Source organism: Tachypleus tridentatus, chromosome 7 (assembly GCF_004210375.1).
Source record: "Tachypleus tridentatus isolate NWPU-2018 chromosome 7, ASM421037v1, whole genome shotgun sequence".
Classification (NCBI taxonomy): Eukaryota; Metazoa; Arthropoda; class Merostomata; order Xiphosura; family Limulidae; genus Tachypleus; species Tachypleus tridentatus.
Window position 1 is genome coordinate 91,346,807 of NC_134831.1, and position 60,948 is coordinate 91,407,754.

The 60,948-nt window shown below is 31.2% G+C and overlaps 1 protein-coding gene across 1 annotated transcript; it reads left to right on the top strand.

Annotated features, from left to right (window-relative positions):
• The first annotated feature begins 51,167 nt into the window (after positions 1 to 51,167).
• LOC143256184 (uncharacterized) lies at positions 51,168 to 60,656 on the top strand. The gene is made up of 4 exons (XM_076513054.1): positions 51,168 to 51,346; positions 53,454 to 54,035; positions 58,279 to 58,401; positions 60,191 to 60,656. The coding sequence occupies exons 1-4, from the start codon at positions 51,300 to 51,302 to the stop codon at positions 60,396 to 60,398; spliced, it is 960 nt and encodes a 319-aa protein (XP_076369169.1). The 5' UTR covers positions 51,168 to 51,299; the 3' UTR covers positions 60,399 to 60,656.
• Positions 60,657 to 60,948: the final 292 nt, after the last annotated feature.

Below are 60,948 nucleotides of genomic sequence, written 5' to 3' on the forward strand. Positions count from 1 at the left end.
AAAGCTTTAATTATTTAATTATCTCTTCTACTGGGACTTCATGGTTCTTCAAAACTAAACTTTACTGATAATGTGAAAAATAAGAGAATTGTTTTTATTTAAAACGAAATGTTCTTTTGTTATTGTATAACATTTTGCTTTCTTGTTTTAGTTTCGTTTAATGAGGCTCGAGAACCGATACAAATAGTTCACACAACTAAGTGTCACATTCACTCTAAACTTCGGTTTCTTGCGAAACTAAAAATCAGATGTTCTTAATTACTTACGGTAATGTTCTGGTGATCGGTTACAAAGTTTCGTTATTAATTAGTAAATAAAACCTCAATTTCTTATTTTATATACATATAGTAATATATTATTTAGACAAAATAATCACAGGGTGTTTTTATCCTCTGCTAATTTTAAGCAGAGACCCGGCATGGTTAGGGCGCTCGACTCGTTTTCCGAGGGTCGCGGGCTCGAATCCCCGCCACACCAAACATGTTCGCCCTTTCAGCCGTGGGGACGTTAAAACGTAACAGTCAATCCCACTATTTGTTGGTAAAAGTTGGCGGTGGGTGGTGATGCCTAGTTGCTTTCCTTCTAGTTTTACACTGATAAATTAAGGACGACTACCGCAGATAGCCCTCGTGTAGCTGCGCGCGAAATTCAAAAACATTCTCAGCAGAATATCAGCTGAAAAATAGGATTGAATCTGAACAGCTAGTAGTATTTCGATTTATAATAATTATTAAAATTAATAAGAACGACACAAGTAAATTACTTATTGAACAAAACAAGGATGTATAAAAACATCCAGAAATAGCATTTTCATGAGTCTGTATGCATGTGAATAGTTTTTAAGATATTCAAACCAATTCACTGCAAATTATACATGTATAAAACGGCTAGTATGGATAAAGAAAGAACTGTGTAGAGGAGCGAATAACGTTTCGACCTTTAGTTGTATACGTATATAATTTTCTCTACAAGTGGATTTTATCGTCATCACGAATTCAATGCAATGTTCTGAATACGTTTACCATCCGTAAAAACAACTGTAAAGATGGCTTAGCTCTCAAGCTATTACTTTCATATAAATATTGGTAAGAACATAGCTGGGATTAACTTCCAACATTCCTTGACCGTGATTGAGGCTTACATTCACTATATAATAGCTAACAACTAGTTGTGGATCAGAGAGGACAAGGTTCCTTAGAGGTGGTTAATGATTCCTTTTACAATATAATGACTAATGTCTAGAAATTACGTAGTTTTATTATCATATTTGGGGCGCTATATTGACACGGTATAACTACGTATTTTTAAAGTTCAACTTATAATATTTGAGACACACAAGATACAGTCATAAAATAATGTTATTCGTAAACGGACTATATCGCTGACGTCACATTTATGCGAAACAACACAATTTAAATAAATGTAAGTAAACATTTCAGCTGTCATAATAATCAGAAAAGGACGAAAACTTTGTTCAACAAGGTAGCGTAAATCAACAATTTAAGATGGAACATCAGTCATCGGTAGTAATGTTAATGTTATTCATCTATATTCATTCTGCAGTAGGTTTACCGTGTTCGGTAGTATCGTTATGTTAATATTATTCAGTTATCTTCCAAATGGTTTCTTCAATGAGAAAATGTTTCATTTCTGGCCCTTCATCACACATGAGAAACAGAACTTTGACTGAGAGAAACATAGGGCTACAGTTTTAGGTGTACCCTCGTGTCCCGCTAACAGTAATGTTAAAGTTGTGGAATGTTATTTAAATCAAGTTAAACGCAAGTTAAGTTATTGGTGTTTGAGAATAACTAGTTGTTACATACTAAATGTCTGTATATATCATTTCCTACAACCATATCTGGAGTGTTCAAACAACTATATATCACATTTTCAACAATCATATCTGTAATTTTCAAATAACTTTATACATATCACATTTTCTGAAAATATATCTGTAATTTTCAAACAACTATATATAACATTTTTCTACAGATTTACAATATTTTTCCACAGCTTTATTTGATATTTTCCAACGAATATACCCAAAAAAAATTCCCAAATTAACTGAAATTTTCTAAGGGCTATAGTTGGCAATTTCTTAGAACTATCGCAGTCATGTTTTAACAAAAATAACTATCATTTTCCAACAACTATGCCTGATGCCTTCCCACATCTACTTGACATATTTCCAAAACAATCCCTGATGTTTTCCCACAGACGTAACTGACATTTCCTGCAACTTGATATTTTACCAAAATTCTGTTTTTATATTTCTACAACTTTTATTGTCACCTTCCCACAGTTCTAATTTGTTTTACACAAGATTTTACCAGACATATTCACACAACTTTAACTAACGTTTTGAACAACTAATTTTGTCATTTTTCATCAGCCAAACTTTGCAATTCTCCACAACTAACATTTTACCTCAGCTCTGACATTTCTCCATAACTATAACTGACATTTTCCTTCACTCTAGTTTTTCCCTCAACTGCACCCGACATTTTCCTTCAACGACATTTTTCTGCAACATCTTCACAAAACTAAAACTGACATTTTTCTACAGCTACACTTGATATTTAAATATAATTGACATATTCTACCAACTCTACCTGACATTTTTTCAGCTAACCTGTAGTTATAATAATAATTTTCTAATTACAAAATACACAACACCAACTATACACTTCAGTGCTTGTTTTATTTATCTTAGATATAAAGAAACATTGGAAGTTGCTTCTTTCTATCGAACATTCATCCCCACCCCATGAACTTAACGGTAAGGTTCAGGATTTTTAACACAACTATTGGGTTTTTCATACCTGTGATGTATAGAGTGTAGGAAACCCATTTTCCACATAACAAACTTATTGATTGTACTTTGTTTGGAGTAAAAGTCCCATCACATCAGATGTATATCCTCAACACTTGGAGAGCCCGTGTGTTCATTAAGTGTGCATTTAAGTACATATGTACAAAAGATATAAGAATATGAATCTTTACAAATGACTATAGTATCAAGTTCATAATAAGATGTTTATATAAGGTATCAAACTGTACAAATAACTATAGTATGAAGTTAATAATATCATGTTGATACAAGGTATGAAACTAAACAAATGACAATAAAATTAATATCATGTTGATGCAAGGTACCAAACTGTACATATGCAGTGTCAGGTTAATATTATCATGTTCATATAAGGTAACAAATTGTACAAAATGACCATAGTATGAAGTTAAGTATCACATTGATATAAGGTATCAAACAGTAGAAATCACTACAGTATCAAGTTAATAATATCATGCTGATATAAGGTGTCAAACTGTACAAATGACTATACTATCAAATTAATAATACCAAGTTGATATAAGGTATCAAACTGTACAAATGACTTTTCTATCAAATTAATAATACTAAGTTGATATAAGGTGTCAAACTGTAGAAATGACTATACTATCAAATTAATAATACCAAGTTGATATAAGGTATCAAACTGTACAAATGACTATACTATCAAATTAATAATACCAAGTTGATATAAGGTGTCAAACTGTAGAAATGACTATACTATCAAATTAATAATACCAAGTTGATATAAGGTGTCAAACTGTAGAAATGACTATACTATCAAATTAATAATACCAAGTTGATATAAGGTATCAAACTGTAAAATTCCAATGGTATTAAGCTTGTAATATGTAGATGCACGGTATACAGCAACTAAAACCAAAATTAACCCAATATAAAGGAACACCTTTATACCTATACAATTTAATAACCTAATATCCACCTGTAACGCCCCTTGCAATCTGTACCTGTTTATCCTCTCGTCCCTAAGACGTGTCCGTCAATGGACACATTCAAATTCTCTCTTTTTTTTTTTTAACCTGAAGATGACCTAGAAAGATCGAAATGTTGTACTCTCTTTATCAATAAAAGTGTAAATACCCTTAACAGTCGTTCTGAAATACAGGGTGTCAAACTTTACAAATTACTATAGTATCAAATTAATATCATGTCAGTGCAAGATATCAAAGTGTATAAATGACTGTAGTACAAGTTAATAATATCTTATTGATACAAGGTATGAAACTGTACAAATGACTACAGTATAAAGTTTTTTTGTTTTTTTCTGGTTATTTCTGGGCTTTTTATTCACTTTAAAATACACTTCTGGGTTTTCTCATACATTTCTAATGAATGCATGTTAAACAATATTTCTGGGTTTTGTTATTCATTACGAATGAATACAGAATAAAGAATATTTGTGTTTTGTTATTCACCACTAATGAATGCATATTAAACAATATTTCTTGGTTTTCTTGTTCACTACTAATAAATACAAATTAACAATATTTCTGGGTTTTGTTGTTCAGTAGTAATATAAACAGAATAAACAATATTTCTGGGATTTGATATTCTCTACTGATGAATACAGAATAAACAATAATTATGGGTTTTTTTATTCTCTACTAATAATACATATTTGACAATACTACTGTGTTTATCATTGACTAATAACAAATATTTATCAAACAATACTTTTGGGTTTTGTAATTCACTACTAATGAATATGCATTGATGATATTTCTGGTTATTTGTACTCGCAACTAATGAATACATAATAAACAATATTTCTACGTTTTGTTATCATCTAGTAATGAATACACATTAAACAATATTTCTGTGTTTTGTTATTCACTACTAATCAATAAACATTAAATAATATTATTGGGTTCTGTTATTTACTACTAATGAATGAACAATATTTTAGAGCCTAGCTATTCACTAGTAATGAAAACACATTAAACAATACTTCTTCCTTTTGATAATCACTACTAATAAATACACATTAAAGACTATTTCTGAGTTTTCTTATTTACTAGTAATTATTACGCATTAAACAATATTTCTGGGTTTGTTATTCACTTCTAATGAATAGACTACAAACAATATTATTGAGCTTTGTTGATCACTACCAATGAATGCATATTAAACAGTATTTTGGGTTTTGTTTTTCACAAGGGAAGAATATATAGTTAACAATATTTGTGGGTCATTTATTTACTAATAACGAATACACATTAAGTAATATTTCTGGGTTTTTTATTCATGACTAATGAATATATATTAAACAATATTTCTGGGTTTTGTTATTTGCTACTAATCAATACACATTACATAATATTTCTGGGCTCTGTTATTCACTGTTAATGAATACAAATTAAAACAATATTTCTGCGTTTTGTTATTAATTACTAACGAATACACGTTAAACAATATTTCTGGGTTTTGTTATTTACTGTTAATGAATATACATTAAACTATATTTCTGGGGTTTGTTATTTATTACTAATGAATACGTATTAAATATTTTTTTCTGGATTTTGTTATTCTATACCAATGAATAGATATTAAACAGTATTTCTGGGTGGTTTTATTCACTACTAATGAATACAATATAAACAGTATTTTTTGGTTTTGCTATTCACTACTAATGAATACACATTAAACAATATTTCTTCGTTTTGTTATTCACTACTAATGAATATATTTTAAACAGTATTTCTGGTTTTGTTATTTACTACTAATGAATACATAGTAAACATTATTTGTGGGTTTTGTTATTCACTACTAATGAATACGCATTAAACAATATTTCTAGGTTTTGTTATTCACTTCTAATGAATACATAGTAAACAGTATTCCTGGGTTTTGTTGTTTTCTAGTTATCAACTCATATCAGACAATATACAAAGTGAAGAAGAACGACTTTGTTGGTGGAGGACAGAAGTGATGACAAACGACAATCACAGTACACATCTGCCCTTCATATTATTTTTCCACGTTCATGATTAAATTATACGAGGATGGAATAGTACTCGATATAAGTAACTCGGGTAATAACGATATAGTGGTTGATTTGTATCATGTGTAAACCCTATAATCATATTGATGTTTCACGTGTCTTTGATAGTCGAATGTAAAAAAGTATGTTAATTTACACTGACAGTAGCTCAACTAATCCTGGTTTGGTATAACTGTAGTCCTAATAATCAGAGCTTTGTATAAATGTAGGCCAACTAATCATGGTTTGGTATAACTGTAGGCCTACTAATCATAGCTTGGTATAAATGTAGGCCAACTACTCATGGTTTGGTATAACTGTAGGCCTAATAATCAGAGCTTTGTATAAATGTAGGCCAGCTAATCATGGTTTGGTATAACTGTAGGCCTACTAATCATAGCTTGGTATAAATGTAGGCCAACTACTCATGGTTTGGTATAACTGTAGGCATAATAATCAGAGCTTGGTATAAATGTAGGCCAACTACTCATGGTTTGGTATAACTGTAGGCCAACTAATCATCGTTTGGTATAATTGTAGGCCAACTAATCATAGCTTGGTATAAATTTAGGCCAACTAATCATTGTTTGGTATAACTGTAGGCCAACTAATCATTGTTTGGTATAACTGTAGGCCAACTAATCATCGTTTGGTATAATTGTAGGCCCACTAATCATCGTTTGGTATAATTGTAGGCCCACTAATCATCGTTTGGTATAATTGTAGGCCAACTAATCATGGTTTGGTATAACTGTACACCTGCTTATCATGGTTTGGTATAAATGTAGGCGTAGTAGTCATGGTATCGTAGAAATATGTATGTAAATAGTGACATTATCTTAGGATGAGTCCATTTGTTCCTTTTAGAATTACAATCAAAAGAAGTAGGCAGTAAAACTGTCTTAACCTAACCTATGCAAGTAACGAGTGGATGTAACGGCCATAACACATGAAAGAAGGAATTTCTACTTTCCCTCTTGACTAAAAAACAGAAATTTTAAAATATCCCAAGTGTAGAACGAACTCTCTTGTTCAGTAATATAGTAAAACATTTCAGTTCTAGCATCATGAAACTCTGCCTAGCAACTATTGCGCTGGGCTGCGTATTAGAAGGTTTACAGTTTCTGCCATGATACTAATGAAACTACACCTTCAGCTTCGGTACACCATAAGAGTGACACTTAATTCCTTCATTTTGTTAAAAGCTAACCAATTCCTCGGAGTTGTGGGTTCCGTTGACAGGCGTCATTTTTTATGGTCAGTAATTTAAACTTTGGGAGGACAATACTCGAATCATGGTACTTTCTAATTTTGCATTTTATCTCACGAGCTGCAAAAGGTGCCTTTATACGTTGAAAATGGAAACAATACCAGTACTTTTAAATCATGTCCAAGAACATATCAACTGAAAGTACTAAACGATACATGAAATCAAAGTATGGTAATAAATGAAGAAAAATAGAGACAAGACAATGTGTTGTAATGTTACTCTAATACGACAGTGTAAAAGTATATACTAAGTAAAATTAATATTATTTATATCATGGCAAACAGAGAATTCACAATTCTAAAACAACTAGTATATAAAACATGGTACTTAGAAGTAAAGTGATACGAAATCAATATGTCATCATAAATGATTACGCTTGTCTTTAAAACAGCATGTTAGGCCTGTAATATGTTTAACACTACCTTGGAAACTAGTCCCTTGGAAAATATAAGTTACGTAGCATTATAAGTTATTGTTGTTTGTAATTAAGCATAAAGCTGCACAATGCGCTATCAGTGCTCTGCCAACCTTGTTTTTAGTATTATAAGTCTGCAGACATACCGCTATATCACTGTGGTGGATTATTACGAGTATAATTAATTATAATCGTGCTTTCCCAGGTTATAAAAGATCCACATTCTAATATATAATGATAAATGTAAAATGTATTAATACATTAAAACAAACTTAGCCTAGTCGTTAAATAAAATATAGTTCCGATAAATAAAGTAGTATGAATCTGATGGAACTAAACACTTTAAGGCGGGTCTTATTCAGGCTGTATCCCCAGGTCGGATTAACCCTTAATCTGCCCCAGATAATAAACATAAAACTCAATAACACATTGTAGCATAGATAAGAACTAGTTATTAAATAAATTATAGCACCGGCAGATAAAGAAACACGAAACTAAACTACAGATAAACGGATTGTCAGATACAAATAAACTCGAAACGTAAGTGAAGATACTACATTTTGAAGAAAATCTAAAAAATGATGGCAAATCTAACGTAGTCGTAATTAAAATTTAGAAAATGTACATTATATTACCAGTGTAATAACATACATACAAATATATATATATATATATATATAATGGTGAAAATGTATTATATATGTGACAAAAATTTCTGTACAATTTTTACTACAGTTAATATTATACGGTTGGTACAGTTGGTATTTATACGGTTGATACATTACGTATTAAATGGTTGGTTTAGTTTGTACCGTACAGTTAATACGCTTGATATTATATGGTGGTTGCTTATACGGTTGGTACATGGTGGTATCATGTGGTTGGGCGCATACATGGCCAGGTGGTTACGAAGATCGACTTGTTACTCTAAGGGTCGCTGGTTCGAATTCCTGTCACACCGAATATGCTCGCCTTTTTCACCTGTTGTAGCGTTATAATGTGACGGTCTGTCCCACTATTATTGGGCAAAAGAGTAGTCCAAGAGTTGCCGGCAGGTGGTGATGACTAACTGCCTTTCCTTTAGTCTTACACTGCTAAATTAGGGACGATTAGTGCAGATAGCCCTCGTATAGCTTTGCAAAAAATTAAAAACAAACAAACGTGGTTGATACTACGCGATAGGTACAATTGATATTATATGATGGATGCTATACCGTTGGTAACTGGTTTTATACGGTTGGTACAGGTGGTACTATACAGTTGGTACAATTAATATTGTACGGTTAATACAGTTGTATTATAATGATGGTACAACTGATATATGGTTGGTATAGATGTGATGGTAATATACTCTTTTTATGCTTAAATTATACGGTTGGTATTATATGGTGGTACAGTTGGTGTTATACATTTGATACCAAAGATATTACAAAGATTATTCATACTAATTTGAATGCTGTATATATTAATTTATGTTACGATACAGTGTTCTGAAACCCCATAGATACAATTGATTTGTTTCTAAGAAGATAGAAATCTAACCTATGTTCTAAATGAAACCATTGTATAGTACATAATTCTGTATATAATGTCCCACATACATGAAAATAACTCGATTAATCATAATTATAGGAATGACGAATTTCGTTTTATCTTTGGATGAGCTTCAGTTTTATTTTATAGACACCGATGTCTGGTGTAATGACCTACATGTAACATGATCAGTTGAAAGGTCAAGTCTTTCTTCAGCTATCCGCTTCACAGTTTCCCTTCACCTTGTTCCTTATTTTCGTTCTCGTATTTCCGGAAAGTTTCTACTCGTATTTGGGTTATCAGACCGACTTCGGGTCTACCTATGTATGAGAGACCCGAGAAGCCGAGCAAGTAGAACTAAGGAGGCCAATGGCCTGGCCCCGTGAAAACGTGCCAGTCAGGTGAACGGTTTCTAGGTTGATATCTCTATTTTCCGCCAGAAGCCAACTAAAGTACCACTTGGTAACGAGCCAGGTGCCAAGTCAGAAGTGATTATTGAATTAAAGTATATCAAGGAATGTTTTGAATTACCAAACCGTGCATCTTCATTGTTATATTTATCTGAGTACAGAACCAACATGTCTGACGAGCTGGACGAAAAATTGAAGTTGCTTTATTATCGTTCGAAACTGGCGTAGAACCCAGATAATCCGGTGTGCTAACCAATTTACTGCGGTTTCATTAGGATAGTTCAAAACTTTGGATTTTGGTAGCTGAGAGGACTTCATCATGAACACTTGGAATCTGTGGGTAAGTAATAACACTGCAAATGCTCATAATATTATTTAGAACCTTATAGTTCACCTTTCATACTCTATGATTTTTAATTTTACAGTAAGGCCCGGCATGGCCAAGCGTGTTAAGGCGTGCGACTCGTAATCTGAGGGTCGCGAGTTCGCATCCCCGTTCACGCCAAACATGCTCGCCTTTTCAGCCGTGGGGGCGTTATAATGTTACGGTCAATCCCAATATTCGTTGGTAAAAGAGTAGCCCAAGAGTTGTCGGTGGGTGGTGATGACTAGCTGCCTTTCCTCTAGTCTTACACTGCTAAATTAGGGACGGCTAGCACAGATCGCCCTCGAGTAGCTTTGTGCGAAATTCAAAAATCAAACAAACAAACAATTTTAAAGTATATGTGTATATTGGTGCTTGGAAATATCAGTTATGATATAAAGAAAAATAGTGTTTTTTTTTATAGCACTGGCGTGGTTTTAGTGTCCACATATTGTTTAATGAAATGTCACTCTCCGCAACGTTTCAGTATCACTCGCGAAAATCATTTGGTCTTTCAGTACAACCAGACATTAGTGTAGACCCTTTGAAGTTTACACAATCTACAACAAAAACTATTTATGTAAGCCGTCCTGATGACTACTGGATTGAACGAAATCTTTTGTCATCAGCAATGAACATGACAGATGTGGTGTGGTTTGAATAATGTTATTACACATATTTCTAATCGTTAAAATTCCTTAAGGGACTACATTAAGAATGTAATGTTAACAAATACATACTAGGCCTCATACTAATATCTTATGACAAGTATAACTGTAATTATTTTTCCCCGGCTTATTTAACAGCCTGCATGCATTTCAGTAGCACCAGTTTATTTGTCGCGTGAATAATTTCGTCTTTCAGAAACACCAGCTTATTTCCTATGTGAGCCATTTAGTCTTTCAGTATTACCAGTTTATTTATCGCGTGAGTCATTTCGTCTTTTAGTAGCACAAGTTTATTTATCGCGTGAGTCATTTAGTCTTTCAGTAGCATCAGTTTACTCATTGCGTGAGTCATTTCGTCTTTCAATTGCACCAGTTTACCAATCGCGTGAGTCATTTAGTCTTTCAGTTGCACCAGTTTACTCATCGCGTGAGTCATTTAGTCTTTCAGTTGCACCAGTTTACTCATCGCGTGAGTCATTTAGTCTTTTAGCAACACCAGTTTACACATCGCATGAGTCATCTTTCTTAGCATCAGCTTACTCATCGCGTGAGTCATTTCGTCTTTCAGTTGCACCAGTTTATTTCGTGAGTCATTTAGTCTTTCAGTTGCACCAGTTTACTCATCGCGTGAGTCATTTACTCTTTTAGTAACACCAGTTTACACATCGCGTGAGTCATTTAGTCTTTCAGTTGCACCAGTTTACTCATGGCGTGAGTCATTTCTTATTTTAGTAGCATCAGTTTACTCATTGCGTGAGTCATTTAGTCTTTCATAACTACCAGTTAATTTTTTGCGTTAGTCATTTTGTCTTTCAGTAGCACTAGTTTATTTCTAGCATGAATCCCTTTCGTATTACATTCTCTGAGGTAGGACTTAAATTGTGTTTTATGTCCTGTAAATCTACATGCAAATGTCCTTCTCCACACTAACAGATCATTACACAAGTATATATAACAAAATGAAAATAAACATATGATATTTTCTTAAATAGAACATACCTAAAACTTGATCATTTCTCTTATGGCATTCTGATAATTTACACCTTCCCGATATAACTGGTTACTTTGTTTTATGTAGACACGCACTTGAAACCTTTCCTATGTAAGTGGCACATTTGTTGGTAGCACTACATGAAATATATCTTGTGTGGCACATGTGTTAAATGACCAGGTCAGAAATCAAAAGGTTTATTCCATAATTTACAACTGTTGACCAGCTAGTAACAGCCGCTACAAACATGGCTTCTGTTAAGCAATAACCGAAGTGACTGTCTCTCATAAACGCACTCACATATGAAAGTGTTACATCCGTATTTTTCACATTATGATGAACAACCAGTAGAAGTTTCTTACATCCATATTTTTCACATAATGATGAACAACCAGTAGAAGTTTCTTACATCCATATTTTTCACATAATGATAAACAACCAGTAGAAGTTTCTTACATCCATATTTTTCACACAATGATAAACAACCAGTAGAAGTTTCTTACATCCATATTTTTCACATAATGATAAACAACCAGTAGAAGTTTCTTACATCCATATTTTTCACATAATGATAAACAACCAGTAGAAGTTTCTTACATCCATATTTTCACATAATGATGAACAACCAGTAGAAGTTTCTTACATCCATATTTTTCACATAATGATAAACAACCAGTTGAAGTTTCTTACATCCATATTTTTCACATAATGATAAACAACCAGTAGAAGTTTCTTACATCCATATTTTTCACATAATGATGAACAACCAGTAGAAGTTTCTTACATCCATATTTTTCACATAATGATAAACAACCAGTAGAAGTTTCTTACATCCATATTTTTCACATAATGATAAACAACCAGTAAAAGTTTCTTACATCCATATTTTTCACATAATGATGAACAACCAGTAGAAGTTTCTTACATCCATATTTTTCACATAATGATAAACAACCAGTAGAAGTTTCTTACATCCATATTTTTCACATAATGATAAACAACCAGTAGAAGTTTCTTACATCCATATTTTTCACATAATGATGAACAACCAGTAGAAGTTTCTTACATCCATATTTTCACATAATGATGAACAACCAGTAGAAGTTTCTTACATCCATATTTTTCACATAATGATAAACAACCAGTAGAAGTTTCTTACATCCATATTTTTCACATAATGATGAACAACCAGTAGAAGTTTCTTACATCCATATTTTCCACACAGTGCTGAACAACCAGTAGAAGTTTCTTACATCCATATTTCTTACATAATGATGAACAACCAGTAGAAGTTTCTAACATCCATATTTCTTACATAATGATGAACAACCAGTAGAAGTTTCTTACATCCATATTTTTCACATAATGATAAACAACCAGTAGAAGTTTCTTACATCCATATTTTTCACATAATGATAAACAACCAGTAGAAGTTTCTTACATCCATATTTTTCACATAATGATAAACAACCAGTAGAAGTTTCTTACATCCATATTTTTCACATAATGATAAACAACCAGTAGAAGTTTCTTACATCCATATTTTTCACATAATGATGAACAACCAGTAGAAGTTTCTTACATCCATATTTTTCACATAAAGATGAACAACCAGTAGAAGTTTCTTACATCCATATTTTCCACACAGTGCTGAACAACCAGTAGAAGTTTCTTACATCCATATTTTTCACATAATGATAAACAACCAGTAGAAGTTTCTTACATCCATATTTTCCACACAGTGCTGAACAACCAGTAGAAGTTTCTTACATCCATATTTTCCACACAGTGCTGAACAACCAGTAGAAGTTTCTTACATCCATATTTTTCACATAATGATGAACAACCAGTAGAAGTTTCTAATATCCATATTTTCCACACAGTGCTGAACAACCAGTAGAAGTTTCTTATATCCATATTTTCCACACAGTGCTGAACAACCAGTAGAAGTTTCTTACATCCATATTTCTTACATAATGATGAACAACCAGTAGAAGTTTCTTACATCCATATTTTTTACATAATGATGAACAACCAGTAGAAGTTTCTTACATCCATATTTTTCACATAATGATAAACAACCAGTAGAAGTTTCTTACATCCATATTTTTCACATAATGATGAACAACCAGTAGAAGTTTCTTACATCCATATTTTTCACATAATGATAAACAACCAGTAGAAGTTTCTTACATCCATATTTTTCACATAATGATGAACAACCAGTAGAAGTTTCTTACATCCATATTTTCCACACAGTGCTGAACAACCAGTAGAAGTTTCTTACATCCATATTTCTTACATAATGATGAACAACCAGTAGAAGTTTCTTACATCCATATTTCTTACATAATGATGAACAACCAGTAGAAGTTTCTAACATCCATATTTCTTACATAATGATGAACAACCAGTAGAAGTTTCTTACATCCATATTTTTCACATAATGATAAACAACCAGTAGAAGTTTCTTACATCCATATTTTTCACATAATGATAAACAACCAGTAGAAGTTTCTTACATCCATATTTTTCACATAATGATAAACAACCAGTAGAAGTTTCTTACATCCATATTTTTCACATAATGATAAACAACCAGTAGAAGTTTCTTACATCCATATTTTTCACATAATGATGAACAACCAGTAGAAGTTTCTTACATCCATATTTTTCACATAAAGATGAACAACCAGTAGAAGTTTCTTACATCCATATTTTCCACACAGTGCTGAACAACCAGTAGAAGTTTCTTACATCCATATTTTTCACATAATGATAAACAACCAGTAGAAGTTTCTTACATCCATATTTTCCACACAGTGCTGAACAACCAGTAGAAGTTTCTTACATCCATATTTTCACATAATGATAAACAACCAGTAGAAGTTTCTTACATCCATATTTTCCACACAGTGCTGAACAACCAGTAGAAGTTTCTTACATCCATATTTTTCACATAATGATGAACAACCAGTAGAAGTTTCTAATATCCATATTTTCCACACAGTGCTGAACAACCAGTAGAAGTTTCTTATATCCATATTTTCCACACAGTGCTGAACAACCAGTAGAAGTTTCTTACATCCATATTTCTTACATAATGATGAACAACCAGTAGAAGTTTCTTACATCCATATTTCTTACATAATGATGAACAACCAGTAGAAGTTTCTTACATCCATATTTTTCACATAATGATAAACAACCAGTAGAAGTTTCTTACATCCATATTTTCACATAATGATAAACAACCAGTAGAAGTTTCTTACATCCATATTTTTCACATAATGATAAACAACCAGTAGAAGTTTCTTACATCCATATTTTCCACACAGTGCTGAACAACCAGTAGAAGTTTCTTACATCCATATTTTCCACACAGTGCTGAACAACCAGTAGAAGTTTCTTACATCCATATTTTTCACATAATGATAAACAACCAGTAGAAGTTTCTTACATCCATATTTTTCACATAATGATGAACAACCAGTAGAAGTTTCTTACATCCATATTTTTCACATAATGATAAACAACCAGTAGACGTTTCTTACATCCATATTTTTCACATAATCATAAACAACCAGTAAAAGTTTCTTACATCCATATTTTTCACATAATGATGAACAACCAGTAGAAGTTTCTTACATCCATATTTTTCACATAATGATAAACAACCAGTAGAAGTTTCTTACATCCATATTTTTCACATAATGATAAACAACCAGTAGAAGTTTCTTACATCCATATTTTCCACACAGTGCTGAACAACCAGTAGAAGTTTCTTACATCCATATTTTTCACATAATGATAAACAACCAGTAGAAGTTTCTTACATCCATATTTTCCACACAGTGCTGAACAACCAGTAGAAGTTTCTTACATCCATATTTTTCACATAATGATAAACAACCAGTAGAAGTTTCTTACATCCATATTTTCCACACAGTGCTGAACAACCAGTAGAAGTTTCTTACATCCATATTTTTCACATAATGATAAACAACCAGTAGAAGTTTCTTACATCCATATTTTCCACACAGTGCTGAACAACCAGTAGAAGTTTCTTACATCCATATTTTTCACATAATGATGAACAACCAGTAGAAGTTTCTTACATCCATATTTTTCACATAATGATAAACAACCAGTAGAAGTTTCTTACATCCATATTTTTCACATAATGATGAACAACCAGTAGAAGTTTCTTACATCCATATTTTTCACATAATGATAAACAACCAGTAGAAGTTTCTTACATCCATATTTTTCACATAATGATAAACAACCAGTAGAAGTTTCTTACATCCATATTTTTCACATAATGATAAACAACCAGTAGAAGTTTCTTACATCCATATTTTTCACATAATGATGAACAACCAGTAGAAGTTTCTTACATCCATATTTTTCACATAAAGATGAACAACCAGTAGAAGTTTCTTACATCCATATTTTCCACACAGTGCTGAACAACCAGTAGAAGTTTCTTACATCCATATTTTTCACATAATGATAAACAACCAGTAGAAGTTTCTTACATCCATATTTTCCACACAGTGCTGAACAACCAGTAGAAGTTTCTTACATCCATATTTTTCACATAATGATAAACAACCAGTAGAAGTTTCTTACATCCATATTTTCCACACAGTGCTGAACAACCAGTAGAAGTTTCTTACATCCATATTTTTCACATAATGATGAACAACCAGTAGAAGTTTCTAATATCCATATTTTCCACACAGTGCTGAACAACCAGTAGAAGTTTCTTATATCCATATTTTCCACACAGTGCTGAACAACCAGTAGAAGTTTCTTACATCCATATTTCTTACATAATGATGAACAACCAGTAGAAGTTTCTTACATCCATATTTCTTACATAATGATGAACAACCAGTAGAAGTTTCTTACATCCATATTTTTCACATAATGATAAACAACCAGTAGAAGTTTCTTACATCCATATTTTTCACATAATGATAAACAACCAGTAGAAGTTTCTTACATCCATATTTTTCACATAATGATAAACAACCAGTAGAAGTTTCTTACATCCATATTTTCCACACAGTGCTGAACAACCAGTAGAAGTTTCTTACATCCATATTTTCCACACAGTGCTGAACAACCAGTAGAAGTTTCTTACATCCATATTTTTCACATAATGATAAACAACCAGTAGAAGTTTCTTACATCCATATTTTTCACATAATGATGAACAACCAGTAGAAGTTTCTTACATCCATATTTTTCACATAATGATAAACAACCAGTAGAAGTTTCTTACATCCATATTTTTCACATAATGATAAACAACCAGTAGAAGTTTCTTACATCCATATTTTTCACATAATGATGAACAACCAGTAGAAGTTTCTTACATCCATATTTTTCACATAATGATAAACAACCAGTAGAAGTTTCTTACATCCATATTTCTTACATAATGATAAACAACCAGTAGAAGTTTCTTACATCCATATTTTTCACATAATGATGAACAACCAGTAGAAGTTTCTTACATCCATATTTTTCACATAATGATGAACAACCAGTAGAAGTTTCTTACATCCATATTTTCCACACAGTGCTGAACAACCAGTAGAAGTTTCTTACATCCATATTTTTCACATAATGATAAACAACCAGTAGAAGTTTCTTACATCCATATTTTCCACACAGTGCTGAACAACCAGTAGAAGTTTCTTACATCCATATTTTCACATAATGATAAACAACCAGTAGAAGTTTCTTACATCCATATTTTCCACACAGTGCTGAACAACCAGTAGAAGTTTCTTACATCCATATTTTTCACATAATGATGAACAACCAGTAGAAGTTTCTAATATCCATATTTTCCACACAGTGCTGAACAACCAGTAGAAGTTTCTTATATCCATATTTTCCACACAGTGCTGAACAACCAGTAGAAGTTTCTTACATCCATATTTCTTACATAATGATGAACAACCAGTAGAAGTTTCTTACATCCATATTTCTTACATAATGATGAACAACCAGTAGAAGTTTCTTACATCCATATTTTTCACATAATGATGAACAACCAGTAGAAGTTTCTTACATCCATATTTTTCACATAATGATAAACAACCAGTAGAAGTTTCTTACATCCATATTTTTCACATAATGATAAACAACCAGTAGAAGTTTCTTACATCCATATTTTTCACATAATGATGAACAACCAGTAGAAGTTTCTTACATCCATATTTTTCACATAATGATAAACAACCAGTAGAAGTTTCTTACATCCATATTTTCACATAATGATAAACAACCAGTAGAAGTTTCTTACATCCATATTTTTCACATAATGATGAACAACCAGTAGAAGTTTCTTACATCCATATTTTTCACATAATGATGAACAACCAGTAGAAGTTTCTTACATCCATATTTTTCACATAATGATAAACAACCAGTAGAAGTTTCTTACATCCATATTTTTTCACATAATGATAAACAACCAGTAGAAGTTTCTTACATCCATATTTTTCACATAATGATAAACAACCAGTAGAAGTTTCTTACATCCATATTTTTCACATAATGATGAACAACCAGTAGAAGTTTCTTACATCCATATTTTTCACATAATGATGAACAACCAGTAGAAGTTTCTTACATCCATATTTTCCACACAGTGCTGAACAACCAGTAGAAGTTTCTTACATCCATATTTTTCACATAATGATAAACAACCAGTAGAAGTTTCTTACATCCATATTTTCCACACAGTGCTGAACAACCAGTAGAAGTTTCTTACATCCATATTTTTCACATAATGATAAACAACCAGTAGAAGTTTCTTACATCCATATTTTCCACACAGTGCTGAACAACCAGTAGAAGTTTCTTACATCCATATTTTTCACATAATGATGAACAACCAGTAGAAGTTTCTTACATCCATATTTTCCACACAGTGCTGAACAACCAGTAGAAGTTTCTTACATCCATATTTTCCACACAATGCTGAACAACCAGTAGAAGTTTCTTACATCCATATTTCTTACATAATGATGAACAACCAGTAGAAGTTTCTTACATCCATATTTTTTACATAATGATGAACAACCAGTAGAAGTTTCTTACATCCATATTTTTACATAATGATGAACAACCAGTAGAAGTTTCTTACATCCATATTTTTCACATAATGATAAACAACCAGTAGAAGTTTCTTACATCCATATTTTTCACATAATGATAAACAACCAGTAGAAGTTTCTTACATCCATATTTTTCACATAATGATAAACAACCAGTAGAAGTTTCTTACATCCATATTTTCCACATAATGATGAACAACCAGTAGAAGTTTCTTACATCCATATTTTCCACATAATGATGAACAACCAGTAGAAGTTTCTTACATCCATATTTTTTCACATAATGATAAACAACCAGTAGAAGTTTCTTACATCCATATTTTTCACATAATGATGAACAACCAGTAGAAGTTTCTTACATCCATATTTTTCACATAATGATAAACAACCAGTAGAAGTTTCTTACATCCATATTTTTCACATAATGATAAACAACCAGTAGAAGTTTCTTACATCCATATTTTTCACATAATGATGAACAACCAGTAGAAGTTTCTTACATCCATATTTTTCACATAATGATGAACAACCAGTAGAAGTTTCTTACATCCATATTTTTCACATAATGATAAACAACCAGTAGAAGTTTCTTACATCCATATTTTTCACATAATGATGAACAACCAGTAGAAGTTTCTTACATCCATATTTTTCACATAATGATGAACAACCAGTAGAAGTTTCTTACATCCATATTTTTCACATAATGATGAACAACCAGTAGAAGTTTCTTACATCCATATGATGAACAACCAGTAGAAGTTTCTTACATCCATATTTTTCACATAATGATGAACAACCAGTAGAAGTTTCTTACATCCATATTTTCCACATAATGATGAACAACCAGTAGAAGTTTCTTACATCCATATTTTTCACATAATGATGAACAACCAGTAGAAGTTTCTTACATCCATATTTTCACATAATGATGAACAACCAGTAGAAGTTTCTTACATCCATATTTTTCACATAATGATAAACAACCAGTAGAAGTTTCTTACATCCATATTTTTCACATAATGATAAACAACCAGTAGAAGTTTCTTACATCCATATTTTTCACATAATGATGAACAACCAGTAGAAGTTTCTTACATCCATATTTTTCACATAATGATAAACAACCAGTAGAAGTTTCTTACATCCATATTTTCCACATAATGATGAACAACCAGTAGAAGTTTCTTACATCCATATTTTTCACATAATGATGAACAACCAGTAGAAGTTTCTTACATCCATATTTTCACACAGTGCTGAACAACCAGTAGAAGTTTCTTACATCCATATTTTTCACATAATGATGAACAACCAGTAGAAGTTTCTTACATCCATATTTTCCACATAATGATGAACAACCAGTAGAAGTTTCTTACATCCATATTTTCCACATAATGATGAACAACCAGTAGAAGTTTCTTACATCCATATTTTTCACATAATGATGAACAACCAGTAGAAGTTTCTTACATCCATATTTTCCACATAATGATGAACAACCAGTAGAAGTTTCTTACATCCATATTTTTCACATAATGATGAACAACCAGTAGAAGTTTCTTACATCCATATTTTCCACATAATGATGAACAACCAGTAGAAGTTTCTTACATCCATATTTTCCACATAATGATGAACAACCAGTAGAAGTTTCTTACATCCATATTTCTTACATAATGATGAACAACCAGTAGAAGTTTCTTACATCCATATTTCTTACATAATGATGAACAACCAGTAGAAGTTTCTTACATCCATATTTTTCACATAATGATAAACAACCAGTAGAAGTTTCTTACATCCATATTTTTCACATAATGATGAACAACCAGTAGAAGTTTCTTACATCCATATTTTTCACATAATGATGAACAACCAGTAGAAGTTTCTTACATCCATATTTTTTCACATAATGATGAACAACCAGTAGAAGTTTCTTACATCCATATTTTCACATAATGATGAACAACCAGTAGAAGTTTCTTACATCCATATTTTCCACATCCATATTTTTCACATAATGATGAACAACCAGTAGAAGTTTCTTACATCCATATTTTTTACATAATGATGAACAACCAGTAGAAGTTTCTTACATCCATATTTTTCACATAATGATGAACAACCAGTAGAAGTTTCTTACATCCATATTTTCACATAATGATGAACAACCAGTAGAAGTTTCTTACATCCATATTTTCACATAATGATGAACAACCAGTAGAAGTTTCTTACATCCATATTTTTCACATAATGATGAACAACCAGTAGAAGTTTCTTACATCCATATTTTTCACATAATGATGAACAACCAGTAGAAGTTTCTTACATCCATATTTTTCACATAATGATGAACAACCAGTAGAAGTTTCTTACATCCATATTTTCCACATAATGATGAACAACCAGTAGATGATGAACAACCAGTAGAAGTTTCTTACATCCATATTTTTCACATAATGATGAACAACCAGTAGAAGTTTCTTACATCCATATTTTTCACATAATGATGAACAACCAGTAGAAGTTTCTTACATCCATATTTTTCACATAACCAGTAGAAGTTTCTTACATCCATATTTTTCAACAACCAGTAGAAGTTTCTTACATCCATATTTTTCACATAATGATGAACAACCAGTAGAAGTTTCTTACATCCATATTTTTAATGATGAACAACCAGTAATGATCCATAACAACCAGTAGAAGTTTCTTACATCCATATTTTTCACATAATGATGAACAACCAGTAGAAGTTTCTTACATCCATATTTTCCACACAATGATGAACAACCAGTAGAAGTTTCTTACATCCATATTTTTCACATAATGATAAACAACCAGTAGAAGTTTCTTACATCCATATTTTCCACATAATGATGAACAACCAGTAGAAGTTTCTTACATCCATATTTTTCACATAATGATAAACAACCAGTAGAAGTTTCTTACATCCATATTTTTCACATAATGATGAACAACCAGTAGAAGTTTCTTACATCCATATTTTTCACATAATGATGAACAACCAGTAGAAGTTTCTTACATCCATATTTTTCACATAATGATGAACAACCAGTAGAAGTTTCTTACATCCATATTTTTCACATAATGATGAACAACCAGTAGAAGTTTCTTACATCCATATTTTTCACATAATGATGAACAACCAGTAGAAGTTTCTTACATCCATATTTTTCACATAATGATGAACAACCAGTAGAAGTTTCTTACATCCATATTTTTCACATAATGATGAACAACCAGTAGAAGTTTCTTACATCCATATTTTTCACATAATGATGAACAACCAGTAGAAGTTTCTTACATCCATATTTTTCACATAATGATGAACAACCAGTAGAAGTTTCTTACATCCATATTTTTTACATCACATAATGATGAACAACCAGTAGAAGTTTCTTACATCCATATTTTTCACATAATGATGAACAACCAGTAGAAGTTTCTTACATCCATATTTTCACATAATGATGAACAACCAGTAGAAGTTTCTTACATCCATATTTTTCACATAATGATTTTTCACATAATGAACAACCAGTAGAAGTTTCTTACATCCATATTTTTCACATAATGATGAACAACCAGTAGAAGTTTCTTACATCCATATTTTTCACATAATGATAAACAACCAGTAGAAGTTTCTTACATCCATATTTTCCACATAATGATGAACAACCAGTAGAAGTTTCTTACATCCATATTTTTCACATAATGATGAACAACCAGTAGAAGTTTCTTACATCCATATTTTCACATAATGATGAACAACCAGTAGAAGTTTCTTACATCCATATTTTCCACATAATGATGAACAACCAGTAGAAGTTTCTTACATCCATATTTTTCACATAATGATGAACAACCAGTAGAAGTTTCTTACATCCATATTTTTCACATAATGATAAACAACCAGTAGAAGTTTCTTACATCCATATTTTTCACATAATGATAAACAACCAGTAGAAGTTTCTTACATCCATATTTTTCACATAATGATGAACAACCAGTAGAAGTTTCTTACATCCATATTTTTCACATAATGATGAACAACCAGTAGAAGTTTCTTACATCCATATTTTCCACACAGTGATGAACAACCAGTAGAAGTTTCTTACATCCATATTTTCCACATAATGATGAACAACCAGTAGAAGTTTCTTACATCCATATTTTTACATAATGATGAACAACCAGTAGAAGTTTCTTACATCCATATTTTTACACATAATGATAAACAACCAGTAGAAGTTTCTTACATCCATATTTTTCACATAATGATAAACAACCAGTAGAAGTTTCTTACATCCATATTTTTCACATAATGATAAACAACCAGTAGAAGTTTCTTACATCCATATTTTTCACATAATGATGAACAACCAGTAGAAGTTTCTTACATCCATATTTTTCACATAATGATGAACAACCAGTAGAAGTTTCTTACATCCATATTTTCACATAATGATGAACAACCAGTAGAAGTTTCTTACATCCATATTTTCCACATAATGATGAACAACCAGTAGAAGTTTCTTACATCCATATTTTTCACATAATGATGAACAACCAGTAGAAGTTTCTTACATCCATATTTTTCACATAATGATGAACAACCAGTAGAAGTTTCTTACATCCATATTTTTCACATAATGATGAACAACCAGTAGAAGTTTCTTACATCCATATTTTCCACATAATGATGAACAACCAGTAGAAGTTTCTTACATCCATATTTTTCACATAATGATAAACAACCAGTAGAAGTTTCTTACATCCATATTTTCCACATAATGATGAACAACCAGTAGAAGTTTCTTACATCCATATTTTTCACATAATGATGAACAACCAGTAGAAGTTTCTTACATCCATATTTTCAACACATAATGATGAACAACCAGTAGAAGTTTCTTACATCCATATTTTCTTACATAATGATGAACAACCAGTAGAAGTTTCTTACATCCATATTTTTCACATAATGATGAACAACCAGTAGAAGTTTCTTACATCCATATTTTTCACATAATGATGAACAACCAGTAGAAGTTTCTTACATCCATATTTTTCACATAATGATGAACAACCAGTAGAAGTTTCTTACATCCATATTTTTCACATAATGATAAACAACCAGTAGAAGTTTCTTACATCCATATTTTTCACATAATGATGAACAACCAGTAGAAGTTTCTTACATCCATATTTTTCACATAATGATGAACAACCAGTAGAAGTTTCTTACATCCATATTTTTCACATAATGATGAACAACCAGTAGAAGTTTCTTACATCCATATTTTTCACATAATGATGAACAACCAGTAGAAGTTTCTTACATCCATATTTTTTCACATAATGATGAACAACCAGTAGAAGTTTCTTACATCCATATTTTTCACATAATGATGAACAACCAGTAGAAGTTTCTTACATCCATATTTTTCACATAATGATGAACAACCAGTAGAAGTTTCTTACATCCATATTTTTCACATAATGATAAACAACCAGTAGAAGTTTCTTACATCCATATTTTTCACATAATGATGAACAACCAGTAGAAGTTTCTTACATCCATATTTTTCACATAATGATAAACAACCAGTAGAAGTTTCTTACATCCATATTTTTCACATAATGATGAACAACCAGTAGAAGTTTCTTACATCCATATTTTCACATAATGATGAACAACCAGTAGAAGTTTCTTACATCCATATTTTTCACATAATGATGAACAACCAGTAGAAGTTTCTTACATCCATATTTTCACATAATGATGAACAACCAGTAGAAGTTTCTTACATCCATATTTTTCACATAATGATGAACAACCAGTAGAAGTTTCTTACATCCATATTTTCACATAATGATGAACACATAATGATGAACAACCAGTAGAAGTTTCTTACATCCATATTTTTACATCCACACATAATGATGAACAACCAGTAGAAGTTTCTTACATCCATATTTTTCACATAATGATGAACAACCAGTAGAAGTTTCTTACATCCATATTTTTCACATAATGATGAACAACCAGTAGAAGTTTCTTACATCCATATTTTTCACATAATGATGAACAACCAGTAGAAGTTTCTTACATCCATATTTTCCACATAATGATGAACAACCAGTAGAAGTTTCTTACATCCATATTTTTCACATAATGATGAACAACCAGTAGAAGTTTCTTACATCCATATTTTCACATAATGATGAACAACCAGTAGAAGTTTCTTACATCCATATTTTCTTGATACATAATGATGAACAACCAGTAGAAGTTTCTTACATCCATATTTCTTACATAATGATGAACAACCAGTAGAAGTTTCTTACATCCATATTTTTCACATAATGATAAACAACCAGTAGAAGTTTCTTACATCCATATTTTCACATAATGATAAACAACCAGTAGAAGTTTCTTACATCCATATTTTTCACATAATGATGAACAACCAGTAGAAGTTTCTTACATCCATATTTTTCACATAATGATAAACAACCAGTAGAAGTTTCTTACATCCATATTTTTCACATAATGATGAACAACCAGTAGAAGTTTCTTACATCCATATTTTCACATAATGATGAACAACCAGTAGAAGTTTCTTACATCCATATTTTCCACATAATGATGAACAACCAGTAGAAGTTTCTTACATCCATATTTTTCACATAATGATAAACAACCAGTAGAAGTTTCTTACATCCATATTTTCCACATAATGATGAACAACCAGTAGAAGTTTCTTACATCCATATTTTTCACATAATGATAAACAACCAGTAGAAGTTTCTTACATCCATATTTTCCACATAATGATGAACAACCAGTAGAAGTTTCTTACATCCATATTTTTCACATAATGATGAACAACCAGTAGAAGTTTCTTACATCCATATTTTCCACACAATGATGAACAACCAGTAGAAGTTTCTTACATCCATATTTTCATAATGATGAACACACACATGCTGAACAACCAGTAGAAGTTTCTTACATCCATATTTTTACATAATGATGAACAACCAGTAGAAGTTTCTTACATCCATATTTTTCACATAATGATGAACAACCAGTAGAAGTTTCTTACATCCATATTTTTCACATAATGATAAACAACCAGTAGAAGTTTCTTACATCCATATTTTTCACATAATGATGAACAACCAGTAGAAGTTTCTTACATCCATATTTTTCACATAATGATGAACAACCAGTAGAAGTTTCTTACATCCATATTTTTCACATAATGATGAACAACCAGTAGAAGTTTCTTACATCCATATTTTCACATAATGATGAACAACCAGTAGAAGTTTCTTACATCCATATTTTTCACATAATGATGAACAACCAGTAGAAGTTTCTTACATCCATATTTTTACATCATATTTTCCACATAATGATGAACAACCAGTAGAAGTTTCTTACATCCATATTTTCACATAATGATGAACAACCAGTAGAAGTTTCTTACATCCATATTTTCACATAATGATGAACAACCAGTAGAAGTTTCTTACATCCATATTTTTCACATAATGATAAACAACCAGTAGAAGTTTCTTACATCCATATTTTTCACATAATGATGAACAACCAGTAGAAGTTTCTTACATCCATATTTTTCACATAATGATGAACAACCAGTAGAAGTTTCTTACATCCATATTTTTCACATAATGATGAACAACCAGTAGAAGTTTCTTACATCCATATTTTCCACATAATGATGAACAACCAGTAGAAGTTTCTTACATCCATATTTTTCACATAATGATGAACAACCAGTAGAAGTTTCTTACATCCATATTTTTCACATAATGATGAACAACCAGTAGAAGTTTCTTACATCCATATTTTTCACATAATGATGAACAACCAGTAGAAGTTTCTTACATCCATATTTTTCACATAATGATGAACAACCAGTAGAAGTTTCTTACATCCATATTTTTCACATAATGATAAACAACCAGTAGAAGTTTCTTACATCCATATTTTCACATAATGATGAACAACCAGTAGAAGTTTCTTACATCCATATTTTCACATAATGATGAACAACCAGTAGAAGTTTCTTACATCCATATTTTCACATAATGATGAACAACCAGTAGAAGTTTCTTACATCCATATTTTTCACATAATGATGAACAACCAGTAGAAGTTTCTTACATCCATATTTTTCACATAATGATGAACAACCAGTAGAAGTTTCTTACATCCATATTTTTCACATAATGATGAACAACCAGTAGAAGTTTCTTACATCCATATTTTTTACATAATGATGAACAACCAGTAGAAGTTTCTTACATCCATATTTTTCACATAATGATGAACAACCAGTAGAAGTTTCTTACATCCATATTTTTCACATAATGATGAACAACCAGTAGAAGTTTCTTACATCCATATTTTTTTCACATAATGATGAACAACCAGTAGAAGTTTCTTACATCCATATTTTTCACATAATGATGAACAACCAGTAGAAGTTTCTTACATCCATATTTTTCACATAATGATGAACAACCAGTAGAAGTTTCTTACATCCATATTTTCCACATAATGATGAACAACCAGTAGAAGTTTCTTACATCCATATTTTCATCCATATTTTCACATAATGATGAACAACCAGTAGAAGTTTCTTACATCCATATTTTTCACATAATGATGAACAACCAGTAGAAGTTTCTTACATCCATATTTTTCACATAATGATGAACAACCAGTAGAAGTTTCTTACATCCATATTTTTCACATAATGATGAACAACCAGTAGAAGTTTCTTACATCCATATTTTTCACATAATGATGAACAACCAGTAGAAGTTTCTTACATCCATATTTTTCACATAATGATGAACAACCAGTAGAAGTTTCTTACATCCATATTTTCCACATAATGATGAACAACCAGTAGAAGTTTCTTACATCCATATTTTTCACATAATGATGAACAACCAGTAGAAGTTTCTTACATCCATATTTCTTACATAATGATGAACAACCAGTAGAAGTTTCTTACATCCATATTTTCACATAATGATGAACAACCAGTAGAAGTTTCTTACATCCATATTTTCCACATAATGATGAACAACCAGTAGAAGTTTCTTACATCCATATTTTTCACATAATGATGAACAACCAGTAGAAGTTTCTTACATCCATATTTTTCACATAATGATGAACAACCAGTAGAAGTTTCTTACATCCATATTTTTCACATAATGATGAACAACCAGTAGAAGTTTCTTACATCCATATTTTCAACAGTAGAAGTTTCTTACATCCATATTTTCCACATAATGATGAACAACCAGTAGAAGTTTCTTACATCCATATTTTTCACATAATGATGAACAACCAGTAGAAGTTTCTTACATCCATATTTTCACATAATGATGAACAACCAGTAGAAGTTTCTTACATCCATATTTTTCACATAATGATGAACAACCAGTAGAAGTTTCTTACATCCATATTTTTCACATAATGATGAACAACCAGTAGAAGTTTCTTACATCCATATTTTCCACATAATGATGAACAACCAGTAGAAGTTTCTTACATCCATATTTTTCACATAATGATGAACAACCAGTAGAAGTTTCTTACATCCATATTTTTCACATAATGATGAACAACCAGTAGAAGTTTCTTACATCCATATTTTTCACATAATGATGAACAACCAGTAGAAGTTTCTTACATCCATATTTTTCACATAATGATGAACAACCAGTAGAAGTTTCTTACATCCATATTTTCCACATAATGATGAACAACCAGTAGAAGTTTCTTACATCCATATTTTTCACATAATGATGAACAACCAGTAGAAGTTTCTTACATCCATATTTTTCACATAATGATGAACAACCAGTAGAAGTTTCTTACATCCATATTTTTCACATAATGATGAACAACCAGTAGAAGTTTCTTACATCCATATTTTTCACATAATGATGAACAACCAGTAGAAGTTTCTTACATCCATATTTTTCACATAATGATGAACAACCAGTAGAAGTTTCTTTATATTTTTCACATAATGATAAACAACCAGTAGAAGTTTCTTACATCCATATTTTCCACATAATGATGAACAACCAGTAGAAGTTTCTTACATCCATATTTTTCACATAATGATGAACAACCAGTAGAAGTTTCTTACATCCATATTTTTACATAATGATGAACAACCAGTAGAAGTTTCTTACATCCATATTTTCCACATAATGATGAACAACCAGTAGAAGTTTCTTACATCCATATTTTTCACATAATGATAAACAACCAGTAGAAGTTTCTTACATCCATATTTTCACATAATGATGAACAACCAGTAGAAGTTTCTTACATCCATATTTTTCACATAATGATAAACAACCAGTAGAAGTTTCTTACATCCATATTTTTCACATAATGATGAACAACCAGTAGAAGTTTCTTACATCCATATTTTTCACATAATGATGAACAACCAGTAGAAGTTTCTTACATCCATATTTTTAGAAGTTTCACATAATGATGAACAACCAGTAGAAGTTTCTTACATCCATATTTTTCACATAATGATGAACAACCAGTAGAAGTTTCTTACATCCATATTTTTCACATAATGATAAACAACCAGTAGAAGTTTCTTACATCCATATTTTCCACATAATGATGAACAACCAGTAGAAGTTTCTTACATCCATATTTTTCACATAATGATGAACAACCAGTAGAAGTTTCTTACATCCATATTTTTCACATAATGATGAACAACCAGTAGAAGTTTCTTACATCCATATTTTTCACATAATGATGAACACAGTAGAAGTTTCTTACATCCATATTTTTCACATAATGATGAACAACCAGTAGAAGTTTCTTACATCCATATTTTTCACATAATGATGAACAACCAGTAGAAGTTTCTTACATCCATATTTTTCACATAATGATGAACAACCAGTAGAAGTTTCTTACATCCATATTTTTCACATAATGATGAACAACCAGTAGAAGTTTCTTACATCCATATTTTTCATAATGATGAACAACCAGTAGAAGTTTCTTACATCATATTTTTCACATAATGATGAACAACCAGTAGAAGTTTCTTACATCCATATTTTTCACATAATGATGAACAACCAGTAGAAGTTTCTTACATCCATATTTTTCACATAATGATGAACAACCAGTAGAAGTTTCTTACATCCATATTTTTCACATAATGATGAACAACCAGTAGAAGTTTCTTACATCCATATTTTTCACATAATGATGAACAACCAGTAGAAGTTTCTTACATCCATATTTTTCACATAATGATGAACAACCAGTAGAAGTTTCTTACATCCATATTTTTCACATAATGATGAACAACCAGTAGAAGTTTCTTACATCCATATTTTTCACACAACCAGTAGAAGTTTCTTACATCCATATTTTCCACAAATGATGAACAACCAGTAGAAGTTTCTTACATCCATATTTTTACACATAATGATGAACAACCAGTAGAAGTTTCTTACATCCATATTTTTCACATAATGATGAACAACCAGTAGAAGTTTCTTACATCCATATTTTTCACATAATGATGAACAACCAGTAGAAGTTTCTTACATCCATATTTTTCACATAATGATGAACAACCAGTAGAAGTTTCTTACATCCATATTTTTCACATAATGATGAACAACCAGTAGAAGTTTCTTACATCCATATTTTTCACATAATGATGAACAACCAGTAGAAGTTTCTTACATCCATATTTTTACATAATGATGAACAACCAGTAGAAGTTTCTTACATCCATATTTTTCACATAATGATGAACAACCAGTAGAAGTTTCTTACATCCATATTTTTCACATAATGATGAACAACCAGTAGAAGTTTCTTACATCCATATTTTCACATAATGATGAACAACCAGTAGAAGTTTCTTACATCCATATTTTTCACATAATGATGAACAACCAGTAGAAGTTTCTTACATCCATATTTTTCACATAATGATGAACAACCAGTAGAAGTTTCTTACATCCATATTTTTCACATAATGATAGAACAACCAGTAGAAGTTTCTTACATCCATATTTTCACATAATGATGAACAACCAGTAGAAGTTTCTTACATCCATATTTTTCACATAATGATGTAACACATCCATATTTTTCACATAATAACAACCAGTAGAAGTTTCTTACATCCATATTTTTCACATAATGATGAACAACCAGTAGAAGTTTCTTACATCCATATTTTCACATAATGATGAACAACCAGTAGAAGTTTCTTACATCCATATTTTTCACATAATGATGAACAACCAGTAGAAGTTTCTTACATCCATATTTTCCACATAATGATGAACAACCAGTAGAAGTTTCTTACATCCATATTTTTCACATAATGATGAACAACCAGTAGAAGTTTCTTACATCCATATTTTCCACATAATGATGAACAACCAGTAGAAGTTTCTTACATCCATATTTTTCACATAATGATGAACAACCAGTAGAAGTTTCTTACATCCATATTTTTCACATAATGATGAACAACCAGTAGAAGTTTCTTACATCCATATTTTCCACATAATGATGAACAACCAGTAGAAGTTTCTTACATCCATATTTTTCACATAATGATGAACAACCAGTAGAAGTTTCTTACATCCATATTTTTCACATAATGATGAACAACCAGTAGAAGTTTCTTACATCCATATTTTTCACATAATGATGAACAACCAGTAGAAGTTTCTTACATCCATATTTTCCACATAATGATGAACAACCAGTAGAAGTTTCTTACATCCATATTTTTCACATAATGATGAACAACCAGTAGAAGTTTCTTACATCCATATTTTTAATGATGAACAACCAGTACATAATGATGAACAACCAGTAGAAGTTTCTTACATCCATATTTTTCACATTAGAAGTTTCTTACATCCATATTTTTCACATAATGATAAACACATAATGATGAACAACCAGTAGAAGTTTCTTACATCCATATTTTTCACATAATGATGAACAACCAGTAGAAGTTTCTTACATCCATATTTTTCACATAATGATAAACAACCAGTAGAAGTTTCTTACATCCATATTTTTCACATAATGATGAACAACCAGTAGAAGTTTCTTACATCCATATTTTCACATAATGATGAACAACCAGTAGAAGTTTCTTACATCCATATTTTTCACATAATGATGAACAACCAGTAGAAGTTTCTTACATCCATATTTTTCACATAATGATGAACAACCAGTAGAAGTTTCTTACATCCATATTTTTCACATAATGATAAACAACCAGTAGAAGTTTCTTACATCCATATTTTTCACATAATGATAAACAACCAGTAGAAGTTTCTTACATCCATATTTTTCACATAATGATGAACAACAGTAGAAGTTTCTTACATCCATATTTTTCACATAATGATAAACAACCAGTAGAAGTTTCTTACATCCATATTTTTCACATAATGATGAACAACCAGTAGAAGTTTCTTACATCCATATTTTTCACATAATGATGAACAACCAGTAGAAGTTTCTTACATCCATATTTTTCACATAATGATGAACAACCAGTAGAAGTTTCTTACATCCATATTTTTCACATAATGATGAACAACCAGTAGAAGTTTCTTACATCCATATTTTTCACATAATGATGAACAACCAGTAGAAGTTTCTTACATCCATATTTTTCACATAATGATGAACAACCAGTAGAAGTTTCTTACATCCATATTTTCACATAATGATGAACAACCAGTAGAAGTTTCTTACATCCATATTTTCACATAATGATGAACAACCAGTAGAAGTTTCTTACATCCATATTTTTTACATAATGATGAACAACCAGTAGAAGTTTCTTACATCCATATTTTTACATAATGATGAACAACCAGTAGAAGTTTCTTACATCCATATTTTCACATAATGATGAACAACCAGTAGAAGTTTCTTACATCCATATTTTCCACATAATGATGAACAACCAGTAGAAGTTTCTTACATCCATATTTTTCACATAATGATGAACAACCAGTAGAAGTTTCTTACATCCATATTTTTCACATAATGATGAACAACCAGTAGAAGTTTCTTACATCCATATTTTTCACATAATGATGAACAACCAGTAGAAGTTTCTTACATCCATATTTTTCACATAATGATGAACAACCAGTAGAAGTTTCTTACATCCATATTTTTCACATAATGATGAACAACCAGTAGAAGTTTCTTACATCCATATTTTTTCACATAATGATGAACAACCAGTAGAAGTTTCTTACATCCATATTTTCACATAATGATGAACAACCAGTAGAAGTTTCTTACATCCATATTTTTCACATAATGATGAACAACCAGTAGAAGTTTCTTACATCCATATTTTTCACATAATGATGAACAACCAGTAGAAGTTTCTTACATCCATATTTTTTCACATAATGATGAACAACCAGTAGAAGTTTCTTACATCCATATTTTTCACATAATGATGAACAACCAGTAGAAGTTTCTTACATCCATATTTTATTTTTCACACATAATGATGAACAACCAGTAGAAGTTTCTTACATCCATATTTTTCACATAATGATGAACAACCAGTAGAAGTTTCTTACATCCATATTTTTACATCCACACATAATGATGAACAACCAGTAGAAGTTTCTTACATCCATATTTTTCACATAATGATGAACAACCAGTAGAAGTTTCTTACATCCATATTTTCCACATAATGATGAACAACCAGTAGAAGTTTCTTACATCCATATTTTTCACATAATGATAAACAACCAGTAGAAGTTTCTTACATCCATATTTTTCACATAATGATGAACAACCAGTAGAAGTTTCTTACATCCATATTTTTCACATAATGATAAACAACCAGTAGAAGTTTCTTACATCCATATTTTTCACATAATGATGAACAACCAGTAGAAGTTTCTTACATCCATATTTTTCACATAATGATGAACAACCAGTAGAAGTTTCTTACATCCATATTTTTCACATAATGATGAACAACCAGTAGAAGTTTCTTACATCCATATTTTCACATAATGATGAACAACCAGTAGAAGTTTCTTACATCCATATTTTTCACATAATGATGAACAACCAGTAGAAGTTTCTTACATCCATATTTTCCACATAATGATGAACAACCAGTAGAAGTTTCTTACATCCATATTTTTCACATAATGATGAACAACCAGTAGAAGTTTCTTACATCCATATTTTTCACATAATGATGAACAACCAGTAGAAGTTTCTTACATCCATATTTTTCACATAATGATGAACAACCAGTAGAAGTTTCTTACATCCATATTTTTCACATAATGATGAACAACCAGTAGAAGTTTCTTACATCCATATTTTTCACATAATGATGAACAACCAGTAGAAGTTTCTTACATCCATATTTTTCACATAATGATAAACAACCAGTAGAAGTTTCTTACATCCATATTTTTCACATAATGATGAACAACCAGTAGAAGTTTCTTACATCCATATTTTTCACATAATGATGAACAACCAGTAGAAGTTTCTTACATCCATATTTTTCACATAATGATGAACAACCAGTAGAAGTTTCTTACATCCATATTTTTCACATAATGATGAACAACCAGTAGAAGTTTCTTACATCCATATTTTTCACATAATGATGAACAACCAGTAGAAGTTTCTTACATCCATATTTTTCACATAATGATGAACAACCAGTAGAAGTTTCTTACATCCATATTTTTCACATAATGATGAACAACCAGTAGAAGTTTCTTACATCCATATTTTCCACATAATGATGAACAACCAGTAGAAGTTTCTTACATCCATATTTTTCACATAATGATGAACAACCAGTAGAAGTTTCTTACATCCATATTTTCCACATAATGATGAACAACCAGTAGAAGTTTCTTACATCCATATTTTCCACATAATGATGAACAACCAGTAGAAGTTTCTTACATCCATATTTTTCACATAATGATAAACAACCAGTAGAAGTTTCTTACATCCATATTTTCCACATAATGATGAACAACCAGTAGAAGTTTCTTACATCCATATTTTTCACATAATGATGAACAACCAGTAGAAGTTTCTTACATCCATATTTTCCACACAGTGCTGAACAACCAGTAGAAGTTTCTTACATCCATATTTTCCACACAGTGCTGAACAACCAGTAGAAGTTTCTTACATCCATATTTCTTACATAATGATGAACAACCAGTAGAAGTTTCTTACATCCATATTTCTTACATAATGATGAACAACCAGTAGAAGTTTCTTACATCCATATTTTTCACATAATGATAAACAACCAGTAGAAGTTTCTTACATCCATATTTTTCACATAATGATGAACAACCAGTAGAAGTTTCTTACATCCATATTTTTCACATAATGATGAACAACCAGTAGAAGTTTCTTACATCCATATTTTTTCACATAATGATGAACAACCAGTAGAAGTTTCTTACATCCATATTTTTCACATAATGATGAACAACCAGTAGAAGTTTCTTACATCCATATTTTCACATAATGATGAACAACCAGTAGAAGTTTCTTACATCCATATTTTTCACATAATGATGAACAACCAGTAGAAGTTTCTTACATCCATATTTTCACATAATGATGAACAACCAGTAGAAGTTTCTTACATCCATATTTTTCACATAATGATGAACAACCAGTAGAAGTTTCTTACATCCATATTTTTCACATAATGATGAACAACCAGTAGAAGTTTCTTACATCCATATTTTCCACATAATGATGAACAACCAGTAGAAGTTTCTTACATCCATATTTTTCACATAATGATGAACAACCAGTAGAAGTTTCTTACATCCATATTTTTTACATAATGATGAACAACCAGTAGAAGTTTCTTACATCCATATTTTTCACATAATGATAAACAACCAGTAGAAGTTTCTTACATCCATATTTTTCACATAATGATAAACAACCAGTAGAAGTTTCTTACATCCATATTTTTCACATAATGATAAACAACCAGTAGAAGTTTCTTACATCCATATTTTTCACATAATGATGAACAACCAGTAGAAGTTTCTTACATCCATATTTTTCCACACAGTATTTTCACATAATGATGAACAACCAGTAGAAGTTTCACATAATGATGAACAACCAGTAGAAGTTTCTTACATCCATATTTTTCACATAATGATGAACAACCAGTAGAAGTTTCTTACATCCATATTTTTCACATAATGATGAACAACCAGTAGAAGTTTCTTACATCCATATTTTTCACATAATGATGAACAACCAGTAGAAGTTTCTTACATCCATATTTTTCACATAATGATGAACAACCAGTAGAAGTTTCTTACATCCATATTTTTCACATAATGATGAACAACCAGTAGAAGTTTCTTACATCCATATTTTTCACATAATGATGAACAACCAGTAGAAGTTTCTTACATCCATATTTTTCACATAATGATGAACAACCAGTAGAAGTTTCTTACATCCATATTTTCACATAATGATGAACAACCAGTAGAAGTTTCTTACATCCATATTTTTCACATAATGATGAACAACCAGTAGAAGTTTCTTACATCCATATTTTTCACATAATGATGAACAACCAGTAGAAGTTTCTTACATCCATATTTTCACATAATGATGAACAACCAGTAGAAGTTTCTTACATCCATATTTTTCACATAATGATGAACAACCAGTAGAAGTTTCTTACATCCATATTTTTCACATAATGATGAACAACCAGTAGAAGTTTCTTACATCCATATTTTTCACATAATGATAAACAACCAGTAGAAGTTTCTTACATCCATATTTTTCACATAATGATAAACAACCAGTAGAAGTTTCTTACATCCATATTTTTCACATAATGATGAACAACCAGTAGAAGTTTCTTACATCCATATTTTTCACATAATGATGAACAACCAGTAGAAGTTTCTTACATCCATATTTTTCACATAATGATGAACAACCAGTAGAAGTTTCTTACATCCATATTTTCCACATAATGATGAACAACCAGTAGAAGTTTCTTACATCCATATTTTCCACACAGTGCTGAACAACCAGTAGAAGTTTCTTACATCCATATTTTCACATAATGATGAACAACCAGTAGAAGTTTCTTACATCCATATTTTTCACATAATGATAAACAACCAGTAGAAGTTTCTTACATCCATATTTTTCACATAATGATGAACAACCAGTAGAAGTTTCTTACATCCATATTTTTCACATAATGATAAACAACCAGTAGAAGTTTCTTACATCCATATTTTTCACATAATGATGAACAACCAGTAGAAGTTTCTTACATCCATATTTTTCACATAATGATGAACAACCAGTAGAAGTTTCTTACATCCATATTTTCCACACAGTGCTGAACAACCAGTAGAAGTTTCTTACATCCATATTTTCCACATAATGATGAACAACCAGTAGAAGTTTCTTACATCCATATTTTTTACATAATGATGAACAACCAGTAGAAGTTTCTTACATCCATATTTTTCACATAATGATGAACAACCAGTAGAAGTTTCTTACATCCATATTTTTCACATAATGATGAACAACCAGTAGAACAACCATATTTTTCACATAATGATAAACAACCAGTAGAAGTTTCTTACATCCATATTTTTCACATAATGATGAACAACCAGTAGAAGTTTCTTACATCCATATTTTTCACATAATGATGAACAACCAGTAGAAGTTTCTTACATCCATATTTTCCACATAATGATGAACAACCAGTAGAAGTTTCTTACATCCATATTTTCACATAATGATGAACAACCAGTAGAAGTTTCTTACATCCATATTTTTTACATAATGATGAACAACCAGTAGAAGTTTCTTACATCCATATTTTTTCACATAATGATAAACAACCAGTAGAAGTTTCTTACATCCATATTTTTCACATAATGATAAACAACCAGTAGAAGTTTCTTACATCCATATTTTTACACACAATGATGAACAACCAGTAGAAGTTTCTTACATCCATATTTTTCACATAATGATGAACAACCAGTAGAAGTTTCTTACATCCATATTTTTCACATAATGATGAACAACCAGTAGAAGTTTCTTACATCCATATTTTCACATAATGATGAACAACCAGTAGAAGTTTCTTACATCCATATTTTTCACATAATGATGAACAACCAGTAGAAGTTTCTTACATCCATATTTTTACACATAATGATGAAACAACCAGTAGAAGTTTCTTACATCCATATTTTTCACATAATGATGAACAACCAGTAGAAGTTTCTTACATCCATATTTTTCACATAATGATGAACAACCAGTAGAAGTTTCTTACATCCATATTTTTCACATAATGATGAACAACCAGTAGAAGTTTCTTACATCCATATTTTTTTCACATAATGATGAACAACCAGTAGAAGTTTCTTACATCCATATTTTTCACATAATGATGAACAACCAGTAGAAGTTTCTTACATCCATATTTTTCACATAATGATGAACAACCAGTAGAAGTTTCTTACATCCATATTTTCACATAATGATGAACAACCAGTAGAAGTTTCTTACATCCATATTTTTCACATAATGATGAACAACCAGTAGAAGTTTCTTACATCCATATTTTTCACATAATGATAAACAACCAGTAGAAGTTTCTTACATCCATATTTTTCACATAATGATAAACAACCAGTAGAAGTTTCTTACATCCATATTTTTCACATAATGATGAACAACCAGTAGAAGTTTCTTACATCCATATTTTTCACATAATGATGAACAACCAGTAGAAGTTTCTTACATCCATATTTTCTTACACATAATGATGAACAACCAGTAGAAGTTTCTTACATCCATATTTTTCACATAATGATGAACAACCAGTAGAAGTTTCTTACATCCATATTTTTCACATGAAACAACCAGTGAAGTTTCTTACATCCATATTTTTCACATAATGAAACAACCAGTAGAAGTTTCTTACATCCATATTTTTCACATAATGATGAACAACCAGTAGAAGTTTCTTACATCCATATTTTCACATAATGATGAACAACCAGTAGAAGTTTCTTACATCCATATTTTTCACATAATGATGAACAACCAGTAGAAGTTTCTTACATCCATATTTTTCACATAATGATGAACAACCAGTAGAAGTTTCTTACATCCATATTTTCCACATAATGATGAACAACCAGTAGAAGTTTCTTACATCCATATTTTTCACATAATGATGAACAACCAGTAGAAGTTTCTTACATCCATATTTTTCACATAATGATGAACAACCAGTAGAAGTTTCTTACATCCATATTTTTCACATAATGATGAAACAACCAGTAGAAGTTTCTTACATCCATATTTTTCACATAATGATGAACAACCAGTAGAAGTTTCTTACATCCATATTTTCACATAATGATGAACAACCAGTAGAAGTTTCTTACATCCATATTTTCACATAATGATGAACACATAATGATGAACAACCAGTAGAAGTTTCTTACATCCATATTTTTCACATAATGATGAACAACCAGTAGAAGTTTCTTACATCCATATTTTTCACATAATGATGAACAACCAGTAGAAGTTTCTTACATCCATATTTTTCACATAATGATGAACAACCAGTAGAAGTTTCTTACATCCATATTTTTCACATAATGATGAACAACCAGTAGAAGTTTCTTACATCCATATTTTTCACATAATGATGAACAACCAGTAGAAGTTTCTTACATCCATATTTTCCACATAATGATGAACAACCAGTAGAAGTTTCTTACATCCATATTTTTCACATAATGATGAACAACCAGTAGAAGTTTCTTACATCCATATTTTTTACATCACACATAATGATGAACAACCAGTAGAAGTTTCTTACATCCATATTTTTCACATAATGATGAACAACCAGTAGAAGTTTCTTACATCCATATTTTCACATAATGATGAACAACCAGTAGAAGTTTCTTACATCCATATTTTTTCACATAATGATAAACAACCAGTAGAAGTTTCTTACATCCATATTTTTCACATAATGATGAACAACCAGTAGAAGTTTCTTACATCCATATTTTTCACATAATGATGAACAACCAGTAGAAGTTTCTTACATCCATATTTTTCACATAATGATGAACAACCAGTAGAAGTTTCTTACATCCATATTTTTCACATAATGATGAACAACCAGTAGAAGTTTCTTACATCCATATTTTTCACATAATGATGAACAACCAGTAGAAGTTTCTTACATCCATATTTTTCACATAATGATGAACAACCAGTAGAAGTTTCTTACATCCATATTTTTCACATAATGATGAACAACCAGTAGAAGTTTCTTACATCCATATTTTTCACATAATGATGAACAACCAGTAGAAGTTTCTTACATCCATATTTTCCACATAATGATGAACAACCAGTAGAAGTTTCTTACATCCATATTTTTCACATAATGATGAACAACCAGTAGAAGTTTCTTACATCCATATTTTTCACACAGTGATGAACAACCAGTAGAAGTTTCTTACATCCATATTTTTCACATAATGATGAACAACCAGTAGAAGTTTCTTACATCCATATTTTTCACATAATGATGAACAACCAGTAGAAGTTTCTTACATCCATATTTTTCACATAATGATGAACAACCAGTAGAAGTTTCTTACATCCATATTTTCCACATAATGATGAACAACCAGTAGAAGTTTCTTACATCCATATTTTTCACATAATGATGAACAACCAGTAGAAGTTTCTTACATCCATATTTTCACATAATGATGAACAACCAGTAGAAGTTTCTTACATCCATATTTTTCACATAATGATGAACAACCAGTAGAAGTTTCTTACATCCATATTTTCACATAATGATGAACAACCAGTAGAAGTTTCTTACATCCATATTTTTCACATAATGATGAACAACCAGTAGAAGTTTCTTACATCCATATTTTCCACACATGAACAACCAGTGAAGTTTCTTACATCCATATTTTTCCAGTAGTAGAGTTTCTTACATCCATATTTTCCACATAATGATGAACAACCAGTAGAAGTTTCTTACATCCATATTTTCCACATAATGATGAACAACCAGTAGAAGTTTCTTACATCCATATTTTTTACATAATGATGAACAACCAGTAGAAGTTTCTTACATCCATATTTTTCCACACAGTGCTGACATAATGATGAAACAACCAGTAGAAGTTTCTTACATCCATATTTTTTACATAATGATGAACAACCAGTAGAAGTTTCTTACATCCATATTTTTCACATAATGATAAACAACCAGTAGAAGTTTCTTACATCCATATTTTTCACATAATGATAAACAACCAGTAGAAGTTTCTTACATCCATATTTTTCACATAATGATGAACAACCAGTAGAAGTTTCTTACATCCATATTTTTCACATAATGATGAACAACCAGTAGAAGTTTCTTACATCCATATTTTCACACAATGATGAACAACCAGTAGAAGTTTCTTACATCCATATTTTTCACATAATGATAAACAACCAGTAGAAGTTTCTTACATCCATATTTTCCACACAGTGCTGAACAACCAGTAGAAGTTTCTTACATCCATATTTTTCACATAATGATAAACAACCAGTAGAAGTTTCTTACATCCATATTTTCCACACAGTGCTGAACAACCAGTAGAAGTTTCTTACATCCATATTTTTCACATAATGATGAACAACCAGTAGAAGTTTCTTACATCCATATTTTCCACACAGTGCTGAACAACCAGTAGAAGTTTCTTACATCCATATTTTTCACATAATGATGAACAACCAGTAGAAGTTTCTTACATCCATATTTTTCACATAATGATGAACAACCAGTAGAAGTTTCTTACATCCATATTTTCCACATAATGATGAACAACCAGTAGAAGTTTCTTACATCCATATTTTTACATAATGATGAACAACCAGTAGAAGTTTCTTACATCCATATTTTTCACATAATGATGAACAACCAGTAGAAGTTTCTTACATCCATATTTTTCACATAATGATAAACAACCAGTAGAAGTTTCTTACATCCATATTTTTCACATAATGATAAACAACCAGTAGAAGTTTCTTACATCCATATTTTTCACATAATGATGAACAACCAGTAGAAGTTTCTTACATCCATATTTTCCACATAATGATGAACAACCAGTAGAAGTTTCTTACATCCATATTTTCCACACAGTGCTGAACAACCAGTAGAAGTTTCTTACATCCATATTTTTTCCACATAATGATGAACAACCAGTAGAAGTTTCTTACATCCATATTTTTTCACATAATGATGAACAACCAGTAGAAGTTTCTTACATCCATATTTTCCACACAGTGCTGAACAACCAGTAGAAGTTTCTTACATCCATATTTTTCACATAATGATAAACAACCAGTAGAAGTTTCTTACATCCATATTTTCCACATAATGATGAACAACCAGTAGAAGTTTCTTACATCCATATTTTTCACATAATGATGAACAACCAGTAGAAGTTTCTTACATCCATATTTTCCACATAATGATGAACAACCAGTAGAAGTTTCTTACATCCATATTTTCCACATAATGATGAACAACCAGTAGAAGTTTCTTACATCCATATTTTTACATAATGATGAACAACCAGTAGAAGTTTCTTACATCCATATTTTTCACATAATGATGAACAACCAGTAGAAGTTTCTTACATCCATATTTTCCACATAATGATGAACAACCAGTAGAAGTTTCTTACATCCATATTTTTCACATAATGATAAACAACCAGTAGAAGTTTCTTACATCCATATTTTTCACATAATGATGAACAACCAGTAGAAGTTTCTTACATCCATATTTTTCACATAATGATAAACAACCAGTAGAAGTTTCTTACATCCATATTTTCCACACAGTGCTGAACAACCAGTAGAAGTTTCTTACATCCATATTTTCCACACAGTGCTGAACAACCAGTAGAAGTTTCTTACATCCATATTTTCCACACAGTGCTGAACAACCAGTAGAAGTTTCTTACATCCATATTTTTCACATAATGATGAACAACCAGTAGAAGTTTCTTACATCCATATTTTTACATAATGATGAACAACCAGTAGAAGTTTCCTACATCCATATTTTCCACACAGTGCTGAACAACCAGTAGAAGTTTCTTACATCCATATTTTCCACACAGTGCTGAACAACCAGTAGAAGTTTCTTACATCCATATTTTCCACACAGTGCTGAACAACCAGTAGAAGTTTCTTACATCCATATTTCTTACATAATGATGAACAACCAGTAGAAGTTTCTTACATCCATATTTCTTACATAATGATGAACAACCAGTAGAAGTTTCTTACATCCATATTTTTCACATAATGATAAACAACCAGTAGAAGTTTCTTACATCCATATTTTTCACATAATGATGAACAACCAGTAGAAGTTTCTTACATCCATATTTTTCACATAATGATAAACAACCAGTAGAAGTTTCTTACATCCATATTTTTCACATAATGATGAACAACCAGTAGAAGTTTCTTACATCCATATTTTCCACACAGTGCTGAACAACCAGTAGAAGTTTCTTACATCCATATTTTTCACATAATGATAAACAACCAGTAGAAGTTTCTTACATCCATATTTTTCACATAATGATGAACAACCAGTAGAAGTTTCTTACATCCATATTTTCACATAATGATAAACAACCAGTAGAAGTTTCTTACATCCATATTTTTCACATAATGATAAACAACCAGTAGAAGTTTCTTACATCCATATTTTTCACATAATGATGAACAACCAGTAGAAGTTTCTTACATCCATATTTTTCACATAATGATAAACAACCAGTAGAAGTTTCTTACATCCATATTTTTCACATAATGATAAACAACCAGTAGAAGTTTCTTACATCCATATTTTTCACATAATGATGAACAACCAGTAGAAGTTTCTTACATCCATATTTTTCACATAATGATGAACAACCAGTAGAAGTTTCTTACATCCATATTTTTCACATAATGATAAACAACCAGTAGAAGTTTCTTACATCCATATTTTTCACATAATGATGAACAACCAGTAGAAGTTTCTTACATCCATATTTTCCACACAGTGCTGAACAACCAGTAGAAGTTTCTTACATCCATATTTCTTACATAATGATGAACAACCAGTAGAAGTTTCTTACATCCATATTTCTTACATAATGATGAACAACCAGTAGAAGTTTCTTACATCCATATTTTTCACATAATGATAAACAACCAGTAGAAGTTTCTTACATCCATATTTTTCACATAATGATAAACAACCAGTAGAAGTTTCTTACATCCATATTTTCACATAATGATAAACAACCAGTAGAAGTTTCTTACATCCATATTTTTCACATAATGATAAACAACCAGTAGAAGTTTCTTACATCCATATTTTTCACATAATGATGAACAACCAGTAGAAGTTTCTTACATCCATATTTTCACATAAAGATGAACAACCAGTAGAAGTTTCTTACATCCATATTTTCCACACAGTGCTGAACAACCAGTAGAAGTTTCTTACATCCATATTTTTCACATAATGATAAACAACCAGTAGAAGTTTCTTACATCCATATTTTCCACACAGTGCTGAACAACCAGTAGAAGTTTCTTACATCCATATTTTTCACATAATGATAAACAACCAGTAGAAGTTTCTTACATCCATATTTTCCACACAGTGCTGAACAACCAGTAGAAGTTTCTTACATCCATATTTTTCACATAATGATGAACAACCAGTAGAAGTTTCTAATATCCATATTTTCCACACAGTGCTGAACAACCAGTAGAAGTTTCTTATATCCATATTTTCCACACAGTGCTGAACAACCAGTAGAAGTTTCTTACATCCATATTTCTTACATAATGATGAACAACCAGTAGAAGTTTCTTACATCCATATTTCTTACATAATGATGAACAACCAGTAGAAGTTTCTTACATCCATATTTTTCACATAATGATAAACAACCAGTAGAAGTTTCTTACATCCATATTTTTCACATAATGATGAACAACCAGTAGAAGTTTCTTACATCCATATTTTTCACATAATGATAAACAACCAGTAGAAGTTTCTTACATCCATATTTTTCACATAATGATGAACAACCAGTAGAAGTTTCTTACATCCATATTTTCCACACAGTGCTGAACAACCAGTAGAAGTTTCTTACATCCATATTTCTTACATAATGATGAACAACCAGTAGAAGTTTCTAACATCCATATTTCTTACATAATGATGAACAACCAGTAGAAGTTTCTTACATCCATATTTTTCACATAATGATAAACAACCAGTAGAAGTTTCTTACATCCATATTTTTCACATAATGATAAACAACCAGTAGAAGTTTCTTACATCCATATTTTTCACATAATGATAAACAACCAGTAGAAGTTTCTTACATCCATATTTTTCACATAATGATAAACAACCAGTAGAAGTTTCTTACATCCATATTTTTCACATAATGATGAACAACCAGTAGAAGTTTCTTACATCCATATTTTTCACATAAAGATGAACAACCAGTAGAAGTTTCTTACATCCATATTTTCCACACAGTGCTGAACAACCAGTAGAAGTTTCTTACATCCATATTTTTCACATAATGATAAACAACCAGTAGAAGTTTCTTACATCCATATTTTCCACACAGTGCTGAACAACCAGTAGAAGTTTCTTACATCCATATTTTTCACATAATGATAAACAACCAGTAGAAGTTTCTTACATCCATATTTTCCACACAGTGCTGAACAACCAGTAGAAGTTTCTTACATCCATATTTTTCACATAATGATGAACAACCAGTAGAAGTTTCTTATATCCATATTTTCCACACAGTGCTGAACAACCAGTAGAAGTTTCTTATATCCATATTTTCCACACAGTGCTGAACAACCAGTAGAAGTTTCTTACATCCATATTTCTTACATAATGATGAACAACCAGTAGAAGTTTCTTACATCCATATTTCTTACATAATGATGAACAACCAGTAGAAGTTTCTTACATCCATATTTTTCACATAATGATAAACAACCAGTAGAAGTTTCTTACATCCATATTTTTCACATAATGATAAACAACCAGTAGAAGTTTCTTACATCCATATTTTTCACATAATGATAAACAACCAGTAGAAGTTTCTTACATCCATATTTTCCACATAATGATGAACAACCAGTAGAAGTTTCTTACATCCATATTTTCCACACAGTGCTGAACAACCAGTAGAAGTTTCTTACATCCATATTTTCCACACAGTGCTGAACAACCAGTAGAAGTTTCTTACATCCATATTTTCCACACAGTGCTGAACAACCAGTAGAAGTTTCTTACATCCATATTTTTCACATAATGATAAACAACCAGTAGAAGTTTCTTACATCCATATTTTCCACACAGTGCTGAACAACCAGTAGAAGTTTCTTACATCCATATTTTTCACATAATGATAAACAACCAGTAGAAGTTTCTTACATCCATATTTTCCACACAGTGCTGAACAACCAGTAGAAGTTTCTTACATCCATATTTTTCACATAATGATGAACAACCAGTAGAAGTTTCTTACATCCATATTTTCCACACAGTGATGAACAACCAGTAGAAGTTTCTTACATCCATATTTTCCACACAGTGCTGAACAACCAGTAGAAGTTTCTTACATCCATATTTCTTACATAATGATGAACAACCAGTAGAAGTTTCTTACATCCATATTTTTCACATAATGATAAACAACCAGTAGAAGTTTCTTACATCCATATTTTCCACACAGTGCTGAACAACCAGTAGAAGTTTCTTACATCCATATTTTTCACATAATGATAAACAACCAGTAGAAGTTTCTTACATCCATATTTTTCACATAATGATAAACAACCAGTAGAAGTTTCTTACATCCATATTTTTCACATAATGATAAACAACCAGTAGAAGTTTCTTACATCCATATTTTCCACACAGTGCTGAACAACCAGTAGAAGTTTCTTACATCCATATTTTCCACACAATGCTGAACAACCAGTAGAAGTTTCTTACATCCATATTTTCCACACAGTGCTGAACAACCAGTAGAAGTTTCTTACATCCATATTTCTTACATAATGATGAACAACCAGTAGAAGTTTCTTACATCCATATTTTTACATAATGATGAACAACCAGTAGAAGTTTCCTACATCCATATTTTCCACACAGTGCTGAACAACCAGTAGAAGTTTCTTACATCCATATTTTCCACACAGTGCTGAACAACCAGTAGAAGTTTCTTACATCCATATTTTCCACACAGTGCTGAACAACCAGTAGAAGTTTCTTACATCCATATTTTCCACACAGTGCTGAACAACCAGTAGAAGTTTCTTACATCCATATTTTCCACACAGTGCTGAACAACCAGTAGAAGTTTCTTACATCCATATTTTCCACACAGTGCTGAACAACCAGTAGAAGTTTCTTACATCCATATTTCTTACATAATGATGAACAACCAGTAGAAGTTTCTTACATCCATATTTCTTACATAATGATGAACAACCAGTAGAAGTTTCTTACATCCATATTTTTACATAATGATGAACAACCAGTAGAAGATTTTACATCCATATTTTTCACACAGTGCCTAACAACCAGTGTACCGTATGTTTAACCAAACTGTACATGTCCACAGATGTAGTCTCATGACTAATTAAAGATGACTGTTTTACAAAGCTGTTGTAATTAATGTTGAGTATAAAGAATGATTAATTTGTATCTTCTTCATGTGTCAGTTTCAACAAAGGTTCCAGTGTCTAACACCTAGCGGATATATTAACAAATGTAGTTTTTTAATTATAAATATATATATATATATACATGTATATCGATTCGTGATTTAAAACAGAAAACCCATGTAAATCACGATTGTGTTAAAGATATCCTGTTGTCGTGGTTTCCAATTGAGAAAGTATTAGGTTTAGGAAAAGACTGTTTTTAAAATAATGTTGTAACCAAAAGATTCCAAGAAAGGTAACTGAACTTAAAACGATTTAGGTTATATGTACACTAATCTCGGCCAAACCAGAACATGCCGAGAAACTGGGTCTTAAGCCTAAAAGCAGAATACGACCTTTTGTTACTGTTTTGCTATCGCATATTTCACAGCAGATATTGATAAATGACCTTAGCAGATTATGTTGATGTGTTGGTGATCCGGTAATGCGACCGATTTCTACAAAACAACAGATGTCACGCCCTCTAGAGGTAGAATCAATTCAACACACACTTCCGTGTCTTCCCCAAATGTTAAAGTGACGTAGTAAATCTCTCGTTGTTCAACAGGTACATTTGTACCATAATGTTTGTTATGTGTTCTTTAAGTACACAAGTTGATCATAATGTATTTTAAAGGATAGAATTAGTAACACAAAATATTCCACAACACAGAAACAAATATTCATTTTTCTCTTTCATTATTGTGGACCATATCAATAACAAATTTGGAATTACGTAGGATTAAATAAATGAGCTTGTCTGTACCTTCTTAATATTTCTCAAATAATCAATATTTAATACCAGAAATACACTCGATTAATGACATCGTGTGTTTTAGGCTAAAGGGCTTTGTGTAATAATTGTATGACCTGGATTTACAGAAGTACCTTAGCTGTTTGTATTTTTATGGTGAACTTCTAAAGGTTCTGGCATAGAGCCAAACCAGCAGTTGGCTAAAACCAGTCGTGCAGTCAGTGTTTTGGCTACCTCGAAAGTTTGGATCTGGGTTATGTATGAGTAAATTCATTGTGTGAGTTTCTGAACCTCAGAGGTGACGTATCTGACAAGTCTATTTACAGAAAAGTTATGGAATATAGACAAATCAACTACAGTTGAAAATCGTAAAATACACTATAGTTGAGAATAATAAAATACACCATACGTAAGAATTGTAAAATACATTACACTTGAGAATCATAAAATACACTATAGTTGAGAACTAGTCTTGGTAGAAATACTCGAAGCTGGATACGTTTGCTCTCACAATTCTCTTCACCAGTGTATGATGTACTTTAAATCCACTTTTTATCTGTTACAAGCAGTTGGCCATAAATGAGCCTTTCATTAGTTCAGGTTATTATTCAGCATAATGCTTTGTAATGGGTTACCTACAGTACTGTTTAGGTATAATATGTAGTTTCTAACTTTTTATTTTAATGTTGGAGTTTCATTTTTCCCTTCATTCATTGACAGATAACTTACGTCAATTCTCTCAGGGCTTATTGAGGGTTACACAGGAGCAGCTAGAACATATCTTGAAACATAAGAAGCCCTACAAATGAAACCATTATTATGACCAGTGTATACCAACTTTGTTTTGGCGAACGGTAATGAACTAGATGTGAGAGAAGAAACAGTTGTAGGGTGGGGAGAACGTGTAATAAATTCTATAGTTTAAGTTTCATATCCCTTTGTGGTGTATTGTTATCATAATTATATGTAATTATTATTGTCTTGAAGGAGTATTTTAAACCAGTAATACATCTTTTATTAGATACAATAACATCCTTGTGATGTATTGTTATCATAATTATATTAATTATTATTGTCTTGAGGAGTATTTTAAACCAGTAATACATCTTTTATTAGATACAATAACATCCTTGTGATGTATTGTTATCATAATTATATGTAATTATTATTGTCTTGAAGGAGTATTTTAAACCAGTAATACATCTTTTATTAGATACAATAACATCCTTGTGATGTATTGTTATTATAATTATATGTAATTATTATTGTCTTGAAGGAGTATTTTAAACCAGTAATACATCTTTTATTAGATACAATAACATCCTTGTGATGTATTGTTATCATAATTATATGTAATTATTATTGTCTTGAAGGAGTATTTTAAACCATTAATACATCTTTTATTAGATACAATAACATCCTTGTGATGTATTGTTATCATAATTATATTAATTATTATTGTCTTGAGGAGTATTTTAAATCAGTAATACATCTTTTATTAGATACAATAACGTCGTTGTGATGTATTGTTATCATAATTATATGTAATTATTATTGTATTGAAGGAGTATTTTAAACGGTAAAACATCTTTACTGAATACAATAACATCCTTGTGATGTATTGTTAGTCATAATTACACATAATTATTATTGTTATGAAGAAATATTTTAAAACAGTAAAACATGTTTTATTAAGAACAATAACGTTCTTGTGATGTATTGTTAATTATGTTAGTATGTTGTGGTACTTCCTTGTCTTTTCTAGTGAAACACGTCTATAGTTCAACACAAATTTAAAAGGTATTATTTGTTTCTGTAAACTCACTCTGTTCTGCTAGATCACAGCTGTTCTTATGTTGCTGCACAATACTAATCTCTATTGTCTTCTCTTAGTTAATGTATTCCCAAGCCCATGCTTGTTCTAATGGTAATAGTAGTATTATAATAATACATTCATGATGTTTGAATAAAGAAGTCTATAATTAAAATGAAATTCGAACGCAAAATAACCAAGGATAATTTTAATTTAACTACCTTATTTACACTGGATGTTTTTATTTATATTTTCATATGTATTTATATTCTGACTCTTTGTGTTTCATGTGTTACAGATTATGTCATATTTCTGTTGTGAATATAATGGCTTGTTTTGTACCTCACGATTACTGGAAATTAATTTATGTAGATTTCGAAACGTTTAATAAATACTTAATATTATTACTTTCGTTTTTGGTTTTTTTTATACTTAAGCTCAAAGCAACATAATAGGCTATCTGTACCTTGCCCACCACGTGTACCAAACCTAGCTTTGAAAGTCTGCAGACATACCGCGGAATATTAAAAGTTCTTTGGTTTGTTGTAAGTGCACGTTTTATACTCACTAGAGGGACAAGAATTGTTTGTTTCTTTTGGAATTTCGCACAAAGCTACTCGAGGGCTATCTGTGGTAGCCATCCCTAATTTACCAGTGTAAGACTAGAGGGAAGGCAGCTAGTCATCACCACCCACCGCCAACTCTTGGGCTACTCTTTTACCAACAAATAGTGGGATTGACCGTCACATTATAACGCCCCCACAGCTGGGAGGGCAAGCATGTTTGGCGCGAATCCGCCACCCTCAGATTACGAAGCGCACGCCTTAACGCGCTAGGCCATTGCCGGGCCAGAGGGATAAGAAAATTGTATATATGTTAATATAGAATATAATGCAACTTGTCATTTTTCTTTTCAGTTTTGCTGGAGTTTGGGAGCTGCGATATTCCGAGTCCAAGGGCAGTCTTGTGGTCCACGCATCAGCGCCCGTTTTCTCACAGAGATTCCGTGTGATATGACCAAATCATCTTACTGTTCTCTCCCCGGGAGTGCTTACCCCTGGTAAGGAAGTCAGGAACTGTTAAGTTATCACAGGCTTAAATCATATCTGAAATAGAATAATAGAACTTCAACAGCTCATTCAAATTTTGGGTAAAAATGATACTATTTTTACTGAGAATGTTGTTGTGAAAAATTTAGTAAAATAATGAAGTTTTCTAATAAAGAATCGAACATTTAAATCATTGTTATAAAGGTAATATAAATACCCTAGTTTTTATGATAGAGTTTGTTTGTAAATGTTGTTGTTAGCAACATGACATCATCAGGTAGAACGTTATTTATCGTTGTTGTTAGCAACATGACATCACCAGGTAGAACGTTATTTATCGTTGTTGTTAGCAACATGACATCACCAGGTAGAACGTTATTTATCGTTGTTGTTAGGAACATGACATCATTAGGTAGAACGTTATTTGACATCGTCTAATTCTTACCTTAGGTTTATAACATATAATGAGTAAGAAGGGAGCTATCTGCGCTCTGCCCACCGCAAGTATCGTAGCCATGTTTATAGCAATGTAAGCTCTTAGACTTACAACTGAGCTACCGTGGTGACTGAAATATACAACGATAATAAATATATATTTATAATGGCTTTAATTTGGTTTTAAGTTAAATTCATAATTCATTCTTTTCTCATTCCGTAACCATCTTAGTTTAATAATGTTTATATTGTAACCATCTTAGTTTAATAATGTTTATATTGTAACCATCTTAGTTTAATAACGGTTTCTACTGTAACCATCTTAGTTTAATAACGGTTTCTACTGTAACCATCTTAGTTTAATAATAGTTTCTACTGTAACCATCTTAGTTTAATAACGGTTTCTACCGTAACCATCTTAGTTTAATAATAGTTTCTACTGTAACCATCTTAGTTTAATAACGGTTTCTACTGTAACCATCTTAGTTTAATAACGGTTTCTACTGTAACCATCTTAGTTTAATAACGGTTTCTACTGTAACCATCTTAGTTTAATAACGGTTTCTACCGTAACCATCTTAGTTTAATAATAGTTTCTACTGTAACCATCTTAGTTTAATAACGGTTTCTACCGTAACCATCTTAGTTTAATAATAGTTTCTACTGTAACCATCTTAGTTTAATAACGGTTTCTACTGTAACCATCTTAGTTTAATAACGGTTTCTACTGTAACCATCTTAGTAATAACCATCTTAGTTTAATAACGGTTTCTACTGTAACCATCTTAGTTTAATAACGGTTTCTACTGTAACCATCTTAGTTTAATAACGGTTTCTACTGTAACCATCTTAGTTTAATAACGGTTTCTACTGTAACCATCTTAGTTTAATAATGGTTTCTACTGTAACCATCTTAGTTTAATAATAGTTTCTACTGTAACCATCTTAGTTTAATAACGGTTTCTACCGTAACCATCTTAGTTTAATAACGGTTTCTACTGTAACCATCTTAGTTTAATAACGGTTTCTACTGTAACCATCTTAGTTTAATAATGGTTTCTACTGTAACCATCTTAGTTTAATAATAGTTTCTACTGTAACCATCTTAGTTTAATAACGGTTTCTACCGTAACCATCTTAGTTTAATAACGGTTTCTACCGTAACCATCTTAGTTTAATAACGGTTTCTACTGTAACCATCTTAGTTTAATAACGGTTTCTACTGTAACCATCTTAGTTTAATAATGGTTTCTACTGTAACCATCTTAGTTTAATAACAGTTTCTACTGTAACCATCTTAGTTTAATAACGGTTTCTACCGTAACCATCTTAGTTTAATAACGGTTTCTACCGTAACCATCTTAGTTTAATAACGGTTTCTACTGTAACCATCTTAGTTTAATAACGGTTTCTACTGTAACCATCTTAGTTTAATAACGGTTTCTACCGTAACCATCTTAGTTTAATAACGGTTTCTACTGTAACCATCTTAGTTTAATAACGGTTTCTACTGTAACCATCTTAGTTTAATAACGGTTTCTACCGTAACCATCTTAGTTTAATAACGGTTTCTACCGTAACCATCTTAGTTTAATAACGGTTTCTACTGTAACCATCTTAGTTTAATAACGGTTTCTACTGTAACCATCTTAGTTTAATAACGGTTTCTACTATTCTCTGTAGGCATTCCGTTCGACGATATATAAACGATAACCAAGGGCTTGTGAGGCGAATGTATGGAGACCAGCGCCAAAGTTTTGTCCTTCATGAAGACATAGAAACCAGGCGATCACGGTATATAAACACACCAGAACGTCCTGACTTAAAGTCGTCACGGTATATAAATACACCTGACTCAAAGTCGTCTCGAGTACGACTAAATTCGCGTCATCAAATATTTCCTCAGGTCGTATTTCCAATGGAGTCGAATCGTAAAGGTTCTACAGAAATTCCACAGATGAGCAGTGTCGCAGAAGACAAGGGCTCTACTACCATCAGTGAAGGGAACAGTTTTATGAAAACGGAAGTATCGAGCACAGAACCGACATCTTCCTTCCATAGAACCTCGTCGTCGAAGGAACCATTAGACGACACACAAACTTCACATCAAAGTAACACGAAGACTACGGGAGTGGAGAAAGAATCTTTCAGTCCTCTATACTATGAAGACACGAGTGAACTACAAGAAAAGGTAAACTTTGTCAACTCCAACTACTTAAATTCGGACACAGAAGAACACGAAACGACCGCTACGAAAATTGGCGTGTGAGTATGCTTCATGGTTTGTTTATTTGTTTTTTGAATTTCACGCAAAGCTACATGAGGGCTATCTGCGCTAGTCGTCCCTAATTTAGCAGTGTAAGATTAGAGGGAAGGTAGCTAGTGGGATTGACCGCCAAAACTAACTTTATGTTCAATAACCAAAACTACCCACAAATAAATAGCCTAAGTATGGGGAATCCCACGTTATCACTTCTAGTCAACATTTTTATAACATAGATTGAATCACAAGCGATCAATTCAGCCTTATACCCACCACTATACTGGTACAGGTGTGTTGATGATACAATTGGTGGATTCACATCTACAGAACACACACTTACTTCTTTCAATCATGTTAACTCGATACACCCCAACATTAAGTTTACCTGTGAACAGGAAGAAAGCAATCAAATATCATTTCTTAACTTCAAGATCACTGGAACTGATACACAATTCAAAACGGAAATCCACAGAAAAATTACCCATACTGGACTATACATTCCCTGGGATTCAGCACACGAAACAAAACGAAAAACTTAACATATTAAGAAACCAAATAAACATAGCCACAAAACTAGGTTCACCTGATAAAATTAACGATGAATTAAACAAAATAAAACAACACTTCATCAACATCAATAAGTTTCCTCAAAAAACTGTAAAAAATTATACGCACACACCTAGACCAACAACAAACAAACAACAATAAATCCCAAGATACAACAAACTACAAAACCTATTAACTAGGAAAACAAATTTAAACAAACGCAAAATCAAAGAATCCCTACAAATACAGGAACTAAAACCAAAATTAACCAAATATAAAGGAACACCTTTTTCCTATGCTAATTAATAACCTAACATTCAATTGAAACGCCCCCTACAATCCCACACCTGCTTATACTCTCGTCCGGAAGACATGTGTCCGGCAACGATCAGTTTCAAATTCTCTTTGCCAACCTAAAGATGACCTAGGATGGTCAATAAAAGTGTTTAATATATCTCCCTGTATCGAATTTTATATTGTACACACTTTGTGACGTCCTTCGAAAGCTTATTTTGACAAATATTTACTCACTGTGCTACATTTGATAAGTTAAACTATTTTTATACACATTGTGCATATATTTATGTATTTATCCATATCAGTTGGTTTGTGTTTTCGACTGTCATATTTCACACAGCACAGTAACATAGCTTAATATTTCTATAATAACATCGCAGAGACTAAAAAAAAAGAGATATTATTTTAAAAAATGCAGTTTAAACACCGAAAACTGAGGAAATATCAGGAACTGATAGGCCTAACATTTGTGGCTACCGGTTAAAAAACAGTATGTTTTCAGACTTTTCGATACACGCCGTGTGCAGAGCACAGAAAGTCTATTGTGCTCAATTTCAAACAAACCTAACATTTGTGACAAAAAACTAGAAAACTACATGATTTTTTCCCCTCACTTTAATATTAAACTTTATATCGTCAATGATTACTACACGTTACTCTATTATTAAAAAAACATTTAACGGTTTTTCATCAAACGCACCCCAGTGATAGCAGCCTTAATGAAAACATCGATTTTAGACAAGCTATTTACAGAGTGTATCAATAAAAGCAGTATTATTCACAAAACATTCATATTTTAAGTAATATTCCTTTAAATACAAACAATTATAATATAACTTACAGCTGAAGAAAGGTACATTAATAATCAACCAAACTAAAGACACTAATTTAGTTTTACATATAAATACCTGGGTCTGTTTAAACAATATTCCTTACATCTGAAGATAGGTACTTTAATAATTAATCTCAGCTAAAGACACTAATATAGTTTTATATATAAACACCTGGGTCTATTAAAACAATATTCCTTACATCTGAAGAAAGGTACATTAATAATCAACCAAACTAAAGACACTAATTTAGTTTTACATATAAATACCTGGGTCTGTTTAAACAATATTCCTTACATCTGAAGAAAGGTACTTTAATAATTAATCTCAGCTAAAGACACTAACATAGTTTTACACATAAACATCTGGGTATGTTTAAACAATATTCCTTACATCTGAAGAAAGGTACTTTAATAATTAATCTCACCTAAAGACACTAATATAGTTTTACATATAAACATCTGGGTCTGATTAAACAATATTCCTTACATCTGAAGAAAGGTACTTTAATAATTAATCTCAGCTAAAGACACTAACATAGTTTTACATATAAACATCTGGGTCTGTTTAAACAATATTCCTTACATCTGAAGAAAGGTACTTTAATAATTAATCTCAGCTAAAGACACTAACATAGTTTTACACATAAACATCTGGGTATGTTTAAACAATATTCCTTACATCTGAAGAAAGGTACTTTAATAATTAATCTCAGCTAAAGACACTAATATAGTTTTACATATAAACATCTGGGTCTGATTAAACAATATTCCTTACATCTGAAGAAAGGTACTTTAATAATTAATCTCAGCTAAAGACACTAACATAGTTTTACATATAAACATCTGGGTCTGTTTAAACAATATTCCTTACATCTGAAGAAAGGTACTTTAATAATTAATCTCAGCTAAAGACACTAACATAGTTTTACATATAAACATCTGGGTCTGTTTAAACAATATTCCTTACATCTGAAGAGAGGTACTTTAATAATTAATCTCAGCTAAAGACACTAACATAGTTTTACATATAAACACCTGGGTCTGTTTAAACAATATTCCTTACATCTGAAGAAAGGTACTTTAATAATTAATCTCAGCTAAAGACACTAACATAGTTTTACATATAAACACCTGGGTCTGTTTAAACAATATTCCTTACATCTGAAGAAAGGTATTTTAATAATTAATCTCAGCTAAAGACACTAACATAGTTTTACATATAAACATCTGGGTCTGTTTAAACAATATTCCTTACATCTGAAGAAAGGTACTTTAATAATTAATCTCAGCTAAAGACACTAATATAGTTTTACATGTAAACATCTGGGTCTGTTTAAACAATATTCCTTACATCTGAAGAAAGGTACTTTACTAATTAATCTCAGCTAAAGACACTAACATAGTTTTACATATAAACACCTGGGTCTGTTTAAACAATATTCCTTACATCTGAAGAAAGGTATTTTAATAATTAATCTCAGCTAAAGACACTAACATAGTTTTACATATAAACATCTGGGTCTGTTTAAACAATATTCCTTACATCTGAAGAAAGGTAATTTAATAATTAATCTCAGCTAAAGACACTAACATAGTTTTACATATAAACACCTGGGTCTGTTTAAACAATATTCCTTACATCTGAAGAAAGGTACTTTAATAATTAATCTCAGCTAAAGACACTAACATAGTTTTACATATAAACATCTGGGTCTGTTTAAACAATATTCCTTACATCTGAACAAAGGTACTTCAATAATTAATCTCAGCTAAAGACACTAACATAGTTTTACATATAAACATCTGGGTCTGTTTAAACAATATTCCTCACATCTGAAGAAAGGTACTTTAATAATTAATCTCAGCTAAAGACACTAACATAGTTTTACATATAAACACGTGGGTCTGTTTAAACAATATTCCTTACATCTGAAGAAAGGTACTTTAATAATTAATCTCAGCTAAAGACACTAACATAGTTTTACATATAAACACGTGGGTCTGTTTAAACAATATTCCTTACATCTGAAGAAAGGTACTTTAATAATTAATCTCAGCTAAAGACACTAACATAGTTTTACATATAAACCCCAGGGTCTGTTTAAACAATATTCCTTACATCTGAAGAAAGGTACTTTAATAATTAATCTCAGCTAAAGACACTAACATAGTTTTACATATAAACCCCAGGGTCTGTTTAAACACTATTCCTTACATCTGAAGAAAGGTACTTTAATAATTAATCTCAGCTAAAGACACTAACATAGTTTTATATATAAACACCTGAGTCTGTTTAAACAATATTCCTTACATCTGAAGAAAGGTACTTTTATAATCAATCTCAGCTGAAGACACTAACATAGTTTATATATGAACACTTCGTTGTCGTTAAATAATATGCATTACTATTAGTAAGTATTGCTTATTAAGCAGTCATACATGACAAAGATAATGTGGTTTTTCACTGTTTACTTTTGTTATGTAACATATGGTCTGTTGTCTTTCCTTGTATGTTGACGTAAGGTCTTAGATGGATATATCATCTAATATAACTTCTCTGTCCACCTCAGGAACGCGTGTCCAGTCAAAGAAGAAGTCGTTGCGCCCTACTGGGCCAACAACACTCGAGGAGAGACCCTCGCCTTGCTCAACGTTTATCCATTTGAACAATACGTCAACTGGGAAAAATGCGCGTAAGTTTGTAGTGAGTGAGTTTACAGAACAAAATCAGAGAACGACCAGACTTAGCTTTGATGTTACTTTAAGAGCAGAGTACATATAACAATCTTAGAAGTTAGAAAAAATAACCTTATTTATTTTCTTGGCAAAGACGATAAAAGTTGTGAACTCATAATATTGAAAAGAAAAGGAAAGAAGAGAGTTAGGTTTAATGTCTTCAGGTCTACGTAAGTGGCTTTATACTGAAGTTGTCAATTTTATTATAGATTGTCATAGGCGTCAATCAATCAGTTTAGTGACAAAAATCAAACCCTCTTATCGATTATTAATCTCACGATACCATATGTTGCATTAGATGTACATTACCTGTTATGATAAAATTCAAAATATAGCATTGTGGGGAAACAAACTTGTAATTTGAGCTCAACAAAATGTTTTATAGCGAATGAAATTCGTGATCCCTTGTAAATAATTAAATATATAAAAATAATGTATTATTAAATATTCATAAAGGTACAGCGAATATTTATGTAAAAATGTGCTGACCTCCTTGAAATGTTCCCACAGGAATTGTAAAATGAAAAATGAAGATAGATGTATAAAAAAAGATTCAATATATGATGTAATTCACTCATGAAAATAGCGTTGAAACATGAAATATGTAATGAACTTTTATAATAGTGGCCTTAATTATTTTAGTTTTGTACCTATTTAATCGTTGCGCTATTTAATATTTAATTATGTGTTTATTTAACATTGTTATTTATTATTTTAGTTGTGTACATATTTTAACGTAATATTTTTAGTTGTGTACCTATTTTAACTGTGTTATTTATTATTGTACCTATTTTATCGTTGTGTTAGCTATTATTTTAATTTTGTATCTATTTTAACATTGTGCTATTTATTATTTTAGTTATGTACCTATCTTTACGTTGTTTTATTTATTATTTTAGTTTTGTACCTCTTTTCACGTGTTATTTATTTATTTAGTTGTGTACCTATTTCAACGTTGTGTTATCTTATTTTAGTTGTGTACCTATTTTAACTTGCTGTTATTTTAGTTGTATACCTATTTTAACTTACTGTTATTTTAGTTGTGAACCTATTTTAACTTGCTGTTACTTTAGTTGTGAACCAATTTTAACGATATTTATTATTTTAGTTCTGTACCTATTTTATCGTTGTGTTATGTATTAATTTTAGTTGTGTACCTATTTCAACGTTGAGTTATTTTTTATGTTTGTGTGTCTAACGTTGTGTGTTATTTATTATGTTAATTCATCGTACTTTAAGTCTATTGGTCACGTATTGAATGACATACTAGGTGTAATATCAAGAACAGTGATATATTATTCATGTCTATAAATAAGTTATTATATTTCATTAACTTTCATGTTACTTTAAATAATACTACATAATTACTTTCTTACAGTTTGTCGTTAATTCGAATCTAAACACCTCTAGTGAACCTCTTTCACCCTAACAGTATTGAATGTATGTGTAATTTGTACTAGTTTCACTTTAGTTTCAAGCTGTATTCTTAAAATTTTAGATGGTAAACTAATCCAAAGCTTACACGACCCCAAACTATCATAGTCTGTAGTTTGCATTTATTCCACTAGGTGTAATGTTAACTGAGTAAGAAAGCACATATGGTAATGTAACAATGGGTAGCTAAACACAGATTTATAAACATGAGATAAATTTTATTCATTGTGGAACGTAGCATATGCCCTATCGAGAGATGTAATGTTATAAAAAATAAATATTCACCATGAGAGATTGGTGTATTTTTAACAGGTACGAATATCAGCAGATGTACTGTAGGCTCGGCTGTCGCTGCGAACAACAATTCCGGCTTCACCGACTTCTGGCGTTAGATCCCAAAAACGAGTGCCGAGGAATATTTTCCGATTGGTTCCGATTTCCGTCATCGTGTGTGTGCATCTGCTACGATATTCTACCAGAGGTTTCACACCAATTTTCAAGGACTAAAAAACAGGATTAAAGTTTAATCTCGTTTAACGAGAGCAAGTTATTAGGGGACTTCATATTTCACATCTGTGGAATCTCGTGTACAGTTGTAAAGAAATCTGTGATTGGTTTGTTGATACGTTGACTATGGCAATGTGAAAACTAGCCATGCGCAACTAAGTCACCATTAGCTCGTGTTAGAACGAAATCTTTTTGTAAAATATAATCTAATTAGTGAAATTGTTTATTAGTGCGAATCGCTGTATAATTAAATGTTTTCCTTTAAGCGTGATGGTTGTGTTCGTCGCTGTGGCTTGTGCTGTCCGCCAGTTAATGAAGAATATACGTCCATATTCATTTGCAAGACAAAATAATTTTAAACCCGTTATTGTGGTGAACATATCTGCTACGCATAAAGTAGAAGTGAAATTTGTATAAATCTACTTTTTCGTCGCGTTTATCTTTGTCCAACATGAGTAATAGTGTCTTTTCTTACTAAATGTATTTGGATTGATGAATAATTTATAAATAAATTTCAATGATACCAACTTAGCTTCTACGTCCACGTTAGGCCTACTGTTTCA

Excerpts from the sequence above, each read along its gene's own strand:
- LOC143256184 (XM_076513054.1), top strand. The coding sequence starts at position 51,300 with ATGACCAAATCATCTTACTGTTCTCTCCCCGGGAGTGCTTACCCCTG. Across the intron at positions 54,036-58,278 it reads ACCGCTACGAAAATTGGCGT|GAACGCGTGTCCAGTCAAAG; the intron begins GTGAGTATGCTT and ends TGTCCACCTCAG. Across the intron at positions 58,402-60,190 it reads GTCAACTGGGAAAAATGCGC|GTACGAATATCAGCAGATGT; the intron begins GTAAGTTTGTAG and ends TATTTTTAACAG.